General features: G+C 57.6%; 5 protein-coding genes across 9 annotated transcripts in view; 3 read left to right on the forward strand and 2 right to left on the reverse strand.

Annotated features, from left to right (window-relative positions):
* SMIM44 (small integral membrane protein 44) overlaps window positions 1-5,747 on the forward strand; it is a 14,418-nt gene extending 8,671 nt beyond the window's left edge. The window contains exon 2 of the mRNA XM_074906283.1: window positions 3,830-5,747. Coding sequence (XP_074762384.1) covers window positions 3,830-4,005 — 176 coding nt within the window. The 3' untranslated portion in view covers window positions 4,006-5,747. The remainder of the gene's footprint in view (window positions 1-3,829) is intronic.
* A 6,483-nt stretch (window positions 5,748-12,230) lies between these two features.
* On the reverse strand, window positions 12,231-18,481 carry LURAP1 (leucine rich adaptor protein 1). The gene is made up of 2 exons (XM_074906284.1): window positions 18,204-18,481; window positions 12,231-14,913 (listed from the first exon to the last, which is right to left on the reverse strand). The coding sequence occupies exons 1-2, from the start codon at window positions 18,411-18,413 to the stop codon at window positions 14,224-14,226; spliced, it is 900 nt and encodes a 299-aa protein (XP_074762385.1). The 5' UTR covers window positions 18,414-18,481; the 3' UTR covers window positions 12,231-14,223.
* Window positions 18,482-18,616: 135 nt separating this feature from the next.
* On the forward strand, window positions 18,617-35,116 carry POMGNT1 (protein O-linked mannose N-acetylglucosaminyltransferase 1 (beta 1,2-)). 2 transcript variants are annotated; one of them, XM_074906286.1, is made up of 22 exons: window positions 18,617-18,753; window positions 19,715-19,909; window positions 22,947-23,055; window positions 23,451-23,566; window positions 23,874-23,939; window positions 24,334-24,447; window positions 25,121-25,238; window positions 25,537-25,635; window positions 26,140-26,267; window positions 26,851-26,921; window positions 27,227-27,302; window positions 28,757-28,840; window positions 28,973-29,014; window positions 29,229-29,287; window positions 29,817-29,889; window positions 30,189-30,317; window positions 30,624-30,749; window positions 30,905-30,969; window positions 31,344-31,388; window positions 31,563-31,698; window positions 32,205-32,314; window positions 34,781-35,116. In XM_074906286.1, the coding sequence occupies exons 2-22, from the start codon at window positions 19,793-19,795 to the stop codon at window positions 35,034-35,036; spliced, it is 2,139 nt and encodes a 712-aa protein (XP_074762387.1). In that variant the 5' UTR covers window positions 18,617-18,753; window positions 19,715-19,792; the 3' UTR covers window positions 35,037-35,116. The 2 variants fall into 2 exon arrangements, with proteins under 2 accessions (XP_074762387.1, XP_074762388.1); XM_074906287.1 differs by having other exon boundaries at window positions 32,602-34,913.
* A 5,807-nt stretch (window positions 35,117-40,923) lies between these two features.
* On the reverse strand, window positions 40,924-46,033 carry TSPAN1 (tetraspanin 1). Its single transcript, XM_074908124.1, has 8 exons — window positions 45,969-46,033; window positions 45,746-45,810; window positions 44,358-44,564; window positions 43,857-43,931; window positions 43,041-43,139; window positions 42,521-42,658; window positions 41,950-42,033; window positions 40,924-41,681 (listed from the first exon to the last, which is right to left on the reverse strand). Exons 2-8 carry the CDS (start codon window positions 45,800-45,802, stop codon window positions 41,628-41,630), a joined length of 714 nt encoding a protein of 237 aa, XP_074764225.1. The 5' UTR covers window positions 45,803-45,810; window positions 45,969-46,033; the 3' UTR covers window positions 40,924-41,627.
* Window positions 46,034-52,927: 6,894 nt separating this feature from the next.
* PIK3R3 (phosphoinositide-3-kinase regulatory subunit 3) overlaps window positions 52,928-67,294 on the forward strand; it is an 81,517-nt gene continuing 67,150 nt past the window's right edge. Inside the window, exons 1-5 of one of the 4 annotated variants that reach the window (XM_074906290.1) lie at window positions 52,928-53,018; window positions 53,621-54,330; window positions 58,140-58,147; window positions 58,734-58,829; window positions 59,076-59,153. In XM_074906290.1, the coding sequence (XP_074762391.1) occupies window positions 54,011-54,330; window positions 58,140-58,147; window positions 58,734-58,829; window positions 59,076-59,153 (502 nt within the window). In that variant the 5' untranslated portion in view covers window positions 52,928-53,018; window positions 53,621-54,010. The remainder of the gene's footprint in view (window positions 53,019-53,620; window positions 54,331-58,139; window positions 58,148-58,733; window positions 58,830-59,075; window positions 59,154-67,294) is intronic. The other 3 variants (XM_074906288.1, XM_074906289.1, XM_074906291.1) reach the window with 3 other exon arrangements.

Genomic DNA, 67,294 nt, shown 5'->3' on the forward strand with positions numbered 1-67,294 from the left:
CCAGTCTACCCTATCTCGTCTCCCCAGCTACTTTGGATCAATTGCTCCTTATCGATCTTAGCCCATCTCAGCACTTTCCACCTCGCCTTTCACCCTGTAACACTACAGCAAGCGCGCTGAGCCTCGGCAGCAAGTGGGGAGAGATGTCTCTGGGTTAGGTGCTGCTCCCCCAGCCTGGCCAAGAGAGTCGCTTTGTCTCTCTCTTTTATCTGAGACGTTCATACATGCCCGTGTGCATGCCCTGATTTTGAAGCATGTGTTATGAGCTCCTTCCAGGGGCTGGGTAGGGGCAGTCAATTCTTTTTCTTACCTCCAAAGTGTGACTATTCTGGGTCTGAGGGTGCCACTGCCCCAGGAGCACACCATGGGACCTCTGCTCACCCCAGCTCTGCCCTTGGGTATCCCAGGTTCATTGGGTGCCCTGGTTCATCCTAATATTGCTTGCCTTCTGGCTGGAGCCTGTGTGAACCTGAATGCGGGCTGTGCTCCGAATGAGTATTTCTTTTTCCTCTTGGTGGCAATTGTGTCCATTGTCTGTTCCTCATGCAGACTCCCTGCCAGATGTAAGGGATGGAGAGAGAAGTACCTGTTGTGATGCTAAGGGCTTCAGCTGCCTTCAGCCGGTCACCACTGTCCCTCAGCTTCAAGCCCCTCACCACCCTCCATTACCTGATTACACCCTCCTGCAGGGTTCATTATTCAAGGTTTCTAACATGTGCTTGTGCATGATGTGAGGTTGTGCATCCCATACCCTGCAAAGGTCCTTCTGCATCAGAGCAAGGTTTAATCCCACTGGGGCCAAAGATGTGCAGGTTTCCTCTCTCTACCCCCTTGTCTCTCCCCAGGCATCCCGTGCGGGAACCTGTTTCTCAGCCACAGGCTGACTGCAGCCAGAGGGAGAAGTTGGAGAGGAGCGTGCACGGCTGGGACACAGCCAGTCGCTGGCAGCTGGCAGGGGAGACGAGGGTGCTGACATTTTTATGGTTGTTTCTCCAGGGTCCTGCTGGCAGGAGATCCTCCGCCCATGGGGCCTTGCTCCTCTTTTCCACACATGGCAACGCGCTGAAGTTACAGGCCATAAATGGCCACAAATAACGTGTAATTGTGTAATTACTTCACTCCTTACTTACACAGTCAAATCATAAAGGCATCGCAGTAAATACCCTCTAATGACAGCCTAATTACATCTTCCTGCAGATTACCGGGTAATTAGATCCAGCAGGCTCCAGAAATAATTCCCAGGGAAGCAGCAGTTCGGATTAGCGCTACAATCCAGCCCACTCTTACCCAGGAATTAGGCTGCGGCAGCCTCACGCAAGCCACCTTCCCTGGGCACCCTGGCCAACCATGTCCCCTTTGGTGACAATGCACCGTGGCCGTTTTCCCACGGAAACAGCTTTTGCTGAGACCCCCAGTGCTCTCCCCAAACACTCATCCTCTGTGTTTCTGCCTTTACCATGGTGCCACAGCACCGCGCCCTGCTCTTGCTGCTTCTGGTGCCTGCAAATATCACCAAGGGTTCATTGCTTGGCCACCAAATGCCACTTCCCCTTGCTCACAGGCATGCAAAACTCCACTCTTTGTTTCCTGTTGCACTCAGCAACCCTAATCCCAGGATATTTGGGGACCCATCGCTTCTTTTTCTACAGGTTATTCCTCTTTGTCTCTGCCGGACCAGCCTCTGCTCCCACTGGAGTTTTATGGCTGACGTCAAGGAAAACAAGCCAAGACCTTTAATAGTATTTGTAGGAGGCAATCTTGTTACTGCCTTCCGGATCCTCCTCACGCCAAGCAGCTGTGTGGGGGCTGGTGTGAGCCTGGGAGGTCTTGGGGGCAGGAAGGGGGAGGGCTGTCCAGCCAGTGTAGATGCATCCTGGGCTGCAGGGCCAGGCTGGGAAGCAGCCAGTGGAGTTTTTGGCTTTGGTCTATATCTAGTAAATCCAAGCAAAATGGAGTCTATAAAGGAAAAAAGACCTAAATGAGCCTTCTGGGCTTGGCTGATTTCCTCAGGGAAGGGTTGTGATGGGGAGCCCAGGCTTTGGTGGGGGCTGTGGACCATGCAAGTGAAAGCTAAATGCCCCAGTTGGGACTCTGGACAGACCCAGGGTTCCTCAACAGCCTTTGGACCACATCTCTGTTGAGATCCCTGATCGCTCTTGCCAGCACCATGGTAGTTGTGGGGACTGTGCTGGCTCTTCTCCTGCCCTTCCCATCACACAATCAGCAGACCCTGTGATGGAGGTGAACAGAAAATGAAAACCAGAAAAAACAGTCACTCTCTGGACACATCATCTGTGCCCAGTGTGGTGGGAGCTCTCTCCTCCATGGAGCCTGCACCCACGTCTGGCCAGCCCATGCTGGCAGTGGGGCACAACCTCCTCCGCTCCCTGTCTGGCCCCCATAGCAAGGGTGGACACCTACCCTGGCTCCACAGCATGAGCATCACCCCGAAAGCCATGCCCTATGATCTTGGGGAGGGTGAGGACAAATGGCTTCAGGCTAAAGAAGAAAGTCAAATATTACATCGCAAAACCAACAAAACTTTTCCGTTTCCTTAAAAAAAAAAAAAAAAAAAAAAAAGCGCTTTGGAGCTTTCACAAAAGCCCCAAAATTTGACCTATAGTGCACACACCAAGCACAGGGATGACCACAGGTCATTCCCATGTCTCTTCTCACACCTACAGCAACGTCTGGACACCACTGTTGACCCAAGAAATTAGATCTTTCCCTTCACACCTGGGATCCCACCCTGGCATTTGCCATCATTCAGCTCAGCTTTGCTGTAAATCTCTTTCCACAGCCCATGAAAAAGGCAACGTCTCATTGTGATTGTATTTCTCTGGGCCTGCTCCACCAGGCAGCCTCTGTCCTTCACCAAAGAGCTCCAACTGAAATGCCCCATGGGGACAGAAAATACGCCATGCCACAAAGGAGAGAAATGTTATTTCTTGAGAGTGATCTACTGGCAAGTAAGAGGAGTCCCTCAGAAACAACTACACCAGGCTGGTCCTTTTGTCTGCTTCCTGACAGCCGTCTTCACTTTATTTTGGGAGCAGAGCTGAAGCAGAGGGGTATTGGTGCTCCACTGCCCACCACCACCAGGTTCTGTCCAGCCCCAGGGGCTCCTCTCTTCCTCACCTGAGTTTCCCCAGCTTTGGTTTTTTCATTGCTGATGCCTTCCCATCACAGCTGGGCATAGCCTTCCACCACCCACAGACATTTATTTTTTTTTTTAAATAGACAGTTGGGAAGCAGCACCACCTGCCTCCACTGAGCCACAGCCTCTTGTGCTGCAAGGGCACCACCATCCAGCAGCAACCACTGTATTTTGGAGGGGGATCGGTCACCCCCAAGGTTGTGAGAGGGTTTGAAGCCCTGGCATGGCTGTGACATACTTTTGTGGCAGATGAGCCATGTTGCCCATGCCTCCAGCCCCCCTTGGATGTCACACAGTTATTTAATCGTACCCTCTGTTTCTGACAGCAAAAATCCACTGTAGGAAATACATTGCCAGAGAGCCCAGATGCACACTTCGCTTTGGAGACACTTCATTTTCATTTTGGGGATGAACAGGGTGATTTCATCTGCCTAAGCTGGGAGGGCTTCCAGAAATCAGAAGCCTGAAAACCAGTCCAGAGCTGGGAACACAGCAGAGACCCTGGTACCAGGGGAGTGGAGGGGGCTGAAAGGACAGGGGTGGGCAAGGGACCCTCCTGGGGGGTGAACATCCAGAGGGAGGGGTAGGATGTAGCAATTTCCCAGCCAGCTTTGACTCTGGGAACAGCTGGAGGTAACCAAGGCCTTGTTTTGTGATTTTTCCCTCCTCCAGACTGGATCTTCGGTCCCAGCCCAGATGACAACAGCAACAAGAGCGACGTCAACTGCATCAGCAACAGCGTCAATGAGATGAGTGAGATGCCCGAGGCACCGCGGCACCGGGACCGCCAACCCCAGGACGTGGTCATTGCCATTGGCGAGACCTGCCACTTGCCGCAGCAGACGTGACCGGTGCAGTGGCCGAGTCAGGCGGGATGGAGCAGCAGGATGGAACAGAGGGATGGAGCGGAGTGTTGGAGCAGCGGGATGGTGCAGCAGGACAGCGCAGCAGCCACATTGCAGGACTGGATGGCGAGAGGAAGGGATGGGCAGAGCCAGCACCATGGAGCAAAGCCCTTCTCACCCCGTTTTTGCCAACCTCTAAGGACCTTGCCAGGGCAGGCAGCATCACCCCTTCTCCCAGGCTTGTCAGTCCTGCTCTGACATCTGTCTGTGGGTTCATGCCCTTTCTTCCCTGTGAATAGCAAAAAAAAAGCAAATTCAAAATACACCCACCAAACAAAGCTCACAAGAGAAATGAGCCAGAGAGGATCTGGGCAGTCATTTAGTGTGTGGCTGTCCCGCAGCACGGGGATGGGGTGGTGAAAAGGGCGAAGGAGACAAGGAGTCTGCATGAGAAACAGGGGTGTCTGCATTTCTGGGGACAGACCCAGGACGTGGCAGGGAGCTGGGGCTACAGTGTGAGCCATGGGCTGCAGAAAGGCACTGAAAGGTCAGTAGGAGCCAAATTCAGCCCGCTACATTGATGACCTGCCCAGGCCATCACTCTTCCCTTTAGTTTTGCTGCTCCAGCTCACAGCCCATTTCAGCAGGTATGTCCTGTGGCTCTGGGACAGCAGGGTGACAGCCTCACCTCCCCAGGGAGCCTTCGTCCCCATGCCCATGGCCAGGCCAGGGCACCACCTCCCCTCTGCCACCAGCTCTGGTTGAGCCCAGCATCCCCTGACTGGGAGCAGCCCTGCTGGGATATGGCATGCCCCTGTTCTCTGAGGAAAGTTGCTGGAGGGGAGGGCAGGGACCCACCTGCAGGAAACTTTAGCTCTTCATGGGGGAAAATAGCCCCTGTATAGCTGCATCTCTCAGATTCATCCCCATATAGCCATTCCCCTCCTCACCCCCACATTAGCTGCCACCACGAGGGGTGCTGGCCCTGCACTGGGGTCAGCCACATGTGCATGCACTGGTGGAGGGGGGAGACCTCCCTTGTCTCCCTGGGTACCTTCCTCTTCCCTGCCAGGGCCCCGCCACCCAAAACTGCCCTTCTCTCTTCCTGTGACTTCTCTCTGCCCAAAGGCATCCTTTCCCATTGCTAGCTCCAGGCAGATTCCTGCTTCCCACTTTTTAAAGGGGCTCAGGGGAAGCCAAGGTGGGGGGCGAGTTCCCAAACCAAGAGAGAAAAGGAGCATCCTGATGGTTTCATTGATATTATAAGGCCAGCTCTTGCCCCGCTCAGGTTTTTAAACCAGGATCAATCATTTCTCTGTATAGCAGAGTCTATAAATGAGCTGAGCTCATTCCTTGGTCCCAGTGTCTCTTCCTTATGAAGATCCCTTTGATTGCCACATCTTTCCTGAACTTGCCTGAACTGATGGCCCAGAGACCCAATCCTGGGAAAAGGCAAGCGGTCAGAACTTCTGCCTCTGCATTCAAGGAGACAAGCCCTGCCTTTCCCAGCCTGAGGTACTCAGCACACCCCTAATAGCGGGGGCCAGAGCATCATTTTACCCTTCTGAAAGCGGTTAGGGAAAATGAATGAGGTTTCAACATCCTGCTCTGTTGGCTTTTAATGAGAGCCATTACCAGCAGTCCCATGCTGGGGCTTTGTCAGCTCTGCAGCAAGCAAAGACAGTAGGACAGTACCACAAACCTCCCCTAAATAATTAACCATTTCCAATCAGATATGTCATTGCTGCCACCATCATTTTTTCTCTTTTTTTTTTTTTTTGGCCCTGGGTTTGTAATGCAGCTGTCCTGGCACCTGCTAGCTGTCCTGCACTGGGGCTGTCAAGGGGAGCTGGGCAGTGATGCTGCGGCAACACGAGGGGATACCAGGGTGTCATCCCAGGTCTGTCAGCCCCTGGGAGCAGGGCTGCATTGCCAGAGCTGCCCGTGGACTGGACAAACTGGGAAGGTCCAGATTCCTGAGGAACAGGAGATTGTATGGGGTGGAGGGGGGCTGGTTTCCTGGCTCCCCTGCCCTTTCAACATCTAGAGGCTGGGCATTGGGGTCACCCAGGGCCCCCCAGCCACTAATGGGGAGGGATGGTAAGACCATGTGTCCAGCACTGGCACCACTCTCAAAGGGACTGGTTCTTGCCATGGGGAAATGCCACTTACCAGGCACAACTGGTCCCCTCACAGCTGCAGGCAACAGCCTGGGTGATGTGTCTGCATTGGGGACCCATCACCCACCAGCTGCTGGAAATAAGGTGGAGGCTTCCCTGAGGATGGAGGCAGCCATCTCAGCTCCAGCCAGGTTCTTGCTCCCTTCCTGAGACATCTTGGGTGTCACATAACACAGTCTGACCCCAAGGAGACACTCCTGCACCAAGCAGCAGCTCGCACCCAGGGCCAGTGTGGCTGTCAGCAACCCCAGACCACTGTCCTCCAAGCTGGAGGAGAAGGAAGGAGTCCAGCTCCCTCCTGTGGCCACCTGCGCCGGGGTCTGCTGGGCTGCGCAAGGCTGGGAAAGGGCTGAGAGGAAGGCCCATCCCCTCCTCAGCCGGATGCAAGGAGGGATCCTGGTGCTGTGGTCATGCCCAAACTCGACCGAGCCCCCAGGTAATGTTATGACAGTGTGTATGGTGGGGGGAACCACTGACCGTCTCCCTGAGCCACAGGGTCACGCCTGGTCAATGCCAGGAACCAGGCTGGTGCTGGCGTGGTGCAGGATCCCATGGCTGTAGCTGCTTTCTCTACTGACCCGGCTGGAACCTGCCACACACCCTGGTGTGTGGCAAAACCACAGAGGACACCAGTTTCCCACACCACCTTCCTTCGCATTGCCCCATCCCTGCATCACTGCCATCATCTGGCATCTGCTTTCCTCCTTTTCTCCCTAATGTGGGAAGGGAAGAGTTTGGAGGCCAGTAGAAATGGGGCAGCAACCTCATCTGCTCTTCTCACCCACCAGGACCTCCACTCCGGGCTGGGCTGCCCCTCCCAGCCTTTTCCTTGTCCTCCGAGCAGGGGATGAGGGTCTGGCTATCCCACATAAGGGGCCCAGGAAGAACATCCGTGGGAAGGAATGCCCAGGACTGCTTTACCCAGAGCAGGTTTTGGGGGATGCTGAGAGGGAAGGGGCTGATGAGGGTGCCAGGCTGCTCCAACTGCTCCAGTTCCGGCACCTCTTCAGTGCAGGAGGTTTCTCTTTAAGTCCCTCTTTCCTCCCCTAAGCGCCTTAGGGAGCAGGGGTGAAAGATGCTGGTGCTTTTTATAACAAATAGCCATAATCCCCTCTGCTCACATCGCCTGCGCCTTCCTGCCCTGAGGCCCAGGGCTGAGCCTCTGAAATGGGGGCAGCTGCCCAAAATCTGCCTCAAACCCCTTCAGTTCCCAGCATCGCCTCTCTCCCAGGACACAGATCCCAGCTGGGGCTGGATCTGGGCACAAAATCCCTTTGCAGAAGGCTTTGGAAGGCCACGAGCATTGCACCCCCTTCCCAGTTGCAGCACTCTGCCAGGGACAGGCAGACGGAGCCGCATGGATGAGCACTAGAGCAGCTGCCCAGCCTCTCCACTCTGCTCTGAGACTCACAGAGTTGGAACCAGCCCCACAGCACAGCCACAAGAAAGCCCTCAAGAGTGGGAGGAGCTGGAGGAGGCTGTTCTTTTTTTTTCCTTCTAATCCCCCCTGCCTTTAATAAGAGGGAATCGGAGGCAGGGCGGGAGTGGGGAAGGGGCAGAGCACTCCTGGCCCCACAGCAGAGGAGCAGAGCCCTTTGCAGGGCAGCCTGTTAGCTTTAGAGGCTGACAAAGCTCCACACCTGGATGTAACCCCCAAGACCTGAGCTTTGGTGTTTTATCAAGGTCATTTTGGTGCTGGGGTGGCTGGTTTCCCTTACCTGGGCTGCACCCATCCAGGCTTCATCCCTGGAGACATAAGGGACTGGGAAGAAGGGATATGAAATGGGGCAGCAGGAAGTGTGATGGGGCAGGAGCAGGTGCCTGGGAGAGGTATATTCCACCTTCCATCCCTGTCCCAGTGGCCAGCACTGTCTCCCCACCCAGCCCCAGCCCGAGCCCTCCCCACAGAGCCACAGCCATCTTTGGAGGACAGTGAGTGCTGCAGCTGCCTTCCTCCCACTTGGGGATATCCCCCTCTGGTCCTACTTCCCATCCTTCCCCACTGGTGTCCCCAGTGGGGACAGATCCCGACATCCCCCTGAGAGGTGCAGCACGGGCACATCAGCCCTGGCCAGGCAGCGTCCCTGTCCTTCCCTGCCTGCCCCTGCTGCCCTCTCGGCTGCCAAGCAATTTCTGCCTTAAGCAGCTCAGCTTTTATGTCTCTCCAGAGTCCCCCTGACTCTGCACCCTGCCATGGGGAACCCAACCCATCTTTTAACCTTCTACTGTTCCTGGTTTACTGCCCACAGCAGATGCAATTTCCTCCAGACCCCAGGGACCAGGGGGTATCGCAGGAGAGGGCAGCATGGGAAATCCCGCCTAAAACTGTTCAGACCCTGCCTGTATCCTGTTCCCCTGCTGCAGGCCTGGCCCCTGCCTCCCACAGCCTCTTTGCAACACATTTGATGTCATTTTCCCTTTAAACACCCCACAGGGAGGGAAAAAAAACCCTGGGGGGTTCTTCTGGGTCAGGCTGCCCTAAGACGGTGAAAGAAGATTAATTTCTCAGAAGAGCAATTCAGATTTTTCTTCCCCTCCCTGCTGGGGACCGAAGCAGGGCTGGCGGGCAGGAGGCGGTAGCAGGAGCACACACATCTCGTGGGCACAAGCAGCTTTTGGTGTCACCCCTGGAGTGGCCCTGAGCGGGGCGTCCCCAGGTACCTGCCCTGCACAGGAAGCAGGTGGGGACTCCTGCCAAGTGATGGGTCACACAATCAGGAATGACAGGTGTCATTCAGGATTCAGGAAGAAGGTGTCACATCAGGGACCCTGATGGGGCAGGGTGGGTGCCCACCACCCAGGGAGGAGGAAGGGGAGGGCTGTGCCACCGCTCCTTCCTGGCATCCTGGATGGGCTGGAAGCGGCACACAGGCAGGGAACCAAGCAGGTCCTCGTCACCCATCCATGCCCACACACCCACGAGCCCCAAGCAGTCACACTTGGTTTTCACTCCCAGGGAGCACCGGGAAGCTCTAAAGCCAAAGGATTAGTCTCCAAAGCAAAGGCCTGGCCAGCTGCCAGCCCGGTGAGACGTCTCCCAGAGGCTCAGCATGCTCCTGGCTCATGCTCCAGCTTTGCCCCGGTCACTCAGCCGCTGACACCAAGAGCAGACTCAGGGGGTATCTTGGGGGATCCCACAGGTGGGGAGGAGGCAGGAGGTTACCATGAGAGTCCCGCTTGGTGCCTGAGCCACTCTGAGCAGTTGGAGCATCCCCTGCTTGGTGTGGCTTCTCCAGTGTGTAACAGAGGTTGAGCACATGCTGCAAGCATGCCCTTTCCTTAGAAGACTGGCGCTGGGGTATATCTATCCCTTCTCCTGGCTGCCTCTTTGCATAAAACCTGTAGGAGGTTCCTGCTTTTGGAGACCTGTAACCCTGGGACAGTGGGAAAGAAAAGCTGGAAACCAGCTGGAAATTCAAGACACAGGAACCCTCCACTGGGCTGGTTTAATCCTGTACTGGGGGGTCCTGGGCAGGGCATGGGGAGCAGGCTGGAGGAGAGCTGGACGATGGGCCAGCCTGGGTGCCAGGTGCCCCAGGACTGGGACTGAATGCTGTCCTGAACTGGAGGTGGTTTTAGCATCACAGGGCTCTCCCTGGGGATCAACTCCTTACTCCAACCAGCACCAACCTTCAGCTTTGTCCAGGACACCATCCCCAGTGCCAAAATAGGGCAGACTGGGAGCAGGGCTCAGGGGTATGACCAGCCCTTCCTGCCCCATTTGTTGGCCTCTCCTGCCCCAGGCTGCCTGCAACGGGTCAGGCAGTGCAAGCCCAGGACTCTGCTCACCGCGCTGCTTCCCAGTAAAGCTTACAGAGCACCATGGGGTGCGTGGGCCTGCTGCTCCCCAGGGAGCTGGGTGGCCTGGGAGGCACTGCCACTGTGTCACTTCATCACACTGCTCTGCCTGAAAACTTTCTCACGAGGGATTTGATTTTCAGGCAGTTCACCCTGCAAAGCAGCCTGTGCTCAGCTTGGGGGAACCAACAGGCAGGACGACATCAGCCCCGGGTTAGACTTGCTTCATCTGGACCTTTTCTTATCTTTTCATCTCTGAGCAGCTGGTGACAGAGGCAGAGCCAGGGCAGGGAGGTCTGAGAGAAGACGGTGGTTGTGCAGGGCCCCCATTTTAGAGCAGCCCCAAGCAGCTACAACACATGGAGTTTGCCTTCCAGCATCTGATCCCTGAGCAATGCACACAGAATGACACAAGGGAAAACAGGGAGCATTCCTCCCAGCACCGAGGAGGGTGGGGGTGCCAGAATCCAGCCCTGCAGGCTGCACTTGCACCCACATATCCCCTGCACCCACTCCCCACTCGGGACACTCCACAACAGCACACTCCACGCCAGCAAGTGTAGGGTTGTGTGGGGCCACAGGTCTGCCAGACCAAAGGCCACAGTAGTTGGCAGAGGGGCTGGGTGCACCTCCTCTCCCACCAGCCTCTTCCCCCCCTCCATCCCAGGAAAAAGTTATTTTCACGCTGCCTGCCTGCAGGAACTAACATAAATTGCTGAAATGGCTGCAGTGCTCAGGGGACAGGCCCTTTTGGAGCCAAGCTGCACACAGGGAGGGGAAAGCCCAGGGGACTTTTTAATAACTAGCAAGGGGAGCTATTAAAGTGTTTTACTGCCTCGTTAAGACAGTCTAATCTCTGTTTATATCTTTTTTAAAAAAATTGGCTTGTCAGTGTTTTTATTGTAACAGAGGTGGGTGTTTTCTGGCCCTGGCTGGGATACTGCCTGCTTTATCTGCTTGTTTTCTTACCTGATACCAGCCCTGAACAGCCCAAGAGCAGTCCAAGGGCAGCAGCAGGCAGGGCCAGACAGACTGCTCCTACCTGGGCAGCAGTGAGGAGAGAGACTGCGGATCTGTGCTGCAGACTGTTTCCCATCCTTGGGTGCTCTGCACCCCATTGCTGCACCCACCTTCCAGCAAGACAAAGGTCCCCAGGGTGTTTCCCCAGGGCAGGTTTGGGACACACTGGCTCTGCATGTGCCTGGGCAAAGCTCGGAGATGGGTTAGCCCTTGTCCAGGCAGCCCAGACACAGGGCAGGGGGTGGCAGGAAAACTGTGAGATCTCATCCACTCCTCCAGCTCCAAGGGCTGGGATTAGGGGGATACCCAGATTCTGGGGCTATGGCCAATTTAGGGTCCTGCAAGCTAGGCTGAAGAGTCCATGCCCAGGGGAGCCCCAGCAAAGGCTCACTGCAGCAATACAGAGCTGTCCGACTGCCGGAGTCTAGGTTTGGAAGAGGAATGGTCTGGGCATTTTGTTTCTAAGGTTTTCTTTATTTTATTTTATTTTTTACCTCAGCCCAGCAGAAAATGGGGAAATCCTACCAAGTCCTACTGGCTCCCGCATCCACCTCTCCATCTGCAAAAGTTCACGATTTCAAAGCCAGGAGCTGGAACGGATGCTGAGGCCGGGATGGCAGGGCTGGATAAGCCACTTGCGTTTTCTTTGGAAAGGCCGATGTTTGCACGAGCACCAGCTCTAGTGGTTTTAAAGGGACCCACCCAGGAGCAAATCCCAAAGCCTGAAATCAGAGCTGTGGCTGTTCCTGCCCTCAGCTGGGCTGGAGAAGTCTCTGTCCTACACAATGTCACGGGTAGAGGAGGCCACAGGAGCCAAGGCTGCGGCTGCAGAACAAGGGAAGTGAACAGAGACCCCAGCATGGCTAATGGGGCTGGCAAACACCTAGAATGATCTTGCTTGGAAATTTGGGACAGGAAGAGTAAACCTGCTGTTTAGCTGGAGACACAGTTCAGCCGAGCCCATCCGCCAGAGATCCAGTCTCACCAGCATCCTTGGTCCCAGCAGATGTGGTCTGGTAACCGGCTGCTTCAGGAAGCATGACTTTTATGTGTCACCACTCTGATGTGAGAAGGGACAGATCCCCACACACACGGTCTGTGCCTGTACCAGCACTGGGGCTAAACCTGCCCTGCCTGCAGAGCTACCAGCAACTCCAGAGCATTTCAGACCGGAGTCTTTCCCTTTCTTCTAGAAACCACCATAAGTTCCGCAAAGCATGGACAGTGTGGCCTGGGAGAAACACTACCATTTATTAAGCCAGCTATTTTTTGTTGAGAATGATTTTAACAGCGCTGGAGGACTTACCCTGTCTCCCCCAGGGACCCTCAGCTGATTTATTGCATGCAGGGCTAGAAGTAAAGCAGGGGACAGTCAGCCTTGTGGGACATGGTGGCTCAGCAGCAGTTGCGGAGCTACACAGGAAGCCATGAGCTGCTCACAGGCGATGTCAAGCCAAGCACAGCTGCTCCGGAGCAGGCAGATGGGATGCTTGCATAGAGCAACCTGGTCCCAGTTTGCTGGGATTCCCCCAAGTCCATGTCAGGTGCCATCTCCAGGAATTTTGGATGTTGTCCTGCTCTCCATGTCCATCCAGGGAAGCCCTGAGGATTCGCAGGAGAAGGGAGGGTGCTCAGGGGTCTCGGCACAAAGGGTAGTTTCCACTGAAGGTGCTGCTTCAGAGACACAAAGCTGGACCTGTCATGCACCTGACCATCTTCCTAACCATGGCCAGCTCACATCTTGCATCTAGAAAGAGTCACAGCCAGGCCTCCCCTCTCTCTTGGCTTCCTATTGACATCAGGAGATGTTGTCCCCACTCCCATCACCCCAGCAGGGAAAGATCCAGGCTGCAACCCACAGAGGAAGGGGAACGATGGCACCGTGGTGAGAGCAAAGCTGTCACAGCAGTCAGCTGGGGACAGACACACCCACAGGTCATGAAGCCAGGACCCCCAGGGTTGTCGATGCACATGGAAGAGCCGTCTCCTTGAAGCAGGGTGCTGCAGGATGCTCAGAACCTTCCCTGCATCATTTGGCAAAGGCAACAGGCTCAAGCTCTCACACAGCTCCAGGCTGCAAGCCATGCTCTACAAGCCAGTGAGGTGTGTACTGGGAGGCATGGTGGGTGGACAGTAAAAGGCACAGGCAGAAGCCAAGGCTAAAAAGACAGAGAAGATGTCTCCACGACAGGGTCGCTGGAAATCCACCCCAGCAGAGGAGCCTCATATTTCTGGGTGCTGGTAGGGGACAGAGACCTGGTGCCATTCAACACACAGATGCAGAATCCCAGCCATCACCTCCATCACACTGCATCAGGGGAAAGCACAAGCCTTTCTGAGTCTGAGCCCTGCAGGCTCTGCCAGGCTGCTTGTACGCTGCCACATCTCGGGGTTTCTGCAAGACCTGGTCCCGAGGTGGAAGACAGTCCAGAAACAAACTGGGAGAACTGGATCTCCATCTCCCACCCAGTGCTTTTGCACCACCATCCTTCCTCCACAGGGCATGGACAAAGGCTTCCCAGTGCAACAGGACCAGCTACAGTGACTGCCCTGATCACACTTCAGATTGGTTTCACAATGGTGTTTAAACCAGGCAGGGCTTCACCCACAGGGAAGAGGGTTTTAGCATCCACCATATGCTGTGGCCAAACCCCAGGTGCCCCAGGTCAACTCTACCCCAGATGGACACTGGCCCTGAAGACAATGATGAAAATGAGCTCATCCAACAGGGATACCCTGCTGATGGTCCTGCTCTGCACCTCGCACTGAGCATGCTGGTGCCACCAAGCTGTGGATGCGTGAGAGCATCTCCTGTCCTCTCTGGGTAGCCAGTTTGGGGGCAGGGTGCCCACTTTTTGCAGACAGGAGGCTGAGGATTAGAGGGGAGAGGTCCCAGAAGTCCCTCTGTCTCAGGTTTCCCCACCATCCCTTCCCCACCACCAACATCAAGGACAACAGAGAAGTGATCAGCCACCTGCAAGCACTGTCCCAGAGCAAAGGATTAAATTTACAGGGACCCACCTCTCCCAGAAATTTGCCACAGGTCAGACACCCCCTCCCTTAGGGCTACATCACCAAACACTGACAGGGGCATCAGAGGAGCAGTGCAACACCACCAAGCCAGACTGTCCCCCTTGTCCAGCCACCCAAATTCCCCCAAGCAGAGACAAGTGAAGCAGAGCGGGCAGTTGGGAGAGCTGGACTGGGAAGGTGAAGCCATGGGCTACAAGAATGTCACATCGTCCTGAGACTGGAGCCAGCGCCAGTGGGCATCATACTCCAGGTGCAGTTTGCTGTTGAGTTTGCAGTTCTCAAAGTCAGGCTCGGCTTTCCGAGCCTTCCCACCCGGGTTCCCCTTCCCCAGCCTCTCCCCAGACCCCGATGGAAATTTGGTGTCTCTGCCTGGTTCCTGAGAGGAGGGCTGCTGGCCCAAATACCCGTTGGCCACCTGGGGCTCTTTAGCAAACCGGTGATCCTGGGGCACCCCAGGTGGGGAGAGGTCCACGTGAGGCCACTCGTGCTCCGCTTTGCCCTTCTCTTGCTTTGCAAGACCCCTCTCAGTGTCGATCCTGACCCAATCCTGCTCTGCCTTGACCAGGGCTCTGCCCGGTGTGGATGCAGCAGCAATTTCAGCAGCGTTTTGGGAATACTCATCCATGTCATCGGCCAATGTGTCCAGGTAGCTACCAACGGAGATACTGTCCAGCTTGTCGTTTGGGTCCTGAAGGCTGTCCCAGCTGCCCCGCCGCGAGGCTGCCTGGCTCTCCACCAGGCTGTACTGGCTGCTGGCCAGGCTGCTGCACCGGCTGGTCAGCGTGCTCCTCTCCTCCAGCAGCCACTTCACCGCCTCGATGCCCTCGTTCACCACCACCAGCTGCTGCAGGATCTTCACGTCCACTGCTCGCAGGTAGGCCTGGCAGGGAGACAGAGAGTGCAGGGCTTTTGAGGGGACCAAGGTGACCCTGGTGGCTGAGGGCCCTGAGTCCCAGCCCAGCCTGGCAGAGTGTCACTATGGTGGCCACAGGTCTCCTGAGCTGCCTGATGAACAGCACTTACGTCACTGTCTCCTACAGGGACAGGGGTAAGCAAGGAACTAGAGGCACTGGGTGCAGATCTGAGCCCAGAGCATCCCCCAAGCCCTGCGAGGCAGCTGGCAGGGCAGGAGGGACCAGGCAGGAATGTGGAGGGACATTGCTCAGATCTGGCTGGACCATCAGCACCTCCTTGGGCTGTTTCTGCTGGGTCCCTTCATGCATTTATTTCCCCCTTCTAGGGTCTGATCCAAGCCTGGTGACAGTGTGACACAGCATGATTTGGAGCCTGAGACCCAAATCACTCCCAGAACAGGGGAGGATGGTGTGGGGGACAGGCACTGCTGATCACACCACTCGCTTTGCCGACTCCTGCCCCTCTGAGTCTGGGAGAAGCTCTTTGCAAGACTTCAGTTGCTGCAGAAACATCTGTTTTCCTAACGGAAAGCCCCACATGCCAAGACATTCCTGTCTGTGTGATACTGGCCGCCGAAAGCCACTGGATTTCCCCTGCTCAGGACGCAAATATTTTGCCAGGAAAGGGAATAAAGTGGTGGCAGGGGGAGAGGGAGGGAAACCTATTTCAAGACAGGTACAGGCAGCCTGAGAGTGGTGGATGCCCACGGGCTCATTCACAAACACACAGCATGCCCATTCCCAGCAAGCTGCAATGGAAATCCACACGGTCCCCCGGGATCATTTGTAAGCACAGCGCCCCGTCCCCAGCATCCGGTACCCTCAGTCACCCGCCCGCCCACGGGTGACCGGCCCGTCTCTCGAGACCCCTGTCTCCGGTCCCACAGCAAGAGCAGCAACAAAAGCATCTGAGGAAGGAGCCTGGGAAAACCCCAGCCAGGGTTTGGCACGTGATGCCTCTCAATCCAGAGGACACAAAAAAAGGGGCAAAGATTCGTAGAGAACTGACACCAACCCCTCATTCCCTCCCCACACTCCTCAAGCTGGATTTAAATAAAAAATAGCAGCAATATGCCCAGACTGGGGCAGGAGCCAGCTTTGAAGTGCAGAAACTTCCTTTCTAGGCAAGTTATTTCAAAAACTGCCTACAATGGACTTTTCTGCACGCGTTGCTAAAGCATCTGGCCTTGGCAGGGAGAAGACGTGGGAGGAAGAAGTCTGGGAACCCCTGATGGGGGGGTTCCCCATTTTTCTCTGCCTCGTGCAACTGTGGCTGTCAGAGATGCCAGGGGAGCCACCCTGAGAGCAGAGGGTGGGAAATTGCACCCTGCTTTCTATGCTGTTTGCTGAAAAGAGTCAACTTTGGATTTGCTGCTACTTCAGATCAGCCTGACCCCCGCCATTGCACTCCAAAAAAACCCCTCTCCAGCAAATCAAGGTTAGCATGGGAGCAGACCTAGGTCCCGCTGCTCCCTATATTCCTCCAGATGTGGTAATGGGTGCACCACACCTACCCCGTACCTATCCCAAAGCCCTCATGGTGCTCCCAGCACGTGCCCACCAGCATCCGGACCCAGGACAGCAGCAGCGTCCAGAGGGGAGGGAGCCAACAGCGGTCCTGAGTGCGTGGCAGGGGGCAGAGGAGACCAGCCTGGATCCCTGCTCCAGGCTGTGACACCCTGCACTGCTGCTGTGCCTCAGTTTCACTGTACATCCTGCAGCACTGTCCTCCTCCACATCCAGAAATGTCCCCCCTCTCTTTCAAAAGGGACCCTATGGGCCGGCGGTGCAGGGGGGACCATCATGCTCTTCCCCACACTCTCTAGGGACAGGCAGAGGGGGGAGAGCATCTCTCAGGGGGGATATGGTCCCGCTTCCCTCCCTCTGGCAGGCACCATCTCCCTTCGAGACATCTAGCCCCAGGGATAAAACATCCTCCTTGGACCAGGTGAGAGTGGGAATTTGCCATCTTCTCCTCCCACTGCCCAGTCCTAGGTCAGCTTCTCCTTTGAGCACTGGGTTTGCAGGTCCCTGCTGGGGCAGGGTGGGGATGGGACATGGACAGATTTTGGTTCCTGTTCATGGGGATGGGGAGATGGGGGGAGCCCCATGCTGGGCTTTGGGCACCCAGGTGCCATTCCCAGGCTGTTGACCTGGGTCCCTGCTTCTTCACCGGCCGGTGAGAAGAGCCAGGGCAGAGAAAGGAAAAGCCCTTCGGAGCTGCAGTTCATAATGTGCGGCCAAAGCCAGGCCTTGCGGAACGCGGGCTGAGCCTGCCTGCCCCTGGGCAGGGCAAACACCACTGCTGCTTCCTCCTCCTCCTCCTCTGAGCAGCCCAGGGCCCGCAGACCTTTCTCCTCTGGTCAGAGTGCAGCCTGGAAGCCAGCAGAGAGGGAGGATGAAAGCAGAGGGAGGATGAAAGCTTTTACACCGATGGGGAATACCAATCTGGCCAAAGTGTGGGTGCGGAGGGCTCAGGCTGAGTGGGCCCCAGCCCCCCGCGTGGCAGGCAGGGTTGCTGGCATATTTAGCCTGTTTCCCTATGGAAACGCTGCTCATTCCCTCCCGCTAGCGTGTCTGTGCGTGGGAGAGTCCCTTCCCCCAGCAGCACTTGAACCCATTGCCCAATCTCGCCACGTTTCCCGGAGGCGCAGGCATCGCCGGTATTTGCTCCCTCCGCAAAAAGAGGGAGGTGAGAAAGCTGCCACCGGCACTCCCACGGTCCCCGGGAGAGGCTGCCACCGGCGCCCAACCTTCTACTAGCCACTGGAGAAGCCCCAACAGGAAGTAAACCCCGGGAAAGTTCCCAATGATGCTTGTGCCTTGTCACCCAGGGGGTGACACCGGGGGGGGGGGGGGGGGGGGCGGCCACCACCATGCCCTTGACGAAGGTCCCTGCCCTAAATCCAGATCCCCGGGACACCCCGGTCCCCGCCCGAGCCAGCGCCTGGGGGGTGCGTGGGGTGATGCGGGCAGGACGGAGGGGGCGGAGGGGTCCGGGGCACTCTGGGGGCGGATGCTGCGTGGGTCGGAGGGCAGAGAAAGGCCGGAGCGGGGGATGCGAGCTGGGGGCTGTTAACCCGTCCAGGAAAGAGCAAAACGGAGGAGCTGTCCCCAGAAAGCAGGCAGAGCGCGGGGCACTATTAGGGGCTGTCACCGGCGGGTGGCAGGCACTACCCGGGGGTCGGGGGCGGGGAGGGCAGTTACCGGGGAAGGGGGGGTGGCAGGCAGTGCCCCCCGGTGCCGCGAGACTCACCAGCTCGAGGCGGAGCGCCCGGAGGCGGTCGGCGAGCGGCGAGCGGGCTCCGCGGGCCGGTGCCGCCGGTGCCGCCGGTGCCGCCGGTGCCGCCGGTGCGGGGACGGTCTCGGCCCGCAGCCCCCGCAGCAGCCCGGCGGGCGGGCGCCGTCCCACCTTGCTGGCCAGGTCCCGCAGGTCGGCGGGCAGCGCCTCCCCGCCGCCCTCCATGCGGGTGGGGGGGGCAGCGGCGGCGGGGCCGCGCGGGGCGGCGGCCGCGCTGTCACCCCGGCCCGAGCCCCGGCCCCGCCCCGCCCCGCCGGGCCCGCCCCCGGCCCCCGCGCACCACCGAGGTCCGCCGGGGCGCGCAGAGCGGCGCGGGGGGGCGGGATCAGGGGCGGGGCCGGCGCTGGCCACGCCCCCGCGGCGTCTCTGCGGCGCCGGAAGCGGCGCGGCCCCGCTGGCGCTGAGGGTTCGCGGGGCGGCGGCACCGCCGAGCCGGGCCCAGCCCAGCCCAGCCCGGCCCCGGCCCGCCCCGGCCTCGCCCCGCCTCGGTCTCCCCGCGTGGACCGTGAGTAGCGCGGCTGGCACTCACTCTGCGGGCCGCACCGCCCGGGTCCCGGCCCGCTCGCCCGGGCTCTCCGCGGTCCCGAAGCACCTGGGCCCCCCCCAACCCGCTGCTGCTCCGGGAGGGCCGCCGCTCCTTGCCGCCTCCGTCCCCGGGCGTCTGGCGCTCCCTCCCTGTCCCCGGCCTCGCCCGGAGCGCCTGGGTCCCCTTCGCGCGACCCTTCCCCGCAGCCCAGCCCTCCCCCTCCCCCAGCCCCCGAGTGCCGGGATCCCTCAGCGACACCCGCCCTCCGGCATCGCCGGGGTCCCGTTGCCCTTCACCTGAGGGCTCTGGGTTCCCCAGTCCTCCTTTCTCTCCCCCTGGGTGGTTGCCGTGGGCTCCCCACCCCGTGACTGGTGCTTCCCCCCCTGCCTGGCCCCGCTGGCGGTGGGGCTGTGCTCCAGCCAGGCCCCTGGCTCTGCCAGGCCCAGCAGGGGTGGGGGGATCCCCGGCAGAACTGTGGCCCAGCTCTAGTCCCCATGTCTAGGCCGGCTGCATCCCCGCTGGTGGGGATGGTGCTGCTTCGCAGTCCCGCTGCTGTAAGGGGCCCCACGGGCAGGTATGGCCGGTGATGGCACCTCCATAATGCCTGCCAGTACGGGGCCTATCGCCAGCTTGTGCCTCTTGACCACTTTTGTTTCCAGCGGTGGGAGTGGGCCCACTGCACTGCAGTGGCCTCGCTAAGGGGCTGGCTTGTGGCTAGCTCATGGCCCGTGGGTTCAAGGGCTTCCCAACACCCTCCAGCAAAGCCTGTCCCCCTGGCTCGCTCCCTGCAGGGCTGGGGGTGCTGGCAGGCGGGGAGGCTCCATGGGGCTTTTGTTTTTGGTGCCATTCATGGCCACTGCTTGTGCCAGGCCCTGTCTTTGCTGAGGAGATGGTTTGAAGGCACTCGCCTCCCTCACCCAGCACCATCCCATCCTGGCAGGGAGCCCCGATGGACACGAGAGTGGAGCAGCACACATCCTGACCCCCACCCCACACGGCTGCCCCTGTGCCAGCCCCAATGACTATGGACGAGTGGAAACCCAACCCTGCCATCAAGCCCCACAAGAAGCGGAGCTGGTACCTTGCCTGGAAATACAAGCTGATGAACCAGCGTGCACTGCGGAAGCTGTGCCAGGTGAGTCACCGGCAGGCCTGTGGTGGATTAGGAACGATAATCTACAGGATTTACGAGTCTATGGAGCAGCTGCATGGATGGAAGTGGGTCTGCTGGCAGTCTGGGTGACTAACATGCAGGGGGAAGCATAATGTGTCCCCCAGAAAGCTACCTTTTGTGCCTTTGTGCTCATGCATGGAAGACTGCTGTGTCTAGCAGCTCCTTTCAGCTGCAAATGGACCTGTTGGGTGGCTGTGGCAGGAGATACAATTATCCAGGTATCCTTGAGAGGCTTGCAGCTAGAAACCTGACTGATTCCTCTCCTCCTGGTTCTGGACCCATGTCCAGTGTGACAGGGCTCAGCCTGCGGTGGGAAGCCATCCTTGCCCTGTTTGGTTTGCAAACCAAGCCTTGTATAAGGCACAACAGGTGGACAGAGAAAATAGGTCTGGGTAATGGGATCTTGTGCTCCAGAGGCAGCTGGCATCTGGGAAAGCTGCAGACCTGGTCGCTGAGCTGTAAAACAGCTAATGCTCAGCAGAGCCAGTGTCCTGGGTGGTGTCTGGGGGTCTAAAGACTGGAAGGGTTCAGCCCCATGGCAGTAAGCTGCAGAAAAGGGGCTGTTCCTGAGATGAGCAGAGCTCGTGAAATCTGGCAGCTGGTTGCTGTGGGAGGGAGCAGGGGAGGGTTTTGCATGTAAGGGCTCCCTGGGGAAGGAGACTGCTTGGTCCTGCATCCCCTGGGGTGCTCGGGGCATGGGGACAGGTGTCCTCATTCAGGCAGGTGTTGCTCATAGTGCTGGGGGCAATGGGCTAGAGCCTGCCTGCTGTCATTTCTGTCCTTCATGGCACTGTTGTGGCTTAAAACACAGATGAAAATTGAATATCTAAACCAGAGCTTCAGGTATGGGGTAGCCAGGTCTACAGCAGCTGGGCCTCTTATCAGCGGCTCTGACTGAGCCAGCCTTGCTAGACCCAGCTGCTGGTCTTGCTTAGTGCTGCTTTGTTCATTCTGGTCACCAGGGCTGCTCCCCCACATCTCCAGTACTGACCAGGGTGGAAGGTCTGGACAGGTTGGTAAGGTAGCCAGCTTCTCATCATGAGCTCAAGGCTCTGTTCATGCCTAATTAAAAGCTTTCTGTGCACAGGTCCTGAAAGGTGCTCACTCCTGAGTCAACAGCAAATCAACAAGCCAAAATGCCATAGTGACATTTATATCGTCACGTCTTATTGCTGGTTTTCTGTCTTCCTCTTCCTCAGTTACTTCTTGAACCTGTTTGGCTGCTTGGCTGAGATAGCAACAACACGTAGCTTGAGGCAGTAGCTGGCCATCTAGGACAGGGATCCTTTTAGTGCCTGTCACCAATGGCAGGCCTGTGTGTGATCTCAGCCCCATACCAGACCTCAGAGAATCAAGGGTCCTGGAGCTGAAAAAGGCACACATTTTTTAGGAAGAAAGCTGCTCTGGGGTTGAGGGGCAAGGGAGGAGTCTCAAAATCACCCAAGACCTGTCTCAACATCCCCTTGCAGGGGCAACCAGGCTATGAGCAGCCTCCACCAACCTCTCCCCTCCTCTCCCTTGGTTGCTGTGACATATCCACGCTGAGTCTTGGGATGCTCTGGAGAGGTTAATAGGACTCTGAGCTTGCATGGCTGAAACTGGAAACCCTCTGGTACGTCCAAAGTGTGGCTGGACCAAGGGGCCAGAGCTTTTGGGTCATGGGACTAATCTGTCATAGCACTCAGATTTGGGCCTCGGTGGAGGCTCTGCTGTGAGCTGGATGGGCCCTCCTGGCATGGAGAGTGGTGGTGGAGCCCTGCAGCAGCGTTAGTTTTGGGGGTAACAGGTCCTCAGGGCTTTGTGTCTTGAATCCAATGGCAAAGCCTTCCCTCACTCTGTGACTATCCAGGGCAGCTTTTGGGCTCCCTGCTAGAGTCAGCCCTGGGACGGGGACTTTGTCCCTGTGCAGAGCCCCACGGCCGCCATGTGCTGCTGTCACCTTTCCCCCATGAAGAAGCACCTGGGCCCTGGGTTACAAAGGTCCCTGGGCAAAGTAAAGTCAAATTGCTTCAGCAGAGGTCTTGGCTTTCAATCTTGCATCCCAGGCCAGCATTGCAGCTCTGAGTCCATCCTCTTGGCCGTGGCCAGACATGCTCTTGCAGCTTACACCTGCAGGTAGATTATCCCAACAGGGGATCTTTATGGTCCAAGTCTTCCTGTGTGGCTCTGCCTCAGAAAAGGCCCCTTTAGTGCAGAGTAACTTCTGATTTGCGCTGGGTCCAAATGCCAAGAAAAAGACTGAAACTGAGGAAGAGAGAAGCAAGATGGATTTCAGTAAATTACAGATGCTTATAGAAGTGTTGTAATCTTTTCTCCTTCCTCTTGGTCTAGGAGCAACAAGGCCATGGGCAACGGTGACGCTTACATTGGGGGTTCCCATGGACCCCTCCATAGCCCCTGGACCTTCCCATAGCCCTCTGTGTCAGCATCCGCACAGATTGTTTCAAAGTTTGCTGCAGACAGTAAGGTTGAGGGCTGTTCTCTGTGGCCTGTGGCACAGTGCGGTTTCCTGCAGAAACTTCCTTTTGCCTTGCTTTAGTCATACAGCATCTCCTCTCCACCTGCATACCCTGAACATGTCCTCTGGTTGCACAGGGAGAAAGAAGAGCAGTGATACTGCAGGAGAGGCAGAAGTTAAGGTTGCTTTGGGAGCTGTAACTGAATTAGCAAACTCTTTGCAGAGACCCCCAACCTTGATGCAGTGTTTTAGCAGGAATCTGTTTGCCGATCTGGAAGAGGGGATAAGTTGGAAGTGGGTTAATTCACACGTATCAAGAAGTCAGTGCTTTCCAGCTGATGAAAGCATTTCACCATAAAACTCGGTCACCTGTATTTCTTTTTATTTGCCTTTCCCCAGAAGGAAACAGGGGAAATGACAGATGCTTATGATCCCTTGCAAGATCTCCTGGGGTGCCCTGCAGCCTCTGCCAAGGGGGTGGGCTGATCTTGGGGTTGTTGTTACTTATAAGTTGCTAATGCAAAACATCCTGCATTGCAGACAGGTGCTGTCCTCTTCCTGCTTGTGACTGTGATTGTGAACATCAAGCTGATCTTGGACACCAGGAGAGCTGCTTATGAGGAGGAAGAGGAGTCTGCACAGGACTATGGTGAGAGGCAGCATCTTGCTTTTCTTTGAAAGCCAGGAATCTGGAAGGAGAGAAGTAATTTCTTTAAGTCAGGGCAAACTTGTGAGCAGCTAGGGATGAAAGACGGGTCTGTGCATGTGGGTTTAACAAAAATTAATAGAAAAGGCTGTTCCCATTCCTGGTCTGTTTACTTAAGGCTTCAGACACTTGGCTTCAGAGGTCTTTGTAGGGATAGCTGGGGCCAGACCTGTTGCCGTTTTGGATATCCCTTAGCTGCCATCCCTGTAGATTCTGACCCATGGCTTGTTGGGCTGGGATATCTGGTGGGCATGACCTTCTGGATGCTGGGCTAGCACCAAGCAGGGACAAGCCAGAGGTGCCTTTGCTGGTTGAGACTGGGCATTTCTCCCCTATAGATGATGAGATGCTGAATGTGGAGGTCCCTAGGCACCCTGTCAGCAACAAGAAGGTCTTGGATGTCGAGGTGTACTCCAGCCGGTCAAAGGTCTATGTGGCTGTGGATGGGACGACGGTAAGTGATGGGTGCTGGCTGTCCCCATGAGCAGAGGGTGGATGGAGCTGAATGGGTGAAGCCTCAAGCAGCGGGTGGTGAAAGTGCTTTGGTGGCTGGCAAGGAGGTCAGGAGTGATCCTGTTCCTGCCTGCAATACTCTGAAGGTTGTCCCATGTTGTTTTCTACTCTGGCATCCATCACTGCCATGAGCAAAGCCAAAATGTTACAGGAGAGAGAGACTTTCCTCTTGTTCAGGGGCTCTGCTGTGCTGACTAGGCAGGGAATAAGGTTTTGACATATGGTTCTCGTCACTTCTCCGCTTGCAGGTCCTGGAAGATGAGGCTCGGGAGCAGGGAAGAGGGATCCACGTCATCATCTTAAATCAGGCTACGGTAAAGCATCCCTGTGTGTCTGCATTTGTATTTCTTACTGAGCAGTGCTTGTCCTTGGTCTTTAACTCTTGGGTGCATGAGGCAAAGAGAAGTCCCTGAGTGCTTGTTTGTCTGTAGTTTCTAGAACATGTCATGGTCACCCAGAAAGTCCCTGCAGTGTTTCTCTTGGGCTTTTCTGGCTGTCCTCGGGGAGCAGGCAGGGGAGGAGCTGTGAGGTTGGGTGATGATGGCCCATGGACCTCAGTGAGCTTGCCTGGGGACTAACTCCCTGGCATACCAGAAAAGTAACTCATTGCACTGCTCAGGGACAGAGGCTTCCAGGACAGATTTCCATAACTCTGCATGTCCTGGCCATGTAGCATTTAAGATGCACCTGACATTTGAATACCAACAGGGTCATGTGATGGCCAAGAGGGTCTTTGACACCTATTCTCCCCATGAAGATGAAGCCATGGTACTTTTCCTCAACATGGTTGCCCGAGGCCGGATCCTGATCTTCACCATTAAGGTATGTGACCATAGTGTCAAAAGAAAAAATCATCTTGAGTCAGGACACCCTAAATCTCATCTGAGCACTTGCCTCCTGAATGTCATTGGGCATTCCCAGGACTAAATGTCACATCCCCGCTGGGCTGTGCCTCCCTGGCTGGATCACCTCCCATGTCCTCTCACCCCAGCTTGTTACTACAGGTACTGCTGGGTGCCCAGCGAGGCAGGAGAACAAAAAGCAGATGTGTCAGAGCCTGCAGCAATAAACAAGAGGTTAGGTGGAGAATGGACATGAGGAAATACAAGGATGTGGCAGGACCTTTCTGGGTCCCAGTTCCAGGCTTTACAGGGCACACTGTGGACTGTGCTGGCTTTGGGCTGCTGTGCGAACAGCACCGTGCTTCTTCAAGGCTTCAGGTTTAGCTGTGTGAAGTGTTGCTGAACACATGCCCCTGTTTGAGAACAGTTTGGGATCAAGGAAACAGGAGTCTGCGACTCTTCTGAGGACCTGCTCTGTGGGTCATGATGAAGCCACTGGCAGGTTTCATGGCACAGAGACCTTAGGAACCTGCTCTTGAAGGTTTCTGGTTCAAGGGTAGGAGTGGGCCCTGTACCTCTTTGGTGTTGATGGGAGACTCTCTTTGTCTGCATCAGGAGCCAGACCTCAACTGCAGGGTTGTGTTTTCTTCCAGGATGAAGGCTCCTTTCACCTCAAGGACACAGCCAAGAATGTCCTGAAAAGCCTGGGGAGCCAAGTTGCACCATTCCTGAGCTGGAGAGACATGTGGACATTTGTGGGGAAGAAGGGAGGTGAGTCTTGCACAGGCTGGGAGAGGATCTATGGCTTCTTTTTTTGGGAGGAGCTAGGTGAAGACAAACCCAGTCCATCCCCAATGTGCTGTCTGAGCAGAGAGCAAGTTATAGATAGTGGCAGCTCCCTTCCTGGGTGTGAGGGAGGGAATGGAGGCAGAGCATGTCCCTTCAGCAGCTCACCAGAGGCCAGTGGGAAAACGTGCCAATCTGCACCTGAGCTACAGCCCCTGATTATGCCTTGACACAGTGGGGATGGGCCCTTCCACACAGTCCTGACCCTGTGTCCCTGCTCCAGGGGAAGTATATGGGGAGAAGCATGCCAAGTCACCTGCCCTCTCGACATGGGGTGATCCCGTGCTGCTGAAGACAGAAGTTCATCTGACGTCCATGGAAGGTAGGAAGTAAGATCTGCTCTGCAGTGCCAGGTATCTCTGCTCTTGGTGGTTTTGAGTCAAAGCCATGCATCTATTAGCAAGGTCCCAGCATGGATTTAAGGCTGTCTGAGATGGGGATGGTAACTTTTAAAATGGGGCCAGCTTCCCATCTTCCTGCTTCCATGGCAAGTCCAGGCATGATTGTTGAGAAGGCTGAGGGTGGGGAAGTGGGGACATGGTCTGGCCATTTGTCACCTCTCCAAACCAGATCTGATCCAGTCTTTTCTGGCTATTGGCCTTGAACATGGCCCATTGCTGCTCAGAGAGGCTGTAAGGTGGGGATGTCTTCTGAATGGCTCCTGTGGTTACATCTGCATCCAGACGTGTTGCTTGTTTGTAGTAATAAGGACTGCCTCGGTGATTGCTGAGCCTAGGGAGAGCTGTGTGTGTGGCAGTGCAGCCTGGAGCACACAAGGTGAGGCCGTGGGGATGAGCAATCTGGTTTTTCTCCTTGGTCCCTCCAGATGCTGAGTGCCACTGGCCCGACACAGAGCTGAACCGCCGCCGGAAGAGGTTCTGCAGCAAAGTAGAAGGTTACGGCAGCGTCTGTAGCTGCAAAGACCCTACACCCATTGAGTTCAACCCTGATCCTGTGAGTGCAGGGGCAGAGTATTCAGGGAAGGCTCCAGGAGGGAGGGCTGGGCTGGACAAGGTGTGTTTGCAGCTCAGATGCAGAGCCTTGTCCTTAAGTACCAGCTGAGTGGTGAAAACTGCCCCTGGGCAAGCTCTTAACCCCAGCAAAGGTAAGGTGAATACACATGGTCAGGTCATGCTGGGGAAGGGAGTTCCCTTGTCTTATGTCTGCCCTGAGCTGCCAGGTTATCATGGCTCTAGAGACATCAGCATACGCAGCAGAGCCTGTACATTTGGAGACAGAGCAGCTATCATGGCCTTTGGGCTGCCCTTGGCACACTGCTGAAGGGTTTAGACAAAGGTCTCTGAGTGGATGCAAATTGGGATTTGGGAGCTAGGTCAGAGGTGGGGCGAAGGAGAGAAGATGGCAGGGTTTCCAGCTGTGCTGAGTGGAGTCCTGCTTGGTCGGCATGGTCCTGAGCAAGGGGTAGGACTGTTCAGCTCTGCTGTTTAACAGCTGCTTTCAGTAGCATAGAATCATTTACTCATTGAGGTTGGCATGGCCTCCCCCAGCCCCACTCACACACGTTGTTCTCTTCCAGCTCAAAGACAATAAAGTCTTTGATGTGCCTGTAGCTGTTATTGCAGGGAACCGCCCCAACTACCTGTACAGGTAAGCTCTTCCCGGGGACAGGCTTCTCTGCTCTGTGCCACAAGGCCAGGCATGGCCCAGGCCCTCCACTTCATCCTGCTGGCAGGATCCAGCCTCCTCCTGGGGTTGCACCAAAAACATGGGCAGAGCTGCTTGGACAGCAACCAGGGTCCTTGGCCATGGGAAGGGGAAGAGCCCAGGCGTAGCAGGTCCTGTTCCCTAATCATGCACCCTTTCCCCCACCCCAAGGGATCCATACCCCTTTGCTGAACAGCCTGGGCCCACTGGGGCTGTGCTGGGCTCAGACCCCCTCGATCTCTCCCCAGGATGCTGCGCTCCTTGCTGTCGGCCCAGGGTGTCAATCCACAGATGATCACAGTCTTCATCGATGGGTATTACGAGGTAAGGGCACTCCCAGAGGTCCCTGTAGCCAGGTCCTTGGTCCCCCAGTTGAGAGTATGTGGTGCTGGCTCCATCCTTGGTGGGTGGCAGGCCATGAGTCCCTTCACCCTTCCTGCAGTGGGTTAAACTGCTCCTCACCCACTCCTACACAAAGTTGGCCAGCTTAGCCAAGCTGTGGGTGTGGATAAAGCTGCCTTGGCCTTTCCCAAAGCCCAGAGTTAACATCCCCGTGTCGGAAGGGGGCTGGCGTGCAGGAATGAGGCAATTATGCTGGGCTCTCCCCATCCCCTTTTCTTGCTTGATGAGTGTCACCAGCCCTTTGAGCAGGGTCTGGGTGTAACACCTCTTGTCCAGCTCCCTCACATGAAGTGGAACAAACCAGTCCTGTTGTGCTGTCCAGCTCCACTCTCAGTAAGAGGTGGAGACCCAAAACGGTCTGTTTTCACAGGCTCATGGAAGCTGAGGCCAGGTAGAGGAGAGCTGACCCTTTAGAGGGCAAAGACCTTTCCATCAGCTCAACCTTACAAAGGAGGATCCCACTGCAAGCCCTGGCTCTCTGGCAGTGGAATGTACTCTGGGACAGGCATGTGGGATCTTAGCAGGTCTCAGGAGCTTGCTAGCTCTCATCTCTGCAGCAGCCCATGAAGTATTCTTGGTTGCCTTGTGATGGAGGTGGGGAAGGGAACAGTCTGGTTCCCTTACAGGCCTCTCCCACCACTGCCAGGCTGTGGGGCTAGGGGAGCTGGTTTGTTTATGCAGGCTCTCACTGCAGCACATCAGAGCGGTTAAAGATAGCAGCATCCATTGCCATGGCAACTGGAGCAGCATCCCTCAGCTACGAGGGGGCAGTCTGGATGCTTGTGCCGCCATGGTGGATACCAGGAAAAGGGGGAATGGTTGGTGCAATGGGAGCTCCTTCTCTTTTCTGTGGCTAGGAGGTGGGATGGAGAAGGCCTTGGTGGGGCCTTCTTTGGGCGGAGATATGTCAACCCAAATATGTGTTACTTCTGATCCCAGTGTAGATGTGCTTGATCAGAGAGGTCCCTTTCCTGGCAACTGCGAGAGATAATGAAGTTGATTGTGGTCTTGACATTAAGCAGCTAGTAGGTGTTCCTGACTGTGCCTGTTTTCTTCCTGCACTGTAAATGGGGGACTGGGAATTTGGGGCCTCTCAGATATTCTTGGATACAACTTTGGGTCTGCAAACTAGCAGGGCTAACAGAAACTTATGGCAGTACTTAAGGGCTGAAAGGCCAAGAGGGTTTGGTGAGTTTCTTGCTTCAGGGTCTACAATACAGCATCATTCTGAGCCTCACTTGCCTCCAAGAAGACAGCCACATGCAGGGAATCCCACAGGCACGTTCTTGTTGTCCCAGGGAGCTGACACTGGCAGAGAGTGGGGAGAATGTATCCAGACCCACACTTTTGATGAGCTTTGTACCTTTCCGTTGCAGGAGCCGATGGATGTCATAGAGCTGTTTGGCCTCTCAGGAATCCAGCACACTCCCATCAGCATTAAAAATGCCAGAGTTTCCCAGGTGAGAGACCTTTCCCAAATTCTGCGACAGTTATTTCCTGGGACCTGGGATGAGATTCGAGGGAGGCAGGCTTAGCCCTGCATCTGTGCCAGGTTGATGCTAACACAGGCAATGATCTGTCTTTTCTTGTAGCACTACAAAGCCAGTCTGACTGCAACCTTCAACCTGTTCCCGGTGAGTGAGGCCACTGCCTGCGCCCTGTCTAGCTGCTTGCCCATCAGAGCAAGACAGCACAGGGTTTCCCTGGGAGAGTGGCATCTGTGACCCCCATCTCACAGGAGCTGGAATCAATCTTCTGGGGCAGGGAGCAGCACAGACAGGGGATGCTGCTTGGTGTCTGTTCTGTCCTGTTCCTCTCTATCCTTCTGACATTCTCCTTGCTCTACAGGATGCTAAATTTGCTGTGGTTCTGGAGGAAGACCTTGACATTTCTGTTGACTTCTTCAGGTAAAGCTGTGGGTCCCTGTTTGGGTGGGGCATTTCCTAGAAGCACTCTGGCTGCTCAGGATCCCTGCCACGCTGTAGCTCGCCTGTCTGAGGCTGAGCAGTCCCCAGCAACAGCCATAACTGACCTCTGCCTGCAGAGAGGTTTGAGTTCTGGTGCTCAGTGCAGGGTGACTTTGGGGGCTGGGATCTCTTCCTGGTTTTCTTTTTGGGGACATCGATCCATTCTGTACACACATGGCTGGAGCTGCCCCATAGCAAGAGGACAGGGACAGTGTCTAACAGGGCTCATGTTTCTTCTTAAGGAAGAGAGACTCTGATGGAGCAGGAGACAATGTCTCCATGATGAGATGCAACTTAGCTTGCTTGGATGCTCCTCCCCTGATCTCACACCAGCATCAGCTACCTCAGCAAAAGAGATGAGTTAAACAGTCCCAGCTGTTCAGGGTGGCTCGTCTCCTCACGGAGAATTTGCCTTAGTTTGTATGAGGGAAAGGATGTTTGACCAAGGACTGGACAACTCTTTCCTCAGCTTTCTGAGCCAGTCAATACACCTTCTGGAGGAGGATGAGAGCCTGTACTGCATCTCAGCTTGGAATGACCAGGTGAGTCAAGGAAGGATGGTGGAGCAGGGATACCTCAGCCTGACATGGGAACAGCACAGGGCAGGAGTCCAAGTTCTGTCTTTAAAGCAGGGTGTCCCTCCCACTATCATCCTAAATGGGTCTGTCTGCCCTGCACTGTTCAGAAGTGCCTCTGCAAATCACTGTCCTGTCCCTGCCATGTGCTTCCCGGTGACTGTTCCCTGCTCCCCATGCTGGGAGCCTCAGTGGAGCAAGATCCCTCCTTTTCTGGTGGAGTAGGGGTACATTCAGGGTGCTGAATGCTCCCCATGACATCGCAGGGCTATGAGCACACGGCTGAGGACCCCTCGCTCCTGTACCGTGTGGAGACCATGCCAGGCCTGGGCTGGGTGCTCCGGAAGAGCCTGTACAAGGACGAGCTGGAGCCAAAGTGGCCAACCCCTGAGAAGGTGAGTACCTGAAAAGGACCGTATCTTCTGCACACCCCAATCTCTGTCCATCAGCCATCCCTGATCATCACCCAGTCCCTGTGTGTGCAACTCTTGGAGGAGCCCAGGCTCTCCCTGAGCTTCTACTGGGAAAGATGCCCAAGAAAAATGGATTTGGGACAGATGGTAACTTGAGGACCACATAGCCAGGCAGGCTGGGGCCGAAGGGGCTAGAGCTGGTGTGAGCAACCAGAAAGGTCCCTAGATGACAATGCTACCAAATCATGTCCCCAAACTTGAGTGTGAGTGGCAGTTTCCCCTCCCCAGCTCTGGGACTGGGACATGTGGATGCGGATGCCTGAGCAGCGGAAAGGCCGGGAGTGCATCATCCCTGACATCTCACGCTCCTACCACTTTGGCATCGTGGGGCTCAACATGAACGGCTACTTTCACGTGAGTGACCTCCCTCAGCACCAAAGCCCTGTCCTGGTGCTCAGCTCTGACTTAGCGACCTTTCCAGGTAGCAGGCATACTTGAGGTGAGCTCCAAGTACTGCTGACTCCTGACTGAACCCTGTTTTCCTTCCTTCCCCTCTCTCTTACTCCCAGGAAGCCTATTTCAAGAAGCACAAGTTCAACACAGTTCCAAATGTCCAGCTTAAAAATGTGGAGAGGTGAGTGCTGGTCAGAATAAGATCTGGATGAAACAGTTGCTTGACCTGACCCATGTCCCCTTGTGCTGAGGACACGATCCTTCCTTCTGGAACAGCCATAACCTTCAGCCCCCACAACCTGGCCTCTGCTGGGGAATCCTTGCAGTGTTTTTTGTGAGGTTGGGCTCAGCTACCTTGTGTTCCTGGTGGACATGTTGAAGGGTCACGTTTTTGCTGCCGCATGCATGGCAGTCCCTGCTCTCCGTTCGTTGGCTCCAGCCTGCCTTTTAGTGTTACACTGGGGCAGTCTTAAATTTGGATCATCTTGGGATGTTCCCTGCTTATCAAGCTGTCTGACTGTGCCCTGATCTCTGTGTCCTCTCCTCCTTCCACAGCTTGAGGAAGGATGCCTACGAGACTGAAATTCATCGGCTTCTGGGGTAGGTGCCTGCAGGAAGGTTTGGGAAACCACAGGGCACACTGGGTGAACCAATCGAGACAGAAGAAAGGGTGGAGGTGGCCCTGGAGGCCCCAGCCACTGCTTGCCTGTCTGAAGAACAGTGGGGAGAGGGAGGAGGTGGGGTCTTCTCTTACCCCTTGTTCCGTTTCCACAGTGAGGCTGAGGTCTTGGACCACAGCAAGAACCCCTGTGAGGACTCCTTCGTGCCAGACACCGAGGGCAGGGTCTATGTCATGTTCATCAGGATGGAGCAGGAAGCAGATTTCACCACCTGGACACAGCTTGCCAAGGTGAGGCCCCTGACATGGCCCATCCTCACCCCTGCACTGGTCTTGGCCTCACTAGGAAACATCTGGCTGTTGTTCTTGGGTTTGCCCATGGTATGGACACAGCTCAGCAAATGGATTCTTGCTGTCCTTGGGTGATGTTAAAGCTCTTGGTGTTTATAGAAGGTGCTGGGTCACCTAGGGCAGATGCTTGGCTCAGTGGAGAAGATAAGTTTTGTGACCTCCCTGTGTGGGAGCTCAGGGCCTGAGCTTGTCTGATGGCTTCCATTGCTCACCTGGAGGTGATGATGAAACCCCGTGTCCCGAGGCAGGGATGGGAGCGGGTTCCCCCTCTCCTCTCACTGGTGGTGGCTGGAGGGGTGCTGCCCTGCACCACCCCAATCGAGGGTCAGCCCTCTGCTGTGTTTCGGTGAGGGCAGGGGTGGTGGCTCTTTCCTTGCCAGGGGACACCTGGCCCTGGTGTCTGTCCCCAGGCTCTGATGCCTCTTCCTCCCCCTCCTCCATCCTAGTGCCTCCACATCTGGGACCTGGACGTCCGCGGGAACCACAAGGGGCTGTGGCGGCTCTTCCGCAAGAAGAACCACTTCCTCGTGGTGGGGGTCCCTGCCTCCCCCTACTCGTGAGTATCGGGGGGCACAGCAATCTGGGTAATGCCCCCATCCTCATGGCTCCATCCCCTGCCCAGCGCACTGCATCATCCACTTCTGTCCCAGCGCAATCCTAGGGTATACCACTCCCCTTCTTAATTAGTGTGGTGGGAAGAGGGGACAGGATACATGCGCAGGGCTGGAGGATGCTCCAGGGGGAAGAAGATTATGCCAGGAAGGCCAGGCAGTGCTGTTGAGAGTAGGGTCCTGAGGGGGACCGCCACCCCTCCCTGCTCCCACCCAGCCTCCTCACCTGCAGGTCCAAGAAGCCCTCGTCGGTGACACCAATCTACATGGAGCCCCCCGCCAAGGAGGAGGGGGCGGTGGCAGTGCCAGCGGTTGCTGCAGCAGAGCAGACGTGAGACTGGCAGCTGGGAAGCGAAGGGGACCGGGGAAAGACAGAGACCCCCACGGTGCAGAGTTGACAGCAGGTGTCGGAGGCTGGTGACTGGACACGGACTCCCATTTCAGGCTGCAAAATGAGATCTTGGGCTCCCTCCAGCCCCCTATTGTGCTCTCCCTCTCCTCGCAAGGGACAGGGTCCTTCCCTGTACATATGTCACCCCCCATCCCAGGAACTTTTTTTTTTTTTTTAACACAGACTCTTAACTAACACTGCTCCTTTTGCCCCCTGGCTGGGCAAGGCTGGAGGAAGGAGATGCTCAACTGGGGGCTAGAGGAGGCCTTGAGAAACACCTCCCTTTTTGGACTCCATGTGTCCTGAGAAGGCAGCATGTTCATGGTCAAGTGCTGCAGCCTACCAGCTGGGTGCTATTTATTAACTCTTGCCTGGCTGGCTCTGTGCCCAGTGGTGAATGCAGTGGTGAAGAAGGGATCTTCCAGTATCTCTTCTATCTCCTGCACTATGGATGCACCTTGAAGACTGTACGCTGGGTCGGACATCTCCCCACACACTGGCTTCACTTCTTGGGCTGCAGTGACTGGTGCAGCCCAGCTCACAGGCAAAAGGGAATGCTGAAGGGGAGCTGAACCTGCTGCGGACATGTAGGGGACACCCCGTACCCAGCACGAGGGCAGTCAGGTGCCCCTTTGCTTTCCCTGCAGTTTTGGGAGCTGGAGATGACTATAGATGGAAGTGGAGCAGGCTGTGAGCTGTGGCTCAGACCATCCTCACCCACCTTCTCTGTGGGGAGCAGCCCTGCCCCCCAAGTCATGGGAGAGGGGGTGAAAGTGCCTTGCGGAGTGAGATAGGAGCAGCCAGTGGGCATCCCTCTGGCCATGGGCAGGATGGACCGGGGTCCTCTGGAGCAAGAGGTGCTGTGCTCTGGCATGGGCCTTGGCTGTGGTACCGTACCCTGTCTCTCCCTCTTCCCTGGCGAGGTACCCCCAGCTTCTGCTGAAGGCAGAGAGGGTTTCTTCTCCTGAATCCCCACCCTTACTGTGGTACGTTGCTAACAGGGAAGCTGTGAAGTGAGCCAGGATGGGCAGCCTGGCTCTCCTGTGGTAGACCCCTTGTGCAGAGGGAGAGGGGAGGGGAGGGGGTCCCTGGACCCTCTCCTGTGCCTTAGGAAGGACCCCAGGGCCCCCTCCCACCCCAGCTACTCAGTACTAATGTGTTGTCCCCCCCTACTAGGGGTAGTCCTGCTCCCCTTGTTCAGTACTCCTCCCTCTCTCATCCATGCAGCCAGAGATCCAGGTCCTCCAGCCTCGGGCAGGGAAGCTGCACTCTGGTTTGCCCTTGGGAGGAGGATTTGCTGCTCAGCCCTTTCTCTGTGGTCACAGGGACTCTTCCCCTTCATTTTTTCACTGTCTACACTACACTAACTTATTTATTTATTGCTTGTGGGAAGGGGAGGATAGCAGGAAAGCAGCATGGAGAGCTGGCAGCCCCCAAGCTGCACAGGGGCACTTGTGGGAGGTTTCTCTCTTGACCCCCTGGCTCCAGCCTCAGTTCCCCTCCTTTCTCCCTTGCCCAGCATAGGAATGAATAGTTGTGAACCCGGGAAATCTGCTCCTCCTTGGCCAGACTGAGCCCTCTGTGACACAGCACAGCTCTGGCATGACTGCAGGGACTCTGACCCTCATGGTCCCCTGCATGCCTGCCCCAGCAGCAGAGATGGGACAGAAGCAGGAGGGGAACAAGAGGGCGCAGGCTGGCACTCTTGAGACTGTGGTACTGGGCTTGGGTTCAGCCTTGCCCACCTCTGCCACCTGCAGCCCTGCCCTTCACTGGGACTCAGCTGGGGCAGCCCGTGGGCAGGAGGCCTTTGTGCTGACCCTCGGGGTAAAGCAGGTCCTTTCAGTGTGGTGGGAAAGGGACTTGGCTTCTTCCTGGGGAAAGCAGCTCGCTCCCCATACCCTGCTTTGGAAAAACTTCCATGGCTCTCCACCATGATGCCCTTTCCCTGGCATCTCTGTTCCCAAGGCCCTGTTTCCCTTCTTGAAACTAAATGCACCCCCTTTCCCTTCTTTGGCAGGACTCAGGCTCAGCTTCCTCCTGGGGCTGGGGAAGATGGTCCTGTGGATAGGGAGTGGCTAAACACGAGTTCCCCTCTGCTGCCCACCCTGCAGCAACCAGGGGGCCGTGGCTCCCTGCTCTCAGCAACAGCAGGACTGGACTTGACCAGTGGGCTTCAACCTCCCCGTCTCTGCACACCACGATGGGCCTGGTGGGTGCTGTTCTCCGTCCCTCCCCATTCCTCCAGCAAGGCTCCAGTGTGGTGGCTGTGGTAGGGCTGGGTGCGTGGGCATCCCCAGGGCTTGCCGCTTTATGAATCGAATTATTTTTTCAGGAGTAAACATTGCAAAGCTGTTGAGCCTTGTGCGTTTCATAGCTGGCCTCGTACGTGGCCCAGGACTGGGGCCCCAGGCTCTGGTCACCTGCCTGGAAAGGACAGACCCCTGTCCTCTGGTGTCTCACTCTGCCCCTGTGCACCTCAGGGCTAGCTGTGGGCTAATGGTGGCCCTGTGCCCTGTGGCTCCTGTGCCAGCAGAGGTCCTCCAAGCTGTGCTGTGCAGTGCCAGAGCAGCTGGTGCAGGTTTGTAAGCCGTTTCCTCAAGCTTTATCACTTTTATCTTCAGTTCAGCAACCAATGGAAACTCTGACTGGCTGCCCAGGGCCTCTCACTTGATGTAACCAGCACCTCCAGTTGCCATTCCCTGAGAAATACAGACTTGTGGCCCTTGGCTCCTGGCTTGGTGTCCCCTTGGGGGTCAGCAGGGTCAAGTGGCTGCTCATCCTGGGCTGGGGGCAGCAAGCAGCCTGGTGCCAGCCCGAGCCCCACAGTGCTGGGCTGCATTTCAGGTGGATCTGGATGTCTTTCCTTTGAGGGAAATGAGGTCTTGGAAGAAGGAACCCCTGGCCAAGGTCACAGCAGAAAGACAGGAGACTAGCTGGAGTGGACCAGGCCCCTTCCATTAACCAGCCATGGCTGCAGCTGAGACCTGACCCTTCAGGTCATGTCACTGCTCCTGAGCTGTTCAGCCCCTATCTGGTTGTGGCTGGGGGTGGCAAAGCAAAAGCAGGGGCTGAAGGAGGGACCTCCAGCAAAACCACCTCTGCAGCCCAGCAGCCTTTGCTCCTCCCCGCAGGGGTGAGTGCAGGTGGGGGTGAAACGAAGCAAAACGAGGAGTAGGCTTGGTCATGCCCTGAGAAAAAAGAGCCGCAGAGCCTCTGGGTCAGCCCCGTGGGGGTGCCTTTTGCAGGAAGCCCAAGAGACCACCCCAGTCTTCAGCCCCCGTTGGGCAGGAAGCTGTGGGAGGGCTGGGGGTACACCCATTTCTGGGGCAGAGACCACAGGGCCCAAACAAAACTGCAGTGGGCGAGTGTCAGCCACCAGCGCGGACCAGCTGCAGCCTGATCCCTGCAGCCAGGCTGGACTTCTTCCTAGGTGGCTGCCACCCCCTCCTCCGAACCAGGCACAGCTTTCAGGGGGGCACCCCCTTGGCAGAGGCTTTTTGCCCAGCCTCAGGGACTTTGCTTTGTGGTGCTGGAGCAAGTTCTTGCCTCCTGGCAGCCTCCCCATCCCCATCTGCCTCCCGCCGAAGCCAAATCCTGTGGTGCTGAGCCCCTGCCAGGGCGCTGTGGGTGAGGGGAGGATCTGGCCACTGGGACTGATACCCACGGGCAGAGCCCTGCAGGGTGGTGTGGGCTCAGGTTTGAGAGCCACCACATTGTGCCCACCTCAAGGAGCCAGTATTTGCAAATTGCTGCGTTCATAGGAGCATCCCCTCCTAAAATGGAGGGATGATGCTAGGAGTAGGTTAACCCCCTCGAAAGGGAGTGCCTGTGTCAGGCTGACGGGAAGCTTCAGCTTGTCAGCCCCAGGTGATGGTGATGCCAAGGTTCACTGCCTAAGGGGCTCAGTCTCAGGGAGCTTGTTAGAGGAGCCGGGTCACTCCCCTTCCTGCCCTTTCTCAGGGTCCCTCTCACCTCCTGGCTCAGACCGCAGGTGCTGGAGCATCCCGGGGTGTCTGGGAGCTGGCGGGCACCTAGGCCATCACCTGCCCTCCCTGGGAATGCTCCCAGGGCTTGGCCCCACGCAGGAACCAGCTTTGAAACATGTTGCCCAAATTGCCGGTTCCCAGGTCTTGCACAGCCCCCCGCAGCCCCCCCGCAGCCCGCCCTCCCCGGCTTTGTGCAGCCGTACAAAGGCGAACCTGTCCGGGCTGCTCCGCGTCCCAGGAGCTGGCTGATAATTAAACAAAAGCAAAATAGCCTTGGCATGAAACTTGACCTTTCCAGAGCTTGGAGGGGGGAAGGGGAATTTTGCATCATTTCTAGTGGTGGTTATTTTTATGTATTATGCTTTTCTTCTGGGGATCTCTGTGCTGGGGGAGCAGGGAATCCCTCTGCTCTGACAACAGGCTGGGATGTGGGAGGCAAAGTCCAGGCTGACCATTCCCATAGCACATCGATCCCTCTGTGCTCTACAGATGGAGGGACACACCCTCCAGCCAGCTTCCTTCGGGATAACAGAGACGGTCCTCTCGGATGGAGGCATCTCAGCGCTGGAGGGATGCCAGTGCCAAGGGTGTGTGCTGGCCCCATCCCCATCCCTGTGTGAGAGGGAGGCAATGATGCTGCACCCAAGCCACGTTCATCCCAGCTCAGGGAGCTGATCCCAGATTACCAGCACCCTCTGCTTTAGAAAGAGCCCTGCAACACCGAGGTGCCTGAACTGCTCCCAGGAAGGGACACTACTTGGCTTCTCCCCTTGTCCCCTGCTGTGGGAGGTCCCTCCCCTGTGCACAGCTCGTCCCCATCCCCTGCTGCGCCTCCCGGCATGGGGCTGCCACCTCCTGTGCACACACCCAACAAAGCCTGGCAAAGAATTAATCTTCAACTGGCTACATGGGATTGTTGCCATGATGGTTATTACGCTGTGTCCTGCCTGGTGCAGCGTTAATGATTAACACCCCAGGTTCCGTGTCAGCTCCTGCGTGCTGCCTTTTGAATTGCCCTTCTGTCACCTCCTCTGATATCCCGACAAATAACCAGGGCATGGAGCTGCCCGGAAAGCACCCTTGGTGCTGGGTGGGCACCTGGGATGGTTTATCTCTGGAGCAAGGAGGAGGAGGGGAACCAGGGAGGAAGACTGTGCAGAGGAAAGGGTGCATTGCCTCACTTCTTCCCCTGGGTCAGCCTGTGCCCTTCGAGGATGTCCTCTCCTCCCAGATCCGCCTGGCCAGGCTGTTACAGTGGGCGGGGGGAAATCCCCCGGCGGGTGCTCCTTGGGCAGCTGATGCCAGATGAGTTTTCTTTTGCTTCCCATTCTCTCCCTTCATCAGTACAAGCCCAAAGAGCTGAGATTCTTCCTCCCTCTCATGACAACTCTGTCCCCCACCAAAGCTAATTCCCAGGAGGCAGCTCTTTCCTAAAGCGCTGAGTGCTGCCCGCTCCCTGCCAGCACACACCCCTCTGCCACGCAGGGTTTTGCCCGTTGTGCCCCAGGGCAGGCGATCCGGGTGGCGAACGCACGCTGCAATTCACCTGGCACTTTGGCCCATGTGCAGGACCCATCACGGCAGGGCAGTGGGTGTGCAGGCACCCCACGGGGCTGCTGGGCGGGTGAAAGGCAGTTCTTCAGAATCTGCCTCCCCATATGGCCAGGAGCTCCAGCCCCTCGTTCTCCCCACCCTGTGCCCACGGGGATGCTGCCCTGAAAAAGGCTGCCAGAAGGGGCCGGATCCATCCCACCCAGCCCAGCCTCCACCACACACACCAGCCCCTTGCTTACTGCTTCCGAGGGTGAGGGCGCAGCTCATCACCTCCCCAGCCGGGAGAGGAGCAAACCCAACCCAGGAGAAAAACAAAGTCTGCCCCCAGGCCCAGCCCTTGGCTCCTGCTTGGCTCTGCCCATCCTAGAGGGTTTCAGCCTGTGCTGGTGCCGCCTGGCCAGGCTGGTTGGCACCCACAGGGGGGTTATTGCTCATGGGGGGTGGCACAACCCATGGCCAGGGAGCACTGAAGATGCGCGGTTGGAGAGAGCAGTGACCCAGGCTCGGACACACGGCTGGGTGCTGCCCACTGCCTGCAGTCCCTGCTAGGGAGACTTTACCCTCTTGTTTTTCCCCCACTCTGTGTCACGGGTGAAAAAAGAGGAACCCCCACCCCAGCACACACACCCTGTCATGTCAGCTGCTCGGATATCTCGAGTCCAAGGACACCTTCCCAAGGGCAATAAGGAAGTTTCTGTTTGCTACCACGTGCCCCCAGGGACTTTTTGGATTCAAATGGCACAACTATCAGCTTTTGGGGTGCTGCCAGTCTGGGGGAATCAAGCAAGTCTAAGGGTTACAAGGTGCAGAGATGCCTGGTGACACCTGCATGGGTTGGTGGGGACGGTGGTGTGCTGGGACGTGTCCCAGGGCTGGTGGGGGACCAGCAGGGATGGGGTGGAGTATCCTCTGTGGAGCTCAAAAGTTCCAGCAATGCCTGGGCAGAGGGAAGCAAAGGGCAAGGGCACAGTGGGAGCACAGGGGCAGCTGCACCAGCCGGGTTTACCCACCACTAACCCGCTGATGCCCTTCGGCTGCCAGGGGAGCAGAGACACAGAAAGGGTGACAGGGAGGAATCATATCCGGGAGGAGAAACTGGTCCTTCAAGTTTTCCCAGCAGGTGGAGAGGAGGGACTAAGCTGGTGGTTGCATGGTTATTGCCAAAACTCAGAATCACAGAAACTGCCTGTCCTGTCCTGGAGAAACCCCATGGCCTGGAAGAGGTGTGAAGCCGGGAGCCTCCAGCCAGCCGGGCATCACCCCTAAGCCCGCTCGGCCCCACAGGGGTGATGGCAAGAGGGTGTTTGCCAGGAGCTGGCTTTGCAAGGCAGCCCCAAAAAGAGGACGCAGAGGGGGACATGGCCAGACCAGGTGTGCCCCATGGTGCCCTGCTCTGAGCCAACCGGCTCCTGGGCACCACGACGCCTCTGGGAAGGGCTCTGAGCAGTGCTGGGCTCCAGGCGGCTCCTGCGTACTCAGAGTGGGAAAAGCAGAATAAAAGCCCCTGACGTCACCCATGAGGTCAGTAGTTTATGGTGAAACCAGGACCTTCACCTGTCCAGCGAGGAGGAGGAAGAGGCAATTTCCTGGCAGCTTTTCCCCCACACCTTGCCGTGGGGCAGGGCCAGAACCCATGTCCCCAGGGCTGACTCACCCAGGGTGGGGAGCGGGTCCCCACGTCCGTCCTGCTGCCACCCAGCTGCTCCCGCTGACGTGCTGGGTGCTGGATGGCGCTGGGGAGATGCCAGACCCCAAGGGCCCACAGCGGTGCCCCAGTGCAGCCCCGTACCCAGTGTGGGAGCTGATAAGGGGCTGACACAGCAGGCACGGAGCACGGTGGTGAACGGGGAGGCTGTTTGCCTACTGGCCTCCTGCCCCGCTGCTAAGCACCCCGTCCTTCACCACCACTAACCCACAGCCCTTGTGCTCTGCCCCACAAAGGGGGAGGTAGGGAGCCTCATGTCAAAAATGGGGTGAAGCAGCCCTCGACAACCCACCCCCAAAACCACCCACCTTGGCCTCGCCTTTGAAATGGGAAACTGAGGCACGGCATGGGGATGCTCAAGGTGGGGTGGTGCCAAAGGCAGGGGGGGGAGTGATGCTGGGGAAAGGGAGTGGCTGGAAACCTCCCCGTCCACCCATGACCCCCCACTATCCCCATACATAGAGGGACTGTGGTGCACCATACAAGCAGTATGGGACAATGCTGAGGGATGGAGATGGTCAGAGATGGGGCTGGCAGAATCTGCTCCCCCACACCCCCCCAAGAAAGGCCAGTCCTGCCTTTCAAGCCGAGCTGTTTCTCCGTCCATGAACCTCCGTTGCTGAGCGAGCAGCGGCTGTTGCGGAGGGCAGGACAGGTTTGCAAGGCTAATGGTAGCCCCCGCCGCTCCCCAGCTGTTGTGCAAACACCGGGCTGCTTGTTTCCAAGCACCCAAGCAGGTGAGGAACCGCAGCAGAGGGAGGGCAGGCAGGCTGCGGGCAGGGCTGTGCTGCCTGCATGGGGCTCAGGGCATGGGGGGGTGAAAGGCGAGGCAGCCCCCAGCCCTGCTGCACTCCCCCAGGCAGAGGCTGCTTATTGAAGGCTGAAGAAAATAAATCGTATCCAAGATTAAAAATATATTTGTTTTTTCTTTACAGCATGGAGAGGGGCTCAGCCATGAAATGACAAGGGGTAAGGGGTAGCCCCGGCCACCGCAGGACCAGGAACCAACAAGGCTGTGCTTCATGCCAGGGCAGGGTGGGGACCAGCCAGCGACTCTCCTAGGGGCCAACACGGTGACAGGGTTAGGGCTGTCAGAAAATGGGTGTAGGGGGAGATACATCCCCATGTGAGGGTGTAGTTACCACCTACACCACCTTGGCCGAGCACCTGCCCCAATTCAGCGGAGGAAAGCAGGGGGGCACCGGCCAGCCCCCACCTGGGGACACAGTGGGGACAGCGTGGGAGAGGTACAGTACATGGCTGCAAGGGTTTAATCAAGACATCGCTGTGCCGCTGCCAGATCAGCAGCCCTGACCAGCCCCTGTGCTGCTTTATCTCCTGCTGGCATTGGCTAAACAGACGAAGCAGCTTTCCCCCTACACACCCCCCTTCCAAACACCCCCTAAATCTCTATGTACAGACTCAGTGTGCCATATCAGTACAAAAATATACACATAAACTCTACAGATCCCAGATCAGTAGATCGAAATATAGCTATAAATCACAGTGCACAGGACAGCATCAGGCCGAGGGAGAGATGGAGTCCCCCCAGCAGCATGGCACGCCACAGGCGCACCCCTGCATGGTGGGGGGGCAGATCATCCTCCTGCTTCGTGGGGTCATTTCTGATCCAGCTGGCAGTACAGGTACATGGAAACCGTCATGGCCGCGATCTGTGGGCAGCAAGAGGCGAGTCAGCCCCCTATGTGTCCCATCCCAATGTGGGTTTGGGCCACAGCCCGTAGCATCCACCCCCCGCACACAAGAAGAAAGAGACAGGTGTGCCCAGGGAAGAAGGTGCAGTAGTCACCCTGGGGCGGATGGTGGTCCATAGGGCTGCACCACCTCCTTGCAGCCCCTTGGCCACCCAGGCCACTCCCAGCCCCACCGCTCACCTCCAGGTACAAGGAGGAGGCAGCACAGCAGTGCTCAGGCACTCACCTCCAAGGCAGCGATGCCAGCTGCCACGCCACCCACCACTCCTGCGTTAGTCTTGATTTCGTCCAAGATCCGATCAAAACAACCCTGCAGGAGGCAACCACACAGGTGAGGATGAGTGAAGGGTAGTGATCCCCTAAGCACTGGGGCACAACATCCCCGAGAAGGAAGGTACAGTTCTCCAGCCTAGAGCGGCATGGCCATGGAGAAGGTCTGAGGGCTTCAGAGGGCAACTCATCTCAGGCACTTCTCAGACCAAAGCACAGTATTTGGGGGGAGGAGGGGAATAGGCAGGGAAGTCTCTCAAAAAGGCAGCATAGTGCCGGGGTTCGTGCTCAGCTCCAAGCATGCTCTCTGCTTCAGAGCTCCCTTTAGGACCAGAGCAACGGCAGCAGCTTTGCTTGTCTCCACCAGGGACAAACCAAGGCCACCACAGCATCTCCCAGGACAAAGCCCATGGGACAACCATGTCCAGAGCTGGGGCTGGAGTTACAGGACAGGTCTCCCTCCCCATGCCAGGGCACACCCCAAACGAGGCTCTGCCAGAAGGGAAGAGCCGCTGATGCGTCCATACCGGGACATCGCTTTCTGCAGCGATCGTGACGTTGCAGGGCTCCATGTTCTTACAGCAGGGGGCTGGGTAGGTTCGATGTTCCTCAAGCCAGTAGGAATCGGTGAAGTCTGTGTAGTTATTCAGGCCACAGCAACGGACCTAAGAGGGAGCGAGAGAAGGGATGGGGAAATCATCCCACAGGTATCCCTCCTGGGTCAGACATGGTCTGGACCCCACTGCCCCATGAAGGGGATGCTGCATCTAAACCAAGCTCTAGGGGAAATGCTCAATGGCTTTCTTGGGACCAGGATTTTGCCCCACGCTCCAGCATGTACAGCTCTCCCCTCAGCCATGGGACCACTAAATCCCAGGCTGGTAGGTCCCAGGCACCTGGGAAGCTGACAGGGTGGCAGCAGCTCAGCACATCCAGGATTGCAGTGGTGTCCTCATTCCCATCCCACTGGCCCACCCGGGTGTGCACCACCAAGTCTGTACTGGGAGCACCCTGACCCACAGGTGGGGGCCCCAGGGCTCAGCACACCTCCGTCATGGTGACATTCCAGATGTGTGTGAGACTCTTATCCTTTCCATACTTCTCCTTCAGGAGAGGGGTCACCACGGCTGTCAGCAGCGTCTCTGCCTGGAAGAAGACGCAGAGAAACACCATCAGAGAAGGTCCTGGGGAGCACCACAGAGCCAAGAGCCCCCACACTTGTCTCAGTCTATAAGGGAGGAGACCAACCAGATGTAGCATGGTCAGGAGCACATCACACCATGTCCCTTTGGCCCAAGGACAGCTTGGCCCCTTCCCCAGTAACCAGTGCTTTATGGCACCAAAGCCACTTATGACTAGTGAGTCATCTGATAAGCGGCATAACTGAGGGAGCCAGGAATGACGTTTGCCCTGCGGTTGACTTCTCCCGTGCCTAATGAGGCAGTCACCTTTCTCCCCAGGTGGTTTCTCAGGTGCCTAATAAGGGGTTGAGTTTGCTCAGCATGAAGCCTTAGGAACTTCCTCTCCTATGTGGCTCCTACCATCAGAGGTGGAGAGGTGTCAAGCCTAGGCTGGTACTGGACTAAGGGGTTTGAAAGAAAGAAGAGGGCAAAACTTGTACCACAACCCTCATTTCTTTAGGGCATTGGGAATCCCTGGCCCTACCATGCTCACCCTGGCCAGGCCACCCCAGCCTGCCCATGTAGCTGGTGCTGGCAGGGACCAGCATCCCTTCCTCCTGTAGCAGTGCCCACCTCTCAGCTTCCCCATCCACAGGCAGCACTGCCAGCCCATGTCTCCTGTTTTCCCAATGGGTAGAGCAGGCCCCACATTAGCCCAGCCCAAGACAGATATGCCACTCACAAGTCCTGTGTAGACCAGAGCCACCACAGCAGCAGCAATTTCGGCAATGAAGATGATCAGCACCACCGAGAAGAACTAGGATACAACAAGGGGAGGGAGGTCAGAGCAACAGGCAGAGTCTACCAGGCCCCCAGGAATCTATCTGCTTCCCAAGGACCAGCAGGATCCTCCCTCAAGGTTCCAGCCCTGTCTCATTGCCTTCAGCTCTGGTCTAAGGGAGAAACAGCACAACCTTGGGGTCCTCCAGCCCTCTGTCTGCATGGGGCTGACCTCTCCAGACATGCCACAAGAGAGACCTCTGCTCAACACCAGCTTCTGCTTCCTTTCACCCTTGCCCAAGGCAGACTCTGGGTCAAGCACTGCCTTTCCAAGGTTCACCCAGCCTTCCACCACATGGAAACATCCAAGGAGCACATCTCCACAGAGAAATCTGTCCTTCAGATCTCCCCCACCACAGACCCAGCTCAAATGAGGCTTAATAAGGAGATGTCAGGTCCATACCATCATCAGGAGACACTTGCTCTCCTTCTGGGCGCCACAGCACCCGAGGAAGCCGATCGCCAGCAGGATGGAACCAATGACGATGAGGAAGTAGCTCACATTCACAACCTGCAGGACGCTAGAGGAGAGCGCCCCAAATATATCCAGGAATGACTTTCCATCTACTGTGACCCAGATGCCAACTCCCAGGAGGGTTCCCCCACCGAGCTGGGAGGAAAAAGACAATGTCAGCTCCCAGGCAGAGATCTGGGAAAGGTCCTAACACAGGTATTTCTCCCCTCTGCAAGTTTTTGCTGTACCAAAGCAAGACTTTGTGGCCACTGAGGGCAGTTCACACTACCCTGAAACACACCCCACCACCAGCACATCCCCAGCTGTGGTGTCACAGCTGCCCCCTTCCCCAGCCCAAGGGGTTTCGGTGCCAACAGCAGGGCAGTCAAGCCAGCAGTGCCACCAGCCACCCCCTGACCCCAGACAGACCCACATGGCCAGCTCAGACACTGGCCACCATCACACTGCCACAAGTTCCTCTGTCTGAGGAAGCTGCCCACTCACCCAGTGAAGCAGCTGAGCAGCCCCCGGCCCCAGATGCTCACACACTGTTGCAAGGGCAGCTCAGGGCTGCCTCCAGCCTGCCCCAGCCCTGCCCTCCACCCCCTCGACCTTCCCCACCAGCCCCAAGTCCTGGCAAGAGTTTTAAGGAGTGTTTCACCAGGGTGAGCCTGGGGGCTTTGCAACCCCCCTTCCCAAGGCTACGTCCCACCGCACCCCCTTCCAGGTGGCTCCACTGCTCCTGTAGAGCCAGGGTAGCTCTCAGGAGCCCCACTGCCCTTTGCCCTGGGTGGGAGCAGAGGGTGTGTGTGCTCTGGAGACCCCCAGCATCCAAGACCCTCGACACCCAAGAGCCCTGACACCTCAGGTCCCCATCACACACATGGGCTGCTCCCCTACAGAGATGGAGCCCCGCAGGCAGGGACCCAGCAAACCCCACTACTCTGGGGCACCCACCACCCTGCACCAGATCTTCAGCACAGGGAGGAACATGGGTGGCTGATGCAACAGTCACTGTCCCCAGAGCCCAGTCCCGGGGGCTCTGGCCAGAGCTGGAGAGCGAGAGACACTCTCCCCCGCCCCGGTTAAGTTCTTGGGGCCAGAGACCAGATCTCACACCCCACGGGGGTCTCAGGAGCACGAGTCCCACCAACAGCCAACATCCCCCTCTCCATCCCCCTCAGAAGGCAAACGGAGGGACAGGAGAGCGCACACGGGTGGGTGCCCCCCAGGAGCCGCTCCGCAGACCCCAGCCCCTCATCCCCCTTTCCCGGGGCGGCCGGGGGGGCACTGCCAGGCTCGGCCCCCTCGGACAAAGACAGCTGGGGTGCACTTACGAATATGGCCAGGTTGAAGAGGATCATCATGACCTTGATAAAGGTGAAGCACCCCATTTTTGCACCTGGGGAGAGCAGAGAGGTTATCAGGGGGAGCCCCCAGCCCGGCACAGCCACTGCCCTGCGAGCGGGGCTCAGACCCCTCCAGAGGAGTCTGGGGGCACCCCACGGGCAGGGAGGGAAGCTACGGCACCCACTCCCCGAAACGCCGAGCCCAGCCTACCTGAGCGGAGAGCAGGTCCCAGCGCCCCGGCCCAGCCCGCCCTGCCCGCACTGCCGCCCCCACCCCGCCGCCGCCGCCCTTTAAGCGGGAGCGGCCCCGGGGCCGCCCCCGGAGCCCCCCCCCGCCCCATCCGGCCGCCGGGGCCACCCCCCGGGGGTGGCGAAGCCACGCGTGTCCCTGGGTGCCTGGTAACTTGCTGCCCTCTGCCGCCAGCGCCGCCCGCCCCGGGGGACACGGGTAGCCCGGCCGGCTGCTGCCCGCGCCCATCGCCGCGGCCTCTTGGCGAGGGGGCGCCCGGGTAGCGTGTCCCCGTCCCGCTGCTGCGTGAGCCGAGAGCTCCCGGCGCCCACACACGTGCCTGTGTTTCCCCCGAGTCCCCACCGACAGAGCCCCGCGGAGCAGGAGGCTGGGACCCCTGCGATGGGGACTTTGGAGGGAAACGTTACTGGTCCTGGGACAGGGGGGCTCGCCCTGTGGCGGCCGTGCCTCCCCGCCCTCCGCCACAGGCGCTGGGCAGTGGTGCTGAGCACCGCGTTTGGGGTTTTCCGTCCATGGGCAGCCCCACGGGTCACCGGCCCCCTCTGCCACGCGCTGCCGGCACCCCCACGGCTGAGTCACCCCCGCGGCTGAGTCACCCCGCGTTCCCACCGCACGCTGCCAGGCCGGGGCTGTGGGTGTGCTGCTGGCCCCGCTGCTGGCGCGGCTCGCGCCGGGATCCCTCCAAAACCCCCATCTCCAACCTCCCGGGCCGAAACAGAGGCAGGCAGAGGAGGCCACCAGGGAACGGCCATGCTAGCCAAAGGAGAAGCCGAAGCTGTATGGGCCGGCCCTAACTCCTGTGCAGGGAGGCAGATTTTTGCTGGCGGGGACACGGCAGGCTGCTGGCAGGAGAGGACAGTGACAGCCATAACAGATGCCAGCGCTGGAGCAGGTCAGCAGAGACCTGCTCTTGCCTAAGGGCTGCCAAAAGTGGTTTTCTTTGGAAAGATGTTTTGGAACAGGGCTGGTTTCCCAAGGAGTGGGGCTGCAGCAGAAAGCCAAAGAGCACATGGGGGGATGCTGCGTCCCCAGGCCTGACTGTGGGGGTGGTCCTTACCCATCTTTTGGGGCAGGGGCTCATGTTGGTCCCCTCCGCAGCACCCACAGTGTCTCTTCAGCTTGTCTTCAAGATGAGCAGCTCTTGTCCTGCAACAGCAGGCAGGAAACGCAGGCTCTGGGGGCTCATCATGCTCCGCCCCACAGCCGGTTCCCCCAGAACCCCACAGCAAATTCCCTGCCTGGCCATAATGATACATTTCAGCAGGATGAAGTCAGCCCTGTTGAGCTCCAGCCAAAGCCCAGTGGTATTTTGGGGGAGGCCTTCAACCTTCCCAGGCACCCCAGGTATTAATGTAACCTGTGCTGGAACCTGCTAAAGGCTTTAACCCTTTTCCCTTCACTGCCTGCAGCCTCAGCCTTTCCCTGCAGCAGCTGCCCACCCACTGCTGCCACGAAGCGGCTCAGAGTGAGGGGGTAAGCCTTCACCCCTCTCCCTGATGCTCCCTAAATGCAAATGAACACCCCCATCTTATTGCCCCTCTCCCAAAAGTTGCTCCCTCCCAGTCTGACCCTATTCGCTGCATGTAATCCCCCCACCCTAAAACCAATATTTGGCAAATACATAAATACTCACTCTCATTCCCACCCATGGGGAAAGAAAAGGACAAGCTATGGGATGCTCCACTTGCCTCCCCAGTGCCTGGCGCTGCAGCCTGGGGTTTGGCCACTCCCCAGCGTCACCCATCCAAGCCCCATTAGGGAGCCAGGGCTGGATTTTCTGGCTCTCCAGGAAGGCCTGGCCTGACCACAGCAGGACAAACCCAGTGACATTCCCATATCCCATCCTGCCTGGCAGGGCCCCGCCACCTCCCCGCTGTCCCCATCCCCACACGCAGCCCCACTGGACCCCAAGCATCCCTTTCCGCGTGGAGATGCCTTTCACAGGGTGTGAGTAGCACGGCTCCTGTGACCTGGTCCTGGGAGGCTGAGAGCAGGAAAGTGGCCGTAAACCACATAAGTCCTCTGTCCCCAGCCCGGCCCCTTGCCCCTGCCTGGGAGAACGCAGGAGCCAGACACACAGCTGATGTCAGGATCCAGCCATGGTGTCTACACCGAGCACCTATGCCTGGGCTTTTCTTCAAGGAAACGCTGCAAGCTTTGCTACCAGCCTCACACCTCTTCCATCTCCTGTTCTCATTTTTAGTGTTCAAGTGCTGAATTTCCACCCTGCTGATAATCCTGGGCCTTGGCACCCTCAGTTAACAGCCAGGCTCACTGCGGGCACAGCCTCCCCTGCATCGGGGCCCTCCTACCCAGGGCTCCAGCTTGGCAGTGCAGGCAGCTGCTGGGTGCTTCAGGGAGGCATTTTGGAGCAGCCATCCATTGCTCTCTACAGGCAAATTAGTCCGGGATGCTAAGAAAGCATCTGCATGGGAATAGTTGGGGGGGAACCCTAAACTAGCATCACACACCTAGTGGGGCATGGGGCACCGTCCTACCAGCAGGGCTTAGGGGAGCCTGCTCAGCCTTCTGCATTAATTAGCAAATGCTAACGAGCCTGAGCAATCTGCCAGTGAGGAGGACAGGTGGGTGTTGAGCTGGGCTCGCTTGGCTTAATGCCATCCACAGGGACTCAGCCGGGCACAGGGGACATTTCCCTCCTGGTAAAGCATCAGGTAAATACAAGCCCCAAGAAGGCCCAACCATGGAGACCAGCCCAGCCCAGGATTAGTGGGATTTCAGGGTAGCCCCAGGCAGGTGAGCCCCTTGCAAGGGCTTTCATGTGTGTGTTTTGGGCTGACAGCATCTGTTCAGCTGTCTGTTCGGCGCCCAGTCACCTGGGGAGTGGTGGATGGATGGACACACTGCAGTGTGCCAGCGGTGAACCTGGCTTTGGATTTGCAGATGGAAGTTACTCAATGTTTCAAATTTGTGCTGTTCCCACCTCCTGCTGGGGAGAAATAAAAATCTACAGGAGCTATGTTTTTGACATCTTGAAAATGAAATATTTCAGTTCTCAGCTTTGAAGGGACTCGGAGCATTTTGACTGGAGAACTGGGGAAATCACCGACTCTGCCACCACCCTGGGAGGGACCAGGCAGGGGGATCGCACCGATTTCCCCATAGCTGCAGCTCCCACTTCAGGGGAATCCTCCCCATTTCTGTGGGCATGTGCAAAACCACAACTTGAGTCCAAAAAACAGGAGCTGCCCCACTTGCTGCCATGATCTGTGCCATGAGGAGCCCAGGGTGTAAATTCGGGGGTGATAAGTGGGGGCTGCAAGTATGTTCCAGCAGTGCCTCACCCCGGTGTGAGTCCCTCAGGGTAATGATCCGACCCTGCACCTTACGTAGCTGGTTTTAATCATGATGCTGTTTCTAGCTGTGTGTTAATAATGCAATTAAAGAGGGGCTCGATGACATCTCCCTGCCTACAGTGTATCAGGATGAACTTCTTGTGTGCATTTACCCCCCGCAGCGAGTCCCCCCATGCCTGCCCTGCTGCTGGCCACCTGCCCGCATCCACCCCTCCAGATAGCATTTTCTTGTTTCTCACATGTGTCCAGGCCGGCAAATCCCTCCCGAATTAATTAACAAGAGCCATGCCGAGGCGCCAGCTGCTGTAAAGCCAAGCCGGGTGGGTTTGGGAATGTGGAGGGTTGCACTGCGGGGTCATGTCAGGACAACCTTGTGTTTGAGCGCCAATGCTCTGGGGAGAGCAGACGAGAGCCAGGCTGCAAAGCCTTTGCCGTTGTCTCGCCAGCGAGGGTGGCCAGGGCTGCCTGGTCGATGGAGCTTCCTCCTGCCATGGGATGGGGAGCGGGACCTGGCCCAGCTCGGGGCTCGGTGCCCGGGGAAGTGGCACTGAGGGGCCGTTGGTCCCCGGTGCCCTGCCTGGCACAGCCGTCACTCTGCCGGCACCTGTTCTGGCAGCTCCCGGCACCTGCAGTGCTGTGAGGCTTCAACCCTGCAGAGAGGCGCAGGAAAGCCCCAGTGCCAGCCCCGGGCAGTGCCCCGAACCTTCCCTTATGTTCCTCAGGTTTTTCCCAGCATCTCCCTCTCCAGGCTGGGGGTACCTCCAGCCCAGCCGGGCAGCTCGGCAGCGGTGGCAGAGCATAGCTGTAAGAGCAAGCGGCTCCCAGCTGCCCACGGGCACCGTGCTGGGAGGTTGTTTGAAGAAGCACTTGGCTCTTCCTAAACCAAAACCTACAGAGACCAGAGCTCGCTCCTTGGCACCCTGAAAGGAAACCAAGAGACAGGGAATTTTTCTGCTCCTGAAGAGAAGAGAAAGCAAGAAAGCAAAGCATGGCCCCCTCCTAAGGGGGAAACAGAGATGAAACCAAAAAAGCCGACTCCTAAATATCATCAGAAATCAAACATTGTTTCTCTCTGATTTCTCCAGCTGGGAAGGGCTCAGCCTGGTTTCACAGCCTCACTTACTCCAGCCGGGCACATTAACAACTCTATTTATGCTCTATTTATTCACAGCCATGTGGCTAACTTGCCCCGGTTGCTACCAGGAAGCATGGGGCGAGTGTAGCCAGCACGCCCTGGGGCTGGGTGGGATGGCACTGAGCAGCCCCTGAAGAAAAGTGGGGAGCAGTGGGGCTACTCCTGTCACTTTGGGAAGGCTGGGATGGGCAGCCAGGGTGGGTGCCTGTCGAGCATGCCCCAGTCATCCTCCCACCAAGAGCTGTCCCTTCAGACAGGAGAGAAGAGGGGCTTGCAGCAGGGCAGGGGGACCCTGGCAAGGAAACGTGTTGCTCTTCCCACCATAGCCCCATCGGTACGGATGGTGAGCAAAGGGGGGCTTGAAGGGGAACGTGGGGTGCAAGGATGCGTCTTTCTGCACACCCTGCAGAAAAGCGAAGGCCAGTCAAGTCAAAGGCAAAGCTCTCATTGCAATGAGTGTTGCTCATTAAGCAAACGATGAAGGATCTGTAACTAATCAGGGCTTGACAGGCAGCTCCTCTGCTTGCTCAAAAAATAGCAGTGAAGGCCTGAAGCACCTTTTACTTATTCATAGGGTGCTTCCTGAGAACTCCCTGCTTGTCCTGGGGATGTGCCCACCTCTGGCCTGGAGTGAGGTGGGGATTTAAATTAACAGTGTAGGGATGACACAGGGTGAGGGGCAGCCCAGGGTGGGGGAGTTTTGGAAAAGTTCCTGCTGCAGTACAGCTGGGGGGGGGTGAGGGCTGCTCTGGGGGGATGTCTGGAGGCAAGCTATGAGGAGGGGCCCTGGGACAAGAGTTGGCCATGCTGGGGAGGGCTGGGGTGATGCTCAGCCCTGCCTGGGGATGAGGGGAAAGGGGCTCCAGCAGATGGTAAGGACCCTGAGGTCCCCAGGTTTCCTAGAAGGAGAAAATGCCCACTCCTGGGAAGGAGGGATCCCACTCAGCAGCCTGGGAAAGGGAGATGGTGGATGTCATGCCAGGGTGTTTCCCCACCCCAGAGCCCTGGGACTGTGTTAATTCATGGCCTGTGTGTAAGACTGATCCTAGCATAGTAAGGGTGATAATGTGAGATGGTAATGTACCCACCAGCCTTGCCAGCTCTAATCCTTTCCCCAGGCAGCCCCTAGAGCGCTGGCACTGTGCTCAGCCCTGTTTGCCTTAGGCCCCATGGGACAGGCTGGGGGATCAAGCAGGGCTTTAGGCACCCAGCAGAACCCTTTTGTCCCCAATGGGGCACAGGGGACTCGACTGGGGCAGCCCCAGGCAGCCTAGCACAACTCAGGAGGGCAGCGTCTGGCTGTTTACAGCCGACTCTGACTGTCCCAGCAGCTGTGGCAGCAGCACAGTGCCAGCAAAAACGGGATAAGGGAGAGAAAAAGCCCTTTTAGTCCCTGAAGGCCAGCAGCTGGGCTGGATCCGGGGTGGGGAGCGGGGCAGCGGGGGCTGTGTGCTGCCCAGGGAAATGCAGCTGGGGTGAAATCCCCCAGGCTTCTGCTGCCCTGCACAGTCAGGCCATGCACTGCAGGGAAAGGAGGGGGGAGTTTGATGAAATTGTGAGTGAGAAGGGCCATACATCTGCATTGTGCTGCTGGCCTTTGTGCCTCGGTTTCTTCAGCCCCTTCCCCACACCTGGGGTGCCCCCTTGGACCTCGTGCCACCCCTGTGCTGCTCCAGTGCTGGCCCGGATTCAGCCAGCGTGCATTTCCCAGCACCTGTATTTTAGGTACCATCTATTTTTAGGATGCCCAAACTGCAGCAAAGATGGCACCCCCAGTACGGGTGTCCCCCAGTTGGAAGTGAGATGAGAACCGATGCTGTTTTTGCATGCCACAGCACTGTTGTTGTCACGGGCTGGTGATGTCTGCGTGTCCCTGCTGTGGCAGAGCTTGGCCTTTTCCCCATGAGCCCTACCAGCCCCCTTCAAGTTCTGCCCCATTATATTTTAACTTCTGCCTCATTAATTTTTAAGGACCCTCACTGCATGCGGGAGCTCCCGCAGCATCACCCAGCATTGTTTTATGGGGTGCCCAGCCCTTACCCCAGGTCTGGGGGATGTTTCTAGGCAAATGCTCAGGAGGAGAGTGAGAAACCGGAGCATCCCTGGGCTGGGATTCTCTCCTGCCTGTCCGGAGGGTGTTTTCTAGCCTGGCTAAGAGATGGGGTCCTCTGGGGGTGGGCTGGGTGCTGTGGAGGTGCTGGTCCATGGGGTGCTGGTCTTCCCCTGTCCTTTAGCATCCCTAAGGATGGATGAAGGCTCCCCCCCCCCCCCTCCGCCGCCCCCCCCATCTGTGGCTCCCCAACCCACAAGAGGAGGCAATTTGGGAGCAGAGATGCTGCATCTGGGGATGAAATCATCCACCTACTCCTACAATTCCCCCCCTCCACGGTAGTCGGGCGCCCCCCCCCGCCGCGTTGCGGCGGGGGGGGGCGCCCGGCTACCGGGGAGGGGGAGGAGGGACGCTGACATCACCGCCGGAGCGCGGCTCGGCGGGGCCGGGGCGGCCGGACCGGCTCCGCTCCGCTCTCGTTCTCCGCTTCGGGGGAGCCACCGAGCCCGGTAAGGCTGGAGAGGCAGCGGGAGGGTTGTGGGAGGCGGGTGGATGGATGGACAGACCGATGGCCCCGCGGCTGCTGCTCATCATCCATCCCTCCATCCCTCTTCTGTGGGGTCCTGCGGGAAGATGAGGGGCAGAGGGTTGGCAGCAGCACAGCCTTTTCCCCCCTTTTCCCCGGGCGAGATGTCTCTCTCAGCGGAATATTTAAAAATGCACCAAAAAAAAAAAAAAAAAAAAAAAAAAAAAGAAAGAAAAAAACCAAACCTCAAACCACCCAAAAATCCTACGTCTTCATCCGCCAGCTCCGTGCAGCAATGCCAGGCTGGAGCTGCCGGAGGGGAGCTATGTGCAGCAGGAGGTTTCTCAGCACATATGTCTATTTTAAAAGCCTGTGGTGTGATCTCTTGCCCTACTTTCCAGACTCTTGCCGGTACTTTCCTTTCGTGCAGCGGCCGAGTCCTGCTGGCGGGAGCTCCCCGGGAAGCCAGAGCTGAGCAAGCCGCTGGGCTCTCCCCTCTGGCGGGAGGCTGGAATGGGGGGACAGGGCAGTGGGGTTGGGGTCGAGACAGCGGTTTGGTCACTAACGTGCTGCCTTTCTCTCCAGCAGAGAGAAGAAGGTCCCCAGCGCCGTGCGGATGAGACCAGGTTGAGAAGAGGACAGCACGTTTGTACCCAGCACCCCAATTAGCTTCATTTGCTCCCCTCCATTTTCCCTGGTGATGAAAAGGCTCCCTACCCACACCTGAGCCAATCCCGCCGAGCCCCGAGGCATCGGTGTGGCTCTGCAGCGATTTTGGGACTGGAAGGGTCAGGAGCCACTCTCCAACGCGGAGATTTTCCAATGCCGAGATTTTTATTCTGAGTGTGCAGAGAAAGGAACGCTCCCCTACCCCGCTGCATCGCCCCAGCCCAGCCATACCTGCCCCGTGAGGACACCCCAGGCCCCCGATGCCCAGTGGGATTTGGGCAGCGTGACCCACACCACGCCATCGCCATGGCCTCCTCGGACGGGCTGCAGTACCGGGCTCTCTACGAGTACCAGAAGGACCGGGAGGAGGACCTGGCGCTGTGCCCCGGGGACGTGCTGACGGTCAGCAGGGCCGGGCTGCTCAGCAGCCCCGACTACAAGGACGGGGACGAGCGCAGTCCCCAGGGTTGGCTCCACGGCCTCAACGAGCGCACCAAGGAGCGCGGTGACTTCCCCGGCACCTACGTGGAATACCTGGGTCCTGCACGTGTCGTCACCACCACCGCCAAGGCCAGGCCACGGCCCTTGCCCCCGCCGCCCGCTGGGACCCCCACACCCTGGGGTGAGTGCTGATGGCATGGGAAGGTGGTAGCCCATGGGTGGGTGTCCCCTGCAAGATGGCGAGGGTGGTCTGGAGCCTGGGTGGATGCTTGCATTTGGGGTGTCTTGGTGGGGGTCCACCGGGATGGGGGTCCAGCCCCAGAAGGAGGATCTGCCCCAGGAATTATTCACCCCCGTGCACTGAAGCAGCCGCAGGTGGGGCATGGGATGCCCAGGGTACCGCTCCCCCCAAGGCAAACATGCTGCAGGGATTGCTCCTCACCAGCATCCCGGGCTGACTGCTGTGCTGGCATGGTGTCCAAGGGGATCCGTGTCTGTGAGAGCATCGGAAAAGATGCAGGAGCCCTTTGGCCCCATAGAGGGTAGCAGAAAACCCCATGGTGGTCCCTGGGGATGTTTTTTTCCAACTGCTCTTCTCCCCACCACTGCGGCACCCGATTCCAGCTAATCTCAGTGCCCGGGCAAGCGCTGGCCCCCGGCCAGCTCATGGCCTCAGTGTCACTTTGTGCAAGCTGGGATGGGGGACGATCTTGGAAGGTGGTGGGGTTGGTCCCTGGGGGGCTCCTCCATCCCCAGGGGCTGCAGCACAGGGCTGGGGGGAATATTCAGCAGAGCTCTTCCCGGCACGGGGGCCTCCAGCCATTTCTCTGCCGGGATCTGCCAAGCTCATGCAGCCAGCTCTGCCCTCGCCACTTACCATGGCCAAGTGCGTTGGGGCTGGGAGGGATTTCACAGCAGTTGCATAATGTACCCAAGCTAAAAAAAAAAAAAAAAAAGACGCAAAGTAAGAAACCCTCTTCCAGCTAGGCACGACCCAGAGACACTGGGCAAAGCCATGGGTGCTCTCCTCTGGGATGTGATGGAGGAGAAATGGCTGTCCGTGTGGGCCTGGGGCTGGGAGAGTGGCACCGCCTTTAGCCACTGCTGCCCAAAACTGCCTGGCTGCTGGCCTGGTGCCTTTGGCACACTCCTCACCCAGTTTGGGACCAAGGTACAGATGTGGTAACCAGAGAAGCTCTTTTCCCTCCTGAGCTGGCTAGGCATTGGACATACCTCGGTCCTGGGTTTAGAGGAGCCCCCACTGATGAGGATTCTGTCTCCCTCCAAAATATGGTTCAAGGCCCCCTTACCACTGTGATTTAAGAGGGCAGGGACCACCTGGCCCCTGGCTGAGCACGGGAGGACTCAGCTGGTGTGGGGCAACTCCTTCCCCCAGCACCATCCACTGCTGCGTGTTGCCATGCAGATCCTACCGCTCAGCCCCCAGCAGCATGAGAAGGATGCTGGGACCCCCTTCTGCCCCCCCTCTTCCAAAGATGTTCCTCCCCAGCCAATGCTCTGAGTGCACCCAGGCAGCCACAGTCCCGGCAGCACTGGTGAGGATCAGTGAGCAGCTATGTGCTGCCTTTGCAGGAGGGAGGAGGCCATTTTTTTGGGGTGCTTACCCTGTCAGACAAGGGCTTTGAGCCCCCTTCCCAGTCAAACTCACCAGTGTGTGAGGAGCCCTCTGCCCCTGGCTGTTTGGCAGGCAGAGCCCTAGCAAACTCAGTGCTGTAGTGGGGACAACTCAGATCAGAAAGGAGAAGACCCAAGGGCTCTCCAGCCCCTTCACGAGGGAGAAGCGTGAACCCATCGTCTTTCTTCAGCCCTTGCTGCCCATCACCATTGCCTCATGCCTGCCCCATGCAGGGGGTGGTATGGGCTCCTCTCCGAGGGGCTGGGAGATGCACCCAGGGACCCCTGCCTGCAAGTGTTGGGAACATGGCGACACCCCACAAATTGAGGCATCCCCAGCAGCAAGCACAGCCTGGCTGGAGAGCCTGGCCCATGTGGAAGGTCTCAGCGTAGGATCCCCAGCCTGCTTGTGCTTGCGTGAGAGGATAACAACTTAAAATTAAAAAAAAAAAAAGTAAAACTGAGATTTTTTTCTTAATAGGGAAAAACCCACGAAAACCACGTTTTGGGGGTGGACTGGGGAGGGTGCTGCCATCTGCAGGACATGGTCTGGCCATGGCCTTGTGGCCAGCACCACTGTCCAGGGGGACGCTGGGTGATACCTCCCCAGTCCTGTGTAGTGGGGTCCTCCTCCGTGGGGTGCCTTTCCTGGGGCGATGCCGGGGTGTGTGGGTGCCTCAGCAGGGGACACTGGTGGTCCATGACCACGTCTTTCTGCAGCAGCAGAGCAGCATGTATTGTTTTATGTCGGTTTAAACCCAAACCTCTCAGTTGGTGGGATTTCCTTTAGATAAAAAATCTCCAACATGCTCTTGAAAGAGAAGGGACATTTTTTAAAAAAAAAAAAATTCTTCCCGTGCTGTTTCCATTCCCAGATGGAGGTTTTAAGGGACATTTTCTTTGGCTGGCCCAAATGCTTATTTTTCTGTGACAGTGGTGTACTGCCCTGTGTGCCCTCAGTGGCCACTGAGCCCCGATGCTGGCTGGGAACCCCAGGCACCCCGAGCAGGGTGAAGCCCTTGGGGGACCCCTGAATTGGAGAGAGACACTGCATTTCCCAGCCACGTGTCAGAGCCAGGGCTGGCTCTGCGGGAAGGAATGGCCTTTTTTTTTAATGAAATAATACCCTAAAAATGGTTCCGCAGTGGATCTGAGTCCCCAGGGGACCGCCCAGGAGTTCAGGGGCTGTTTTTCCCCTGCCTGGTTGTTCTGGGTGGGCAGCATCACTGCTGCAAGGCATCACCTCCACTTTACCTGGGGTCAGAGCCAAGCATTGTGTCAGGATGCTGGGGTCCAGCCTGGCACCCTGAAGGCAGATGATGGGCTAAAGCTCCAACCTCAGCTTGGGGCTATTCCTGCTGTTTCCAACAAGGAGAAACAGACAGTTATTTTTCACCATTACCACCTTTACCCAAGCCATTGCCTTGGAGGCCAAAACCCAGTTTTCCCTAATTAAAAAACGACCCATGTGGTCGGGAGATTTTCCATGGGCTCCCACTCACCTGCTTTGCTGTAAACCCTGAAATCTTCACCATTCCCACCCAACGCACCCACACATCTCCATTGGGCAGTGGAGAGGACCCTGTTACCAGGCTCAGGGTTCTCAGCTATGCCTGGGGACCAGATCAGCCACCTATGAACAGGAGGTTTGTATCCCTCCCTGCTCTCCAGGGAGCACCAGGGCATCACCGTGGCAAAGATGAGAGTCTACATCCACCTGTTACAGCCAAGTTATTTTTGCAAAAGGTCAAAGGTGGTGCAGCCTCATTATGGCCCTGTCCACAGCCCCGTTGTTTTTTTTCTTTTTCACTCCATAAAATCATTATGGGTTTATCTGCTTCACATGTGAGCTCCCTGCCTTCCACCAGGCAGCAAAAACCAATGACAGAATGAACCTTATGCTGGAGTTGACCAGGCTGGAGTGCACCTCGCTGGGAAGAAGTCACACTTAGGCTTTATGTAATTTGCTGTAATTTTAAAAAATAGATTTACACCAGAACAGATCCACTCACCACATAAAACAGGCAGAAAAGCTCTCGACTCATCAGCCTTTCCAGATGCCATCTGCACCCCAGCAGTCACACACAGTTCTGATGTGCTGCGGCTGGTGGTAGCCCCTGACTGTCCCCTGCCCCTGCCTGCTCCTGCCTGTCCGCTGCCTTCCCAGGGGAGGGAACGAGGGAGTGTGGGAGGGAATCCCAGTGCTGTCAGGGTCTCTGTCAGGTATAACCCACATAGATGGAGGGGTTTATCAGCCGAGGTGATAAGGAGGGAGAGAGGGAAGGATGGATGGAGTGAACGTTCCCTGGGGTAAGGAGAGCCTCTCTCCCCTGTCAGGGAGTTTGCTCTTCTCTGGCAGGGTCTGGGGTGAGGTGTCCTTGTTATAAAACCCAGGAGCCAGCAGCACCTGGGGATTTGTGCTGTTGGAAGCCTGGCCCATGTTTGGCTGAAGGGCTCCTCAAGGGCTGGGGGTGGCTGAGTCTTCCCTGGGCTCATACTCAGCCACCCACAAATTCCAAGTGGGTGAGAGCTGCAGGGAGCCATGTCCATGCCGGGTACAGACTTCCCCTCCAGCTCCTGCCTGGTGCCACGCACTAAGGGCTGTGGGTGATGAGAGGAGCCAGTCTCAGTGCCATGGGAGGAGAAGTGGGGAAGGGATTTTGGCCTGAAGGGTCTCCATGCTCAGGGTGGGATGCTCCCCAGGGGCAGGGCACATGCCCGAGCACATCTTTACATCTCAGCAAGCAGCTGAGCCCCCAACGGTGGCTCTTACTGCAAAAAGAGGATGAAATAAGAGAGAAGTTCTCCAAAATTGGACACACATGAGCTGAAGTGTTGGTTGTGGCTGTGCCAAAGCAGCAGCTTGATCCTGTCCTGAAGCAGACGACGAAAGAGACTGAAATTGCTGCAGGCAAGAATTTCCAAGCCCCTTCTTCCAATCTTTCCATCACAGGGCTCCCTGGGCAGGCAGAGCTCACCGAGCACCCCACTCTCCCTGAGCAGGCACTGCCGACTGTGGCCAGGCTCATCGAGGCGCTGGAAAAACAAGGTATGGGCAGCCACAGCATCTGTCTGCAGGGCATATGTGGGTGCACACGCGACCACCCGCTCTGCTTGTGTTTGGAGATGCCCTGAGAGCATCACTAGAGACAAAGCTCTCCCCACGCACCCCAGTACCCATGCAGTGTGGGCAGGGTGAGGGAGCTTGGTGGTCTCGGTCGCTGCCTGCTTCCGTTGTGTTGGAGGGGAGGATGTAGGGCTCAGGACTGACCCCTCTCTCCTGGCTGCTCCCCAGGTCTTGACAGCGAGGTGCTCTACAGATCCACTCCCGGTGGGCTGGGTGATGCTGAGCTGAAGCAGGCTCTTCTGGCGGGTAAGTCCCAGAGCCACATCCCTCCCCATGTCCCTGGCAGGAAGGGGGCCGTGGAGGTGATGCTTCCAGGCGAGTGATACTGTGCAGGCACAGTGGGGATGGGTTACTGGTTCTGACCTTGTTATGGCCCTAATTACAGCTCTGTAAGGCCCTGCCTGCATGTGAGCCCCCCCCCTCCACTCCCCCAATATCCTAGTGTGATGCTGCCAAGAGGGATGCGGGTGTGGGGCTAGATCTCTTCACTAGAAGCTATATTTTTGTTAGGGAGAAAAATATTTTCTTTTGCAAACCTTTAGGGTTTCTATTTGAGAAGTGGGGCAGGGAGAAAGCCTCTTATGGGTGCAATAGGGAAAAAGAAAGGAAGAAGAAAAAGTTCATTTTTTAGGACAATGAGGAGCGTTTTTCAAGGCGGGGGGGGGGGGGCATGAGCAGGCTGGGAAGGAGAGAAGAAACATTTCCCCACCCCTGTTCCTAAATTCACGGCTGGGGTGGCACGGGGGCGTTGGGGACGTGATGGATTCAGAATGCCGCTCAAACCTGGCGGGGGGGCTGCGTCGAGCATCTCCATCCTCCCGGCCGCGCTGCCCAGAGGGCGGCACTGTGGGACCAGGCACGGTCCAGCCCCCCCCCGCCCGGGTCTGGCACCGCGTCCCCCGACCCCCACCCCTGTCCCCCCACCCTCCGCCGGCCCTTGGACCCGGCATCCCGGGAGCTCTGGGGGGGGCGGACCCGGCGCGGGGGGGGCACGGCGGCTCTGCCAGCGCCGGGAGCCGGCGGCAGCCGGGCCGTGTTGCCGGGGAGAAGGGCTGTGATGAAATCGCTATATTAAGCAACATGACCTCATCGCTTCCCCCGCGCACCGGGAGCCGAGTCCCCGCCGGGCGGGGGACGGGGCTGCGGGGAAGGAAGAGGTGAAGGAGAGGAGATGGAGGGGGTGCCAGGGCTGCTCCGTCCCCGCTGCCCAAGGAGGGCTCTGCTCCCCCGGGCATGACGGTGGGGCACGGTGCACCCCACCAGCCCTTGGGGAAGCCCCCGCTGCGGGCTGGGGAGGGCAGGAGTAGCGGGGTGCCCTTTCGCAAGGCCTTATCCCCCGGCCCGGATTTCCCGGCTGATCCCCAGAGGAGGTAAAGCCATCCCGGGATGGATCCCCCATTGATGCCCAGGCTGGGCAGGGGCAGCAGTAACAGCACGGAAGGATGTTTTGCTTTCCAAGCACGCAGGAGTTGCGAGTCCTCCATCCTCCCCGCGCAGCCGGTGCAGCACCCCCGGCAGGCACAGGCCTTCCCGGCACCACCACAGAGGCCACGGAACCCTGCCCAGCCTCGGGAGACTCCCCCAGCCCAGGGGCAAACCCCACTGGCCTTGCCGAAGCTTGGGCTGGAGCTGCAGAGCAGCTGCTGGGTCCATCCAGGTTTTCATATCCCGCGGCAGGAGCCAGCAGCAGGCAGGGAAATGCCATCGTTATTTTTCAAACTGTTTGAAAGCCCTGAAAAATCCCCAACGGCCTCAAGTAAGCTGATGGTCCCAAGCCCCCCATCTCCTCTAGGACCTAAATAAGCTCTTTTATTTGGCAACTTGGGGGGCTGCCCTGCGCGCCCACACCAGGGCTGGGCAAAGCCAGAGCTCCCCGGAGCTGGCTGGAGGGGGTAGGACATGTGATGCATTTGCTAGCTCTCAGCTGGAGGTGCTGCTGCTCAGCCCTGCCAGAGGGATGCTCTGCAAACAGGATGGGGAAGATGTTACTGCCAGGGTCAAGCATTCCAGCAGAGCCCAGGCTTGGCAGCCTGCTCCCCCGACAGCCTCCTGTGGTCCGGAGACTCAGCAGTGCTTCCCCAGGGGCCTGCTGGAGCCCAAACAGGGCTGGCGAGGACAGGAGAGCATCTCTGCTTTGGCCCCCATACAGGTCCTTTCATCGCATTTGGTGGGGTAAAACATCCCTGTCACAAAATAGGAGTTTGTGTGCCCCATGCGCAAGGGGGCAGAGGTGAGGATGGTGTTTCTCTTCCTCTCACATTCATGATGGTCCATCCTTCCAGCACCCCGTCTCTGCCTGCAAAAGTCAAACTCCATCTTGGGGAACTGGGAGAAATCAGACCCAGGGTTGGTGGCAGCTGGAACCGAACCGTGTCTTGGCTGGGGGGAAAACCATGTTCCCACTGGGGGTTTCAGCATCCCTGCAACTACCCAAATCATGCTGGTGCTTGGCAGCAGTGGCAGGAAAACCTCTAGAGAATGCAAGGAAAAGGGAGCATGGGCTGGAAAAGTTCGGGTGTTGGTTTTCTCAATGTGACAGAGAAAACGGGGATTCTGAACTTTCAGTGGGGGGGTGGAGGAGGTTTCTCTGAGAGCCACGCAGGTCAGGGCACTGCTGGCTGTGCCGGGGAGACCAGGGACATCATGTCCCTGGGGCCAGGCAGCGCAGGCACCCGTCTGAGTTGTGCTGGTCAGACCCTCTCCCTGTTCGTTTCAGAGCCCTTACCCATGGGGGACCTAGCCTGAGGGGGCAGCCCCCAAGCCGAACATCACCAGGCTTTGGGATGAAGGTTTTCCATCCTCATGGGGCTGTGGCAGCGTTGGGCACAGCTGATCTGGATGCAGAACAGTTCCATGTGGGTCTACAGCCTGGGCTGAGCCTGTCCCCATCCTGGTGCTGGTGACGTCCTGCAGGATGGTGGCATCTGACCGCTGGCTGGAGCCTGTGCACCAAACTTGGTATTGCCATGTTGGATGATGCAAGAGAAATTATTTATAGGGGGGAAAAAAAAAAGAAAGCAAAGACAGAACTCACTGATAAAGGGGGGGGGGGGGGGGGGGGGGGTGGTGTCAGTGAACTGAGAGCCTCTGCTGCCACACAGCTGAGATGCCAGTGGGGCTGGTGAGTGAAGCATGGACCGAAGGGTGGTTAGGCTTATGTCGGCTCCAGAGAAGAATTAATTGTTTTAGTACACTTGGTGTTTAATTCAGACCCTTATGCCCTGAGAGGTGAGCAGGACTGTGAGACGCCATGGAACGTGGGAGTTGGAGTCACATGGTGGCACCAAAAACGGACTTAACAAAAAGCTGCAGCCCTGCACGGGGCTGGGGGAACTCGCTGAAGGGCTGCAGGTGATGAGACAGCCAGGACCCCTGCTGCAGCCACAGGGAAACAGTTATGGGCAGAAAAAGAAAAAGAAAGTAGAGCTTTAAATGGCAGCAGTGTAGTGCAGCACTCGGCCCGGCTGCCCCCAGTTCTCCCTGCCGTGCCCAGCGGCAGGGCTGCTTCATGGCCTGGGGGCATCTTTGTGCCCGTCGTGCCAGGGGCCACACACTGACCCCCAGTGTCTCCAGCCCCCAGCACTCCAGCTGTCCCCTGTGTGTGGCTCAGGAGCTGCTTGGAGCGCAGGGGATGGGGCAAATCACCTGCAAAGTCCCCAGTGCCTGTGGACACGAGGTGTACGAGCCCCTCCGGTGCACCGGGGTGATGTCTTCTCACCCCATGCTCTGGGGTCCAGCTGCAGACACAAATACCGAGACACTTCCCCAGATGCACAGGCAGCACTGGGAAAAACCTCCACCACTGGCAGGGCCAGGCAGGAGCTGCCTGCACCCTGGGGTGCCGGGGCGCATCCGGCAGCAGCGTGAGGCGGATTGGAGCGGGGGTCTCCAGGCCTGCCATGCCTGAGCTGCCATCCTGCACGCTTTGATCGGGGGCCTCGGCGCAGAGCAGTCTGCCTAGAGACACACTCACGTGCCCAAGAATTAGGTCAGGGCTCAGTGGGGATTAGCGAGTGGTGGTGGGCCCCGGGACTTGACTGGGGCTGCCAGGAGCTGCTGCTGGGCAGACAGGGCTGGGCTGGGGTGAAGAGCAGCCTGGGGGGCCTCACACTGCCTGGATGCCCAGGGAGGGATCGAATCCCCATCCTCATCCCTGGGATGCCAGAGGGGTTTGGAGGCCACGGAGGACTCTGGTTTCCCCTGGCCAAGCTATTAACCCCACCACAATGACTTTACTCCCGAATCCGAGGCGCCCCAGTGCCTGGCGCGCTGCTTTTTATTTATACATGCAGTAGAAATAAAACTCACTTCGTCAGAGCCTGGCAAGAAGCATGAGCTCATCTCTTATATTTGGTGGTGACGAAAGAAGGGTAAATAAACAGCAGCAGCATAGATGTCCCTCCCAGACCCATCGGGGTGGACTGGGGGTAAGCTTTTGCCATCCCCTCACATAGCTGCTGGGGAAACTGAGGAAGGGAACTGCCCTTGGGAAGCTGAGGGGGGGGAAGGCAGCCTCACCCTTGAAAGGGGGTGCCAGCACCACTGCCCTGGCTGAGTGCAAGCTGGGGGTATGCTGAGGTGAAACCCAGCTGGCAGGGTGTTTGGGGCTGCCAGGAGCATGGGCAGGCAGTGTCCTGGCAGCTTCCAGGTCCCCGGCACAGGGTACCAGTGGGCTGGCTGAGAGACGTTACAATGATGCTGAATCAAAGCTGGGGAGATACTCCCTGATTCGGTGCACAGTTACCCAGTAAACCCCCACTGTGGGATGGCCAAGAGCCTCATATCAGGACCCCTGATTGAGTCTGGGCGCTGTACAGGTCCTTGTGCGGGCAGCATCTGTGCAGATGGGAAGCTATAGCCCCCAGAACTGGAGAAGAACACCCTGCAGCACCAGCTGACTGGAAGGGGGGTGGGGGGAACTCCCCAGGCAGTTTTTAAGTCAGCCCCAGGTAAGAGTGGTTTGGGTCCTCTCTACCACAGGGACCACACACCCAAGAGCATCACGCTGCAGCAGCGCTTGGCAGCCAAGGTCCAGCTTAGCCTATAGGACACCCTGTGGCACCTTGCTGTGAGAGGGCCCGTGGGTGCTGGGCAGGGTCTGCACGCTGTCACCCACATGCTGGCTGGGGATGGGGGCACAGTCATCACCTGTGGCCACATGCAGGGGACAGCTGGTTACCAGGACCCACTCAAGCTTCTCCTTCAAAGCAAACCCCACCACCTCCTCCTCACCACCTCTTGACTAAACATCCTCCACATTTACTGAAACTCTGGGCTTACTCACACCTCCCTGGCTGGCTGCAGCTGCTGGGAGAGGTCCTGCTGTTTCCTGCCCAGCCTGACTCAGCCCAAAGCCCCGGCACCCCTCTGCCTGGGCTGGGATGTGGGGTCTGGCATCCCTGTGGGAGGAGGCGGGGGCACCCATTGCTTTTCTCTCTGGGCCTGTGGTCATCCCATATACCCCTTCCCCAGCCCCAAATTTATTCCTGCTTTTCATCCCCCATGGACAAGAGATGCTCTCTGCTGGCCCCCGGCTGCTCACTTGCTCTGCCAGCAGGTCATCGAGCAGGTTGTGTGCTGGAGAGGTCCATATGGGGTTGACATTGGGGTTTTGGGGTGTTCGCCTTCTATTTGTGGCAGATGGATGGAATCCCTCTGTCATTCCCCCAGGGAAGGGACGGGAACATCTGGAGAGCAGCCGGAGAGCACTGACTCATCCTGCAGCATCATTAACTTCTTATAGCTGGTTATCATGTCTCTCTGATAAGGGGAGAGCAGCATCAGTGGGGTCAGGCTGGCAGTAATTGTCTGGGAAGGCTCCAGAGTTAACCCTTCCCCAGCTGCTAGCCGAGCCTCCCTGAGGTGCTGGGGTGCAGTCAGTGCTGGGGAGCAACCCAGAGCACCCCGCAGCTTGTGCTCTCAGCCTAAAGGGGAGCCCAACTCACCACGGCAGTGCCAGGGGGAAGGAGGGGAGCTGGGGCAGGAAGATGTCACTGCATCTCCAGGAGGATGGGGGCAACAGGCTAATGGCTATTTCTAGCCAATGTGCCAAGGGAAATGGTGCCATCAGCAATCAGTCCTTATTAGCAGGGTGTGAATCCCCCTCGTCTCCCCATCACGCTTCTCTCTGAGTGTAAAGATGTTTTTGAGTCTCGCTTTGAAACCGGCTGAGCTTTCCCTTTGAACACCCCCCCAAGCCCATGCCTAATGATGCAAACGAGCTAATTAGGCCACAGTGGAGCCCGGGGCTGATCGCCTGGGGCCAGTGCCTGGCAGCGGCCCCTTCCCTGTGCAGAAACAGCTTGGGGCTGCTCTCCCCAGTCCCCGCCAGCATCCTTAAGGCGAGTGACAGTCCCTACAGAAACCTCTGCAGTGGGCAGGGGAGAGCAGCCAGGCTCATCCTGGGTGAAAAGCGCTTCGGGGTTTGCCCAGTGCATCCTACTGTTGGGAGAAGCTGTCCAAGCAACAAGATTCTGAGAACCCCCAGCAGCATCCCTGGGTTTTAGCCATATACTGCAGGGTTTCAGACCAAAAGAGGGGTTGGAGCATCCTGTGGGATCCCTGACCCCGCCCTCCTCCCCCTGCGCATCTGGAGCCAACCTGCCAGCTCATTTCTTCAGGGCAAGTGCTAGCAAAAATGGGGAATTGGTTGCCATCCCCTGCCAACCCTGGTAGAAATAACCCTTCTGGCCAGCTGAGAAGGTCCAGAAGTGTGACTGGGAGATGTGAGCATCAGCATGGACCAGAGTGGGGCCGGGGTGCAGCAGGCGAGAGCTGGCACAGCCCTGCCCACCTTGAGCATGCAGAGGGCAGAGTGGCCCGTGAGGTGATGTGGTGACATTGGGGGGTGCTAGAAAGGCGGCACCCACCTTTGTCCCAGGTCATGTTTGGGCCACACTGGATGGCTGCCCACCCCGACATGGTGGCATCTCTCCCAGCTGTCCCCATGCTGCCCTGGAGCACAGTTCCCGGACCAGCTGCCTGCTTGGTCCTGAAAATGAGGTAGTGTCTCCAACAGCTGGGTTAAAGGCTTCGCTTGGAGCATTGGTCAATCTGTTTTCTCTGCGGTCTCCGAGCCAAATGGCAGGCACTGGCCGTGAGGGACCCACCACAGATTCTTGTCACTGAGCAAGCAAAGGAGGAGGCGGGTAGGCTCCGGCACTCTCTGGTCCACAGCAGGGACACCCCAAGGAGAGGAGATCAAGGTCAAGGTGCCCAAAACCAGCCTTTGCCAGGAGTTGGGTAGCTCCCCATCCTAGCCCTGCCGGCCAGGCAGCAACGAAAGCCTTGCCCTAGGAAATAGCTTTTCTCCACCCTTTTGGGTTTATTGCTCCAGAAGAGAGCATGACCACATGCAGTCAGCTGAAATGGTTGGAGATTGAAGGCATTTTCTTCTGGAAAATTCTGGGCGGTGAGATAGAGTATCTCCCAGTATGGCACCAATTTCAGTAAAGCTGCATTTGGAGGTAAAGACCCAGAGAGGGGAGGGGAAGGGGGCTCAGAGCAGGGTAAGCCCACCATCTTCTTCTCAGTCAGAACACAACAGGCCATTTGGGGCCTGACACATCATCTTTAAGAAAGTGCAATATTAGCTCTTTTTTCAATATTCTCATTTAGAAGAAGCGAGAAACTTAGTTTCTACAAACGAACCACTTCAAATGATCCCAAATATCTTGGGCTTTTTTATAATCCCCCTGCCACCCCAAGATTTCTCCTATGCGGAGAATTTCAAAATATTGCGTTTGGCTCCAATTCGAATCAAAGCCAGATTTTGAAACCTCCAGATCTTTGCAAAAGGGACCGTCACCCTCCGGGCAGCCACCTCCCGGCCTGGCCCAGCTAAGAGACCTCCAAGAAAAACGCATGAGGCAATACCAAAGGATGCAGAAAGGCTTCTTCACCCTGGACCCGGTGAAGCAATGTCCCCACACTGGCCCAGCCGTGGAGCTCAGATAGACGTGTCCCACCCTTTGGCTCCTGCTGGACCGTGGGACGTTTCTGCTCAGAGCACTGTCCCCATCCCAAGCCCAGGCTGGGTGGGCTCAGCCTCCCCTGGCACTTTGCCCATCCCTGGAGCATCATTCACTGCCTCTCCCGGGGTAGCTGCCTTTTGGGATGCACTCGCAGCATTTGGGCTCTCTGGGGGTGAAGTGGGCCTTCAGCAATGTGCATTACCTGGGGACCATAACCCCATTCCATGGATGCATTTTTCCAAGCACTTCCTCCAGGGCTGAGGTTGGCACATGGTGCCTGACCCTTGATGGCCCGAGGGTGCCTGGGGCAGCCACTCAACCCGTCCCATGGGTGCTATCCGGCAGTGGGACCCTGATGGGATGGTGAGAGCCCCTGCCCCATGCACTGGATGTATAGTGCACACAAGGCAGAGA

Source organism: Athene noctua, chromosome 5 (genome assembly GCF_965140245.1).
Source record: "Athene noctua chromosome 5, bAthNoc1.hap1.1, whole genome shotgun sequence".
Taxonomy (NCBI): Eukaryota; Metazoa; Chordata; class Aves; order Strigiformes; family Strigidae; genus Athene; species Athene noctua.

Excerpts from the sequence above, each read along its gene's own strand:
- LURAP1 (XM_074906284.1), bottom strand. The coding sequence starts at position 18,413 with ATGGAGGGCGGCGGGGAGGCGCTGCCCGCCGACCTGCGGGACCTGGCC. Across the intron at positions 14,914-18,203 it reads GGGCGCTCCGCCTCGAGCTG|GCCTACCTGCGAGCAGTGGA; the intron begins GTGAGTCTCGCG and ends TCTCCCTGCCAG.
- TSPAN1 (XM_074908124.1), bottom strand. The coding sequence starts at position 45,802 with ATGGGGTGCTTCACCTTTATCAAGGTCATGATGATCCTCTTCAACCTG. Across the intron at positions 43,140-43,856 it reads CTCTGGTCTACACAGGACTT|GCAGAGACGCTGCTGACAGC; the intron begins GTGAGTGGCATA and ends GTCTTCTTCCAG. Across the intron at positions 41,682-41,949 it reads CTGGCATCGCTGCCTTGGAG|ATCGCGGCCATGACGGTTTC; the intron begins GTGAGTGCCTGA and ends TGCTGCCCACAG.
- POMGNT1 (XM_074906286.1), top strand. The coding sequence starts at position 19,793 with ATGACTATGGACGAGTGGAAACCCAACCCTGCCATCAAGCCCCACAAG. Across the intron at positions 28,841-28,972 it reads AAAATGCCAGAGTTTCCCAG|CACTACAAAGCCAGTCTGAC; the intron begins GTGAGAGACCTT and ends CTTTTCTTGTAG. Across the intron at positions 31,699-32,204 it reads CCTGGACACAGCTTGCCAAG|TGCCTCCACATCTGGGACCT; the intron begins GTGAGGCCCCTG and ends CCTCCATCCTAG.